Below are 69,047 nucleotides of genomic sequence, written 5' to 3'. Positions count from 1 at the left end.
AACCTCCCTCTGTCCCCAACCCCAATCCCACCACTGAGCCCCTCCTGTATCCAAACTCCTACCCAGAGCCCACATCCGAACCTCCTTCTGTCCCCAACCCCCGTCCCACCCCTGAGCCCCTCCTGTATCCAAACTCCTACCCAGAGCCCACACTGGAACCTCCCTCTGTCCCCAACCCCCGTCCCACCCCTGAGCCCCTCCTGTATCCAAACTCCTACCCAGAGCCCACACCCGAACCTCCTTCTGTCCCCAAACCCCGTCCCACCTCTGAGCCCCTCCTGTATCCAAACTCCTACCCAGAGCCCACATCCGAACCTCCTTCTGTCCCCCACCCCCGTCCCACCCTTGAGCCCCTCCTGTATCCAAACTCCTCCCCGGAGCCCACATCCGAACCTCCTTCTCTCCCTGACCCCCGTCACACCCCTGATCCGCTCTTATATCCAAACTCATACCCAGAGCCGACATCCGAACCTCCTTCTGTCCCCCACCCCCGTCCCACCCCTCAGCCCCTCCTGTATCCAAACTCCTACCCAGAGCCCACACCCGAACCTCCTTCTGTCCCCAACCCCCATCCCACCCCTGAGCCCCTCCTGTATCCAAACTCATACCCAGAGCCCACACCTTAACCTCCTTCTGTCCCCAACCCCCGTCCATTTTCCAAGCCCCTCCTGTATCCAAACTCCTACCCAGAGCCCACATCCGAACCTCCTTCTCTCCCCAACCCCCGTCCCAACCCTGAGCTCCTCCTGTATTCAAACTCATACGCAGAGCGCACATCCGAACCTCCTTCTGTCCCCAACCCCCGTCCGATTTCCAAGCCCCTCCTGTATCCAAACTCCTACCCAGAGCCCACATCCGAACCTCCTTCTCTCCCCAACCCCCGTCCCAACCCTGAGCTCCTCCTGTATTCAAACTCATACCCAGAGCCCACATCCGAACCTCCTTCTGTCCCCAACCCCCGTCCGATTTCCAAGCCCCTCCTGTATCAAATCTCCTACCCAGAGCCCACATGAGAACCTCCTTCTGTCCCCAACCCCCGTCCCACCCCTGAGCCCCTCCTGTATCCAAACTCCTACCCAGAGCCCACATCCGAACCTCCTTCTGTCCCCAACCCCCATCCCACCCCTGAGCCCCTCCTGTATCCAAACTCCTACCCAGAGCCCACATCCGAACCTCCTTCTGTTGCCAACCCCCGTCCCACCCCTGAGCCCCTCCTGTATCCAAACTCCTACCCACAGCTCACACCCGAACCTCCTTCTGTCCCCCACCCCCGTCCCACCCCTGAGCTTCTCCCGTATCCAAACTCCAACCCAGAACCCACACCCGAACCTCCCTCTTTCCCCAGCCCCCGTCCCACCCCTGAGACACTCCTGTATCCAAACTCCTACCCAGAGCCCACACCCGAACCTCCTTCTGTCCCCCACCCCCGTCCCACCCCTGAGCCCCCCTGTATCCAAACTCCTACCCAGAGCCCACACCCGAACCTCCCTCTGTCCCCAACCCCCGTCCCACCCCTGAGCCCCTCCTGTATCCAAACTCCTACCCAGAGCCCACACCCGAACCTCCCTCTGTCCCCCACCCCCGTCCCACCCCTGAGCCCCTCCTGTATCCAAACTCCTACCCAGAGCCCACATCCGAACCTCCTTCTGTCCCCAACCCCGTCCCACCCCTGAGCCCCTCCTGTATCCAAACTCCTACCCAGAGCCCACATCCGAACCTCCTTCTGTCCCCAACCCCCGTCCCAAACCTGAGCCCCTCCTGTATCCACACTCCTACCCAGAGCCCACACCCGAACCTCCTTCTGTCCCCAACCCCCGTCCCAACCCTGAGCTCCTCCTGTATCCAAACTCATACGCAGAGCCCACCTCCGAACCTCCTTCTGTCCCCAACCCCCGTCCGATTCCCGAGCCCCTCCTGTATCAAATCTCCTACCCAGAGCCCACATCAGAACCTCCTTCTGTCCCCAACCCCCGTCCCACCCCTGAGCTCCTCCTGTATCCAAACTCCCACCCAGAGCCCACACCCGAACCTCCTTCTGTCCCCCACCCCCAGACCACCCATGAGCTCCTCCTGTACCCAAACTCCTACCCAGAGCACACACCCGAACCTCCTTCTGTCCCCAACCCCCGTCCCACCCCTGAGCTCCTCCCGTATCCAAACTCCTACCCAGAGCCCACACCCGAACCTCCTTCTGTGCCAACCCCCATCCCGCCCCTGAGCCCCTCCTGTATCCAAACTCCTACCCAGAGCCCACATCCGAACCTCCTTCTGTCCCCAACCCCCGTCCCACCCCTGAGCCCCTCCTGTATCCAAACTCCTACCCAGAGCCCACACCCGAACCTCCCTCTGTCCCCCACCCCCGTCCCACCCCTGAGCCCCTCCTGTATCCAAACTCCTACCCAGAGCCCACACCCGAACCTCCTTCTGTCCCCAACCCCCGTCACACCCCTGAGCCCCTCCCGTATCCAAACTCCTACCCAGAGCCACATCTGAACCTCCTTCTGTCCCCAACCCCCGTCCCACCCCTGAGCCCCTCCTATATCCAAACTCCTACCCAGAGCCCACACCCGAACGTCCTTCTGTCCCCCACCCCCGTCCCTCCCCTGAGCCCCTCCTCTATCCAAACACCTACCCAGAGCCACATCCGAACCTCCTTCTATCGCCAACCCCCATCCCGCCCCTGAGCCCCTCCTGTATCAAATCTCCTACCCAGAGCCCACATGAGAACCTCCTTCTGTCCCCAACCCCCGTCCCACCCCTGAGCCCCTCCTGTATCCAAACTCCTACCCAGAGCCCACATCCGAACCTCCTTCTGTTGCCAACCCCCGTCCCACCCCTGAGCCCCTCCTGTATCCAAACTCCTACCCACAGCTCACACCCGAACCTCCTTCTGTCCCCCACCCCCAGACCACCCATGAGCTCCTCCCGTATCCAAACTCCAACCCAGAGCCCACACCCGAACCTCCCTCTTTCCCCAGCCCCCGTCCCACCCCTGAGACACTCCTGTATCCAAACTCCTACCCAGAGCCCACACCCGAACCTCCCTTCTGTCCCCAACCCCCGTCACACCCCTGAGCCCCTCCTGTATCCAAACTCCTACCCAGAGCCCACACCCGAACCTCCATCTGTCCCCCACCCCCGTCCCACCCCTGAGCCCCTCCTGTATCCAAACTCCTACCCAGAGCCCACACCCGAACCTCCTTCTGTCCCCAAACCCCGTCCCACCTCTGAGCCCCTCCTGTATCCAAACTCCTACCCAGAGTCCACATCCGAACCTCCCTTCTGTCCCCAACCCCCGTCCCACCCCTGAGCCCCTCCTGTATCCAAACTCCTACCCACAGCTCACACCCGAACCTCCTTCTGTCCCCCACCCCCAGACCACCCATGAGCTCCTCCCGTATCCAAAATCCTACCCAGAGCCCACACCCGAACCTCCTTTTGTCCCCAACCCCCGTCCCACCCTTGAGCCCCTCCTGTATCCAAACTCCTCCCCGGAGCCCACATCCGAACCTCCTTCTCTCCCTGACCCCCGTCACACCCCTGATCCGCTCTTATATCCAAACTCATACCCAGAGCCGACATCCGAACCTCCTTCTGTCCCCCACCCCCGTCCCACCCCTCAGCCCCTCCTGTATCCAAACTCCTACCCAGAGCCCACACCCGAACCTCCTTCTGTCCCCAACCCCCATCCCACCCCTGAGCCCCTCCTGTATCCAAACTCATACCCAGAGCCCACACCTTAACCTCCTTCTGTCCCCAACCCCCGTCCGATTTCCAAGCCCCTCCTGTATCCAAACTCCTACCCAGAGCTCACATCCGAACCTCCTTCTCTCCCCAACCCCCGTCCCAACCCTGAGCTCCTCCTGTATTCAAACTCATACGCAGAGCCCACATCCGAACCTCCTTCTGTCCCCAACCCCCGTCCGATTTCCAAGCCCCTCCTGTATCCAAACTCCTACCCAGAGCCCACATCCGAACCTCCTTCTCTCCCCAACCCCCGTCCCAACCCTGAGCTCCTCCTGTATTCAAACTCATACCCAGAGCCCACATCCGAACCTCCTTCTGTCCCCAACCCCCGTCCGATTTCCAAGCCCCTCCTGTATCAAATCTCCTACCCAGAGCCCACATGAGAACCTCCTTCTGTCCCCAACCCCCGTCCCACCCCTGAGCCCCTCCTGTATCCAAACTCCTACCCAGAGCCCACATCCGAACCTCCTTCTGTCCCCAACCCCCATCCCACCCCTGAGCCCCTCCTGTATCCAAACTCCTACCCAGAGCCCACATCCGAACCTCCTTCTGTTGCCAACCCCCGTCCCACCCCTGAGCCCCTCCTGTATCCAAACTCCTACCCACAGCTCACACCCGAACCTCCTTCTGTCCCCCACCCCCGTCCCACCCCTGAGCTTCTCCCGTATCCAAACTCCAACCCAGAGCCCACACCCGAACCTCCCTCTTTCCCCAGCCCCCGTCCCACCCCTGAGACACTCCTGTATCCACACTCCTACCCAGAGCCCACACCCGAACCTCCTTCTGTCCCCCACCCCCGTCCCACCCCTGAGCCCCCCTGGATCCAAACTCCTACCCAGAGCCCACACCCGAACCTCCCTCTGTCCCCAACCCCCGTCCCACCCCTGAGCCCCTCCTGTATCCAAACTCCTACCCAGAGCCCACACCCGAACCTCCCTCTGTCCCCCACCCCCGTCCCACCCCTGAGCCCCTCCTGTATCCAAACTCCTACCCAGAGCCCACATCCGAACCTCCTTCTGTCCCCAACCCCGTCGCACCCCTGAGCCCCTCCTGTATCCAAACTCCTACCCAGAGCCCACATCCGAACCTCCTTCTGTCCCCAACCCCCGTCCCAAACCTGAGCCCCTCCTGTATCCACACTCCTACCCAGAGCCCACACCCGAACCTCCTTCTGTCCCCAACCCCCGTCCCAACCCTGAGCTCCTCCTGTATCCAAACTCATACGCAGAGCCCACCTCCGAACCTCCTTCTGTCCCCAACCCCCGTCCGATTCCCGAGCCCCTCCTGTATCAAATCTCCTACCCAGAGCCCACATCAGAACCTCCTTCTGTCCCCAACCCCCGTCCCACCCCTGAGCTCCTCCTGTATCCAAACTCCCACCCAGAGCCCACACCCGAACCTCCTTCTGTCCCCCACCCCCAGACCACCCATGAGCTCCTCCTGTACCCAAACTCCTACCCAGAGCACACACCCGAACCTCCTTCTGTCCCCAACCCCCGTCCCACCCCTGAGCTCCTCCCGTATCCAAACTCCTACCCAGAGCCCACACCCGAACCTCCTTCTGTGCCAACCCCCATCCCGCCCCTGAGCCCCTCCTGTATCCAAACTCCTACCCAGAGCCCACATCCGAACCTCCTTCTGTCCCCAACCCCCGTCCCACCCCTGAGCCCCTCCTGTATCCAAACTCCTACCCAGAGCCCACACCCGAACCTCCCTCTGTCCCCCACCCCCGTCCCACCCCTGAGCCCCTCCTGTATCCAAACTCCTACCCAGAGCCCACACCCGAACCTCCTTCTGTCCCCAACCCCCGTCACACCCCTGAGCCCCTCCCGTATCCAAACTCCTACCCAGAGCCACATCTGAACCTCCTTCTGTCCCCAACCCCCGTCCCACCCCTGAGCCCCTCCTATATCCAAACTCCTACCCAGAGCCCACACCCGAACGTCCTTCTGTCCCCCACCCCCGTCCCTCCCCTGAGACCCTCCTCTATCCAAACACCTACCCAGAGCCACATCCGAACCTCCTTCTATCCCTAACCCCCATCCCGCCCCTGAGCCCCTCCTGTATCAAATCTCCTACCCAGAGCCCACATGAGAACCTCCTTCTGTCCCCAACCCCCGTCCCACCCCTGAGCCCCTCCTGTATCCAAACTCCTACCCAGAGCCCACATCCGAACCTCCTTCTGTTGCCAACCCCCGTCCCACCCCTGAGCCCCTCCTGTATCCAAACTCCTACCCACAGCTCACACCCGAACCTCCTTCTGTCCCCCACCCCCAGACCACCCATGAGCTCCTCCCGTATCCAAACTCCAACCCAGAGCCCACACCCGAACCTCCCTCTTTCCCCAGCCCCCGTCCCACCCCTGAGACACTCCTGTATCCAAACTCCTACCCAGAGCCCACACCCGAACCTCCCTTCTGTCCCCAACCCCCGTCACACCCCTGAGCCCCTCCTGTATCCAAACTCCTACCCAGAGCCCACACCCGAACCTCCATCTGTCCCCCACCCCCGTCCCACCCCTGAGCCCCTCCTGTATCCAAACTCCTACCCAGAGCCCACACCCGAACCTCCTTCTGTCCCCAAACCCCGTCCCACCTCTGAGCCCCTCCTGTATCCAAACTCCTACCCAGAGTCCACATCCGAACCTCCCTTCTGTCCCCAACCCCCGTCCCACCCCTGAGCCCCTCCTGTATCCAAACTCCTACCCACAGCTCACACCCGAACCTCCTTCTGTCCCCCACCCCCAGACCACCCATGAGCTCCTCCCGTATCCAAACTCCTACCCAGAGCCCACACCCGAACCTCCTTCTGTCCCCAAACCCCGTCCCACCTCTGAGCCCCTCCTGTATCCAAACTCCTACCCAGAGTCCACATCCGAACCTCCTTCTGTCCCCAACCCCCGTCCCACCCCTGAGCTCCTCCCGTATCCAAACTCCTACCCAGAGCCCACACCCGAACCTCCTTCTGTCCCAACCCCCATCCCGCCCCTGAGCCCCTCCTGTATCCAAACTCCTACCCAGAGCCCACATCCGAACCTCCTTCTGTCCCCAACCCCCGTCCCACCCCTGAGCCCCTCCTGTATCCAAACTCCTACCCAGAGCCCACACCCGAACCTCCCTCTGTCCCCCACCCCCGTCCCACCCCTGAGCCCCTCCTGTATCCAAACTCCTACCCAGAGCCCACACCCGAACCTCCTTCTGTCCCCAAACCCCGTCCCACCTCTGAGCCCCTCCTGTATCCAAACTCCTACCCAGAGCCCACATCCGAACCTCCTTCTGTCCCCAACCCCCGTCCCACCCTTGAGCCCCTCCTGTATCCAAACGCCTCCCCGGAGCCCACATCCGAACCTCCTTCTCTCCCTGACCCCCGTCACACCCCTGATCCGCTCTTATATCCAAACTCATACCCAGAGCCGACATCCGAACCTCCTTCTGTCCCCCACCCCCGTCCCACCCCTCAGCCCCTCCTGTATCCAAACTCCTACCCAGAGCCCACACCCGAACCTCCTTCTGTCCCCAACCCCCATCCCACCCCTGAGCCCCTCCTGTATCCAAACTCATACCCAGAGCCCACACCTTAACCTCCTTCTGTCCCCAACCCCCGTCCGATTTCCAAGCCCCTCCTGTATCCAAACTCCTACCCAGAGCCCACATCCGAACCTCCTTCTGTCCCCAACCCCGTCCCACCCCTGAGCCCCTCCTGTATCCAAACTCCTACCCAGAGCCCACATCCGAACCTCCTTCTCTCCCCAACCCCCGTCCCAACCCTGAGCTCCTCCTGTATTCAAACTCATACGCAGAGCCCACATCCGAACCTCCTTCTGTCCCCAACCCCCGTCCGATTTCCAAGCCCCTCCTGTATCAAATCTCCTACCCAGAGCCCACATGAGAACCTCCTTCTGTCCCCAACCCCCGTCCCACCCCTGAGCCCCTCCTGTATCCAAACTCCTACCCAGAGCCCACATCCGAACCTCCTTCTGTCCCCAACCCCATCCCACCCCTGAGCCCCTCCTGTATCCAAACTCCTACCCAGAGCCCACATCCGAACCTCCTTCTGTTGCCAACCCCCGTCCCACCCCTGAGCCCCTCCTGTATCCAAACTCCTACCCACAGCTCACACCCGAACCTCCTTCTGTCCCCCACCCCCGTCCCACCCCTGAGCTTCTCCCGTATCCAAACTCCAACCCAGAGCCCACACCCGAACCTCCCTCTTTCCCCAGCCCCCGTCCCACCCCTGAGACACTCCTGTATCCAAACTCCTACCCAGAGCCCACACCCGAACCTCCTTCTGTCCCCCACCCCCGTCCCACCCCTGAGCCCCCCTGTATCCAAACTCCTACCCAGAGCCCACACCCGAACCTCCCTCTGTCCCCAACCCCCGTCCCACCCCTGAGCCCCTCCTGTATCCAAACTCCTACCCAGAGCCCACACCCGAACCTCCTTCTGTCCCCCACCCCTGTCCCACCCCTGAGCCCCCCTGTATCCAAACTCCTACCCAGAGCCCACACCCGAACCTCCCTCTGTCCCCCACCCCCGTCCCACCCCTGAGCCCCTCCTGTATCCAAACTCCTACCCAGAGCCCACATCCGAACCTCCTTCTGTCCCCAACCCCGTCCCACCCCTGAGCCCCTCCTGTATCCAAACTCCTACCCAGAGCCCACATCCGAACCTCCTTCTGTCCCCAACCCCCGTCCCAACCCTGAGCCCCTCCTGTATCCACACTCCTACCCAGAGCCCACACCCGAACCCCCTTCTGTCCCCAACCCCCGTCCCAACCCTGAACTCCTCCTGTATCCAAACTCATACGCAGAGCCCACCTCCGAACCTCCTTCTGTCCCCAACCCCCGTCCGATTCCCGAGCCCCTCCTGTATCAAATCTCCTACCCAGAGCCCACATCAGAACCTCCTTCTGTCCCCAACCCCCGTCCCACCCCTGAGCTCCTCCTGTATCCAAACTCCTACCCAAAGCCCACATCCGAACCTCCTTCTGTCCCCAACCCCCGTCCGATTCCCGAGCTCCTCCTGTATCAAATCTCCTACCCAGAGCCCACAACCGAACCTCCTTCTGTCCCCAACCCCCGTCCCACCCCTTAGCTCCTCCTGTATCCAAACTCCTTCCCAGAGCCGACATCCGAACCTTCTTCTGTCCCCAATCCCCATCCCACCCCTGAGCCCCTCCTGTTTCCAGACTCCTACCCAATGCCTGCACCTAAATCTGCTGTTGCTGACAAATCCTGTCCCATTCATGGCCCAGAGCCCGAATACTTAGAGGTGCGTCCTCTCCCGCACTGCAATCCAGGCTCCCAGCCCTGAGTCCACCCGCACACGCCAAACCCGCTGGGGTCCCACAAAATATAACAGCCCTGGGCCCACTGGACAGTTGGTCTGGTTTGACTGGCCTCTGAGGCTGGAAAATGCATTGCTCATGAACAGTCATGTGAATGAACCTGTACAGCTCAATCCCCACTTCACGCCCTCCGCTCTATTCACCGCTGACCATGCCACACCAATGGACTTTCCACGTCTTCACCCTGGGCCCACACCAGCAATCTTCTGACACCCCAATACAGGTGTACGCTAGAGTGTGTGGGATGGACAGGCATGCCCAGAGCAAACTGGCCAAGGACAGAAAACGGTGCATGGTTAGCTGTGACGTTATTCCATCCTGGTGGGAACATACGAAACCTTACTGCAACCACTGTTGATGTTTGCCCCAGCTCCTGTGTCTGTGAAAAGCTGGTGACTCACTGGTGCTGTTTATATGCGTGGGTGTGAAGTTCTGAGTATTGGTTCTGTGCTTGTATTTCAAATTGCTTCTGGGAGACATCAAAAGTCTTGGTCCATTTATTGTGAAGGGTGGCTAGTGAAGTAGGCGTTAATGGGCTCGGTGAGGCCTTCAGGGGAAAAATGGGGAAGTACCTGGGGAGAGGAGGAGGGACTCAGACTGGCGTCTCAGAGCTCTGGTTTATAGGTGTTAGAAAGGTGACAGCCCTTTGAGTCTTTCATAACTTGATTCCCAGTTTGCCATATTGCTAGAATATCACATGGTCAGGAAAAAGCTTAACGTCTCTCAAAGGGTACACTCCACACAGAACTCGCTCTGAGAGCCCAGAATCCCCAGGCCCCTTTACGAGTGACGGCCTGGAGCAGCCTGTCTTGGATCTCTTTGGTCCTCACCCTGTAGATGATGCAGTGTGAACTGGGGACACCAGGGCTACGTCTACACGTGTAGCCAACATCGAAATAGCTTATTTCGATGTTGCGATATCGAAATAGTCTATTTCGATGAATAACATCTACACGTCCTCCAGGGCCGGCAACGTCGATGTTCAACTTCGACGTTGCTCAGCCCAACATCGAAATAGGCGCTGCGAGGGAACGTCTACACGTCAAAGTAGCACACATCGAAATAGGGATGCCAGGCACAGCTGCAGACAGGGTCACAGGGCGGACTCAACAGCCAGCCGCTCCCTTAAAGGGCCCCTCCCAGACACAGTTGCACTAAACAACACAAGATACACAGAGCTGACAACTGGTTGCAGACCCTGTGCCTGCAGCATAGATACCCAGCTGCCGCAGAAGCAGCCAGAAGCCCTGGGCTAAGGGCTGCTGCCCACGGTGACCATAGAGCCCCGCAGGGGCTGGAGAGAGAGCATCTCTCAACCCCCCAGCTGATGGCCGCCATGGAGGACCCAGCAATTTCGACGTTGCGGGACGCGGATCGTCTACACGGTCCCTACTTCGACGTTGAACGTCGAAGTAGGGCGCTATTCCTATCTCCTCATGAGGTTAGCGACTTCGACGTCTCGCCGCCTAACGTCGAAGTTAACTTCGAAATAGCGCCTGACGCGTGTAGACGCGACGGGCGCTATTTCGAAGTTGGTGCCGCTACTTCGAAGTAGCGTGCACGTGTAGACGCAGCTCAGGAGATACATGTTGACTACGAGCATGTGGAACTGCAGGGGCACATTGTGGCCAAACTGGTGTGTGAGGAAGGAGAAGAGAATGGGGATGTAAGAGGCTAAAAGGACACAGAGGTGGGAGCTGCAGGTCCCAAAAGACTTGAGCTGGGCGTCCTTTGTGGGGAGGCTACGATGGCCCTGAGGATCTGGATGTAGGACATGGTGATGAGAAATACATCCAGAGCCATAACTGCAGAGAAAAGGTGTAGATGAGCCCTTGCCAGGCCGAGCGGTTTCAAGGAAGGTGGGGCAGACACCTGAGTGACCTGGCACAGGAGGTAAGCAGGCTCCAGGCAAACAAAATATTTTAATTCAGGGAAAGGCAAATGTAGCCCCTCAGCACAGGGAATGTGGCCTGAACCGCAGGCGCGAGCGCTGCCTAATGGAACCCAGGGACCCCGAGAAGGACTTAGGGGTCATGGTAGACAACCACATGATCCTGAGCGCCTAGTGCAAGGCCGCGGCCAAAGGGCTGGCCTGACCCTTGGATGTGTGGCCAGGGCAGTGGAGAGCTGGAGCAGGGCAAGGGCTCTATCCCTGGTGAAGCAGGCCCAGCCCCATGGAGGGTGATGCCCAAATAAAACGGTTCGTCCTTCGGGGGCCCAGGTCTCCTCGCTGATTTCCTTCAAACCAAGAGTTGCTCTGCCAGCCCCACTGGCCACCAGAAACCACGCAAGCAAACACCCAGATTCTCCAGCTTCTCCTGATACCCAGCAGCCCTCCCACGCAGCTGAGAGGTGCTTAAAGCCTGTTTCACCAAATCCACACAGATTCTTCTGGGCCCCAAAGGGTCCAGCCACATCCCAGGTCATTACATCCTTGGAACTTACCCTAAATAGCACGCTGGGCCAGTCCTTTTGAATCTCCCCTCGGAAGGTTTATTAGTAGAGAAATAAAGAAGAGGGTGTGAGAGAAAACTGGTTAAAATGGTGCATTGCAGTTACAGCTGTGGATGCAGGCCAGCGACACCAGGAGCTGCTTCCTTGAGCGTCTGGAAATTCCCCCAGGAGGGACGGGCCCCCAGCTCACAAAGGCTTAGTTCATGCAGATTGAAGAACAAAGTGGTCATGGCCAGGGACATCGTATGGACTTCCCTGCGTGTGAGGGTGGGAGGGGACTCTTTCTTCCTCCATAGGCAACGGAGGGTCGCCGGGTCAGGTGGCCTGTTGTGGAACTTCTGCCATTGGCCCCGTCCCACATAGAATCACAGAATCAGAGGGCTGGAAGGGACCTCAAGAGGTCACCTAGTCCAGCCCCCTGCTTCAAACAGGATCAACCCCCACTAAATCATCCCTGCCAGGACCTTGTCCAGCTAGGACTTAAAAACCTCAGGGGATGGAGAATCCACCACCTCTCTAGGCAACTCATTCCAACGCTTCACGACCCGCCTGGTGAAGTAGTTTTTCCTAATATGTAACCTACACCTCTCCCTCTTCAACTTCTGACCATTACTCCTTGTTCTGCCATCTGACACCACTGAGAACAATTTCTCACCCCCCTCTTTAGAGCTCCTCTTCAGGAGTTGAAGGCTGCTATTAAATCACCTCTAAGTCTTCTCTTCTGTAAACTAAACAAGCCCAAATCCCTCAGCCTCTCCTCATAGGTCTTGTGCTCCAGACCCTTAATCATTTTTGTTGCCCTTTGCTGAACCTGCTCTAGCAAATCCACATCCTTTTTATACTGGGGGGCCCAAAACTGGACACAATATTCCAGATGTGGCCTCACCAGTGCTGAATAAAGAGGAATAACTACTTCTCTAAATCTGCTCGAAATGCTCCTCCTTATGCACCCCAGTATGCCGTTAGCCTTCTTGGCTACAAGGGCGCACTGTTTACTCATATCCAGCCTTTCATCCACCAGAACCCCTAGGTCCCTTTCCATCCTACTGCTGCTGAGCCAGTCGGTCCCCAGACTGTAACAATGCTTGGGATTCTTCCACCCCAAGTGCAGGACTCTACACTTCTCCTTGTTAAACCGCATCAGATTTCTTTTGGTCCAGTCCTCCAATTTATCCAGGTTCCTCTGGATTCTCTCTCTACCCTCCAACGTATCTACCTCTCCCCCTAGTTTTGTGTCATCTGCAAACTTGCTGAGGGTGGAATCCAGTCCCTCATCCAGGTCATTAATAAAGATGTTGAAATACACCGGCCCCAGAACCGAGCGTTGCGGCACTCCGCTTGAAACAGACCGCCATCCAGATACTGAGCCATTGACCACTACCCGTTGGGCCCGACCATCAAGCCAGCTTTCTATCCATCTTACAGTCCAAGGATCCAATCCATATTTCCTTAACTTATGGACAAGAATGTTGTGGGAGACCGTATCAAAAGCCTTGCTGAAGTCAAGGTGTATCACATCCACTGACTTCCTCATGTCCACAGGGCTTGTTATATCATCATAGAAGCTGATCAGATTGGTCAGGCAGGAGTTGCCCCTGGTGAATCCATGTTGGCTACTTTTGATCACTTTCCCCTCTTCCTAGTGCTCCAAAATGGATTCCTTGAGGATTCCCTCCATTATTTTCCCAGGGATTGAGGTGAGGCTGACGGGTCTATAGTTCCCTGGATTGTCCTTCTTTCCTTTTTTAAAGATGGGCACGACATTTGCCTTCTTCCAGTCACCTGGTATCTCCCCCGATCTCCAAGAGTCTTCAAGAGCACCAGTGTCTATAACCTGACACGCAACCATGGCGCAGACATACAAGCAGCACACACAGACTCAGGGCATCACCAGCTTTCATTAAACACCTCACTTGGCCGCCTGGCACGAGTTTTGGGGCCAACTGAATGCAGTGGTGACAGAAATGGTTTTTCTACTCAGTTGCACCCAGTAAACTCACACTGCCACCATCCTTCGGCCGGCAGTTAATTCCAGTGAGGGGTTCAGAGGTCCTGCTTCCCTGCCCCCTCTGCTCGCTTGGCCCCAGCCCATGGCAGCCCCACTTCTGCACGCCGGGCTCTCCCTCCTATTGCCAGCCACAGCAAAACGGCAAAGCACTGCACCTGCATTTATGTATTAATGAGGCTATTGGCAGCAGGACTATTAGTGACTTTAAAAAGTATCCCTGGCACTTGGACTGTACAGAGAGGTCAAATTCCGGTACTCCACTTGGAAAGGTTACTGACCCCCAGCCTATGCCATTATTTAAATGAGGGGTCAGCAATCTTTCTGGGCTGCATTGGGACCCCTCACTGGCCAGCCCACTGGCAGCCTGCCCCCTTGGGACCCCTCACTGGCCAGGCAGCACTGTTAGCATATTGTGTAGGGATCCGCCCACCAGCCACACCGTCAGCATTCTGCATTGGCCTCCATGAGCCAGCCAGGCCTACTGTCAGCATACTGCCCTGGGACCCCTTTCCAGCTGGGCCCCACTGTCACTGTGACGCCTTCTACCCCACCCACCAGCCAAGATCCACTGTCAGTGTGCTGGATTTGGCCCTGCCCACCAGCCAGTCCCTGCTGTCAGCATGCCACCATGGGCTGCTCCCACCAGTCCGGGGGCCTGGACCTCCCATCAGCATGTTGGCTTGGGCCCCACACACCAGCCCATTGGCAGAGCCTCACCCTCATTGACTTGCCCTGCCTGGCCTGCAGGTATGGCCTGGCAAGCTGCCCTGCAGCACTCTAGGAGCCAGGTTTGCCAAACATCAGTAAATTTGTGGACAGTCCATAAAAAATTAGCCAAAATTAGACATAGCCATAAAGTCTGTAAAAAAATGTAGGTGTCCGTAGATTTTGTAAAAGTGCGATAAAATTTCAAAACCAGTAATTATTCTACAGCAATTACATTCGTTCTGTGCTGCATCAGACATGTTACTGGAGACAAGAAGAAACTGGAAATTTTAGTGGTTTATTTAGCTCCATGGCTGGGGTGACATCATGTGAATCGTGTGATTCAGATGATGTTATCATCTACATTATCCCGCCACATTAGCATCAGCACATTGGCAATTTATGTAATTTAATGTTGTTTGCCGTTAAAGTTTACAAAGTCAAAAATCTATAAGAAGAATGGACTGTGCCGAAGAGAATGACGAGTCCAAAGACTCTGGTGAATTATCACCTGATGAAGAGCCCATTACTAAGAAATCAAAAGGTAGAGCACGCGTGTTTTCCCAAATGTCTAGAAGACGGTGAGTTCAAAGACTGTATTTGCATAGACAGCGAAAGGAAGCACAGCGCCAAATGCATTTGGTGTAAAAAGATGTTAATTACAGCTTCTGGTGGAGTGCGATGTTCGTAGCCTTGCTGCAAGTGGTGAGCACCAAAGCATAATGCCTGCAAGGAGATCCACCCTGGAATTATGAGTTTTGCTGCTAACTTAAATACAACAGTGACTAATCACCAGAAAATGGTCACAGAATGTGAACTAAAAGTAGCAGCCTTCTTAGCCAGACAAACCTCCCACTGAGTTCAATGCACGAAACCCCGGATCATGTTGTTAATTGGTTTTCTGATTCCAAAATGGAAAAGATTCTGCCCGCAGAAGAACTAAAGCGCCCACGACTAGTGAAAATGTTGTAACAAACAAGACCAAAGAGGAATTGTGTACTAAGCTGAAATCTTGCCAGTTTACGCTGTTGTCGATGAGTCGACGGATAGATCTACCAGTGAGAAAATGGCTCTAGTCGTTATATATTTTCATACTGGTGTCAGTAAAGTTCAATACAAACTTCGCCATTTAGTCAATGGAAGCAGGCAACGGCAGAAGCTGTTTTTGATGCCATTGAGGTGTGTTCTGTTGAAGATGTGTAATGGAGTGGGGGGAGTGCATGTGTGAGTCAGGCTGGATGTCTGAGGCAAGCAGCAGCTCCCAGTGGCTAAGGATGACCCTGGGGCTACAACTGGCAGGTAACACCTCTGCCTGAACAAAGAGCAGGGAGGAGCTGAGAGGGGTTTTGAATCAGGGACGGCAGTTAGAGGCTAGGAAAAGGGAGAGCTGGAAGGCAGCCAGCCTGAGGAGGGGGAAGCTACACCCCAGGGGGGCACCCCTCGGGGTCTTCTCCCCAGGACGGGTTGGAAGGACTGTCTCTGGCTGCTATGCTGTTGCTTCTGTGAGAAACTGGACATCTGTTGCCTAATAAACCTGCTGCTGTACCTGCTGAGTGAGAGTCTCTCCTGCCAGCGGACGGGGTGCAGTGCAAGGGGACCCCTGAACCCCATCACAAGATGAAATACCAGTTGCTAAGGTAATGGCACCGGGGACTGACGGAGCCAATGTGATGGGGGGCGCTAGAAATTCAATGCTCTCATGTTCTAGGTCTGAACAGCGTCCTATTTTTCATATTCATTGCGCTTGTCGTGTTGCTGCTTTATGTGCAGCTGAGGCGTGCAAGGCAGTGCCTAAGGGACACTCCAAACCACTTTGCACACAGCTGCAAACAAACACAAGTTTACAGAGAGCTTCAGGAGTTTTTAGAGGCAGACTACCTGCAGAGATGACAATTAGAATCATAGAAGAGTAGGACTCGAGAGGCCATCGAGTCCAGCCCCCTGCCCCCACAGCAGGACCAAGCACTTTCTAGACCATCCCTGAAAGCCATCTCTCTAACCTCTTCTTAAATAGCTCCAGTGATGGAGATTCTACCACCTCCCTTGGCAATTCGTTCCAGTGTTTGATCACCCTGACAGTTAGGAACTTTTTCCTAATGTCCAACCTGAACCTCCCCTGCTGCAGTTTCAGTCCATTGCCTCTTGTTCTATCCTCAGAGGCCAAGAAGAACAAGTTCCCTCCCTCTGCCTTATGACACCCTTTTAGATACCTGAAAACTGCTATCATGCCCCCCCTCAATCTTCTCTTTTCCAAACTAAACAAGCCCAATTCTTTCAGCCTTTCTTCATAGGTCATGTTCTCTAGACCCTTGATCATTCTCGTTGCTCTCCTCTGGACCCTCTCCAATTTCTCCATATCCTTCCTGAACTGCGGTGCCCAGAACTGGACACAATACTCCAGCTGAGGCCTAACCAGCGCAGAGTAGAGCGGGAGAATGACTTCTCGTGTCTTGTTGACAACACACCTGTGTAGGGAATGGGGCAGAAGGAGAACGTGATGCTGCTGAAGGCTGGGAGGAATGAGTCTCCCAGAGGTCATCTGCATGAGAATGCAAAAGGTGTGCATGTGTGATACCTTTTCAGGCAAAGCCTAACGGGTAGCAAGTAAGCCATGAGATCTGGTCTATTGTAAACGTAGTTGTAAAATCACAATTTAAGCTGACACTTAAGGTGGGAGTTGTGAGATCTCACCAATGCTCTGGGTTGTTGTGGGGGGACAGGGCAGTCGCCTTAGCTGTGTAAGACATTGATTACACAGGGCTCCCTGGTTTAAAGCATTGTGAGAGAGCAGGGGAGGGGTACTGGGTTGAGCCAGCTTGCTGAGTGCCTTGGCCCTGCCTATGCCTGGGCCATATAGCTATAAGCCTGGCTTGGCTAACCCTCCCCACCTGTTAAAAGATAGAGCTGGATACTAGGGTGTTTGTGAAACCCCACACTAGAGATACCAAGAGCTGAAATCACAGAGTGGCAGCTGAGGCCACACAGAGCTGAAATCACTGGGTTCTGCCTTAGGGCAGTCCCGAGCAGTGGGGTTAGGACCGGCGGACAACAGCAGGACCAGCGGGCGGCCGGTAGGGGCGGCGGCGGTAGACGACGGCGGGCGGCTGGTAGGAGCGGCGGCGGCGGCGGTAGACACGGGCGGCCGGTAGGAGCGGCGGTGGCAGTAGACACTGGTGGGCGGCCGGTAGGAGCGACGACAGCGACCGGCAGACGGCTGGTGGCAGCAAGGGGAGGCTACAGACAAGTGGACAGCTAGTACTGCCCTGGTGATGTATCTGTGGGCTTTGGGGTTGGGACTGCACCGCAGAGGGTGCACCCTGTAACTGTGTGTGTGTGGAAAAGGGCCAAGAGCCCCAGCAAGAGACTGGGTTCTACTGCACATGGGGATGGGATCTGGGTAAAAGGGGTTTGTCTCTTCTGTGCTGAGATATGCTGCATCTGTCGCTGTAACCTTGGGGTAGGTTATGGTCATTAAACAAGCCATTTCTATCTCAGACTCTGTGCTTGCGAGGCGGGGGAGAACCACCTTACAGGCACCCAGCACGGGGGTGAAATTGTCCCAGGCCACTGGGTGGGGGCTCGAGCCGGTTGATTGTATCCTTGATAGGAAAACCCCACAAGAGTTGAACCCGGCCCTTCTGGCAGGCATCTGGCGTTAACAGAAGGGTTACACCTGTTAATGCATCCTAGAATCACGTTTGCTTTTTTTGCAACAGCATCACACTGTTGACTCACATTTAGCTTGTGGTCCACTATAATCCCTAGATCCCTTTCTGCTGTGCTCATTCCTAGGCAGTCCTTTCCCATTCTGTGTGTGTGACACTGATTGTTCCTTCCCAAGGGAGCACTTTGCATTTGTCCTTATTAAACTTCATCCTGTTTACCTCAGCCCATTTCTCCAGTTTATCCAGATCCTTTTGAATTATGACCCTACCCTCCAAAGAAGTTGCAACCCCTCCCAGCTTGGTATCATCTGCAAACTTAATAAGTGTACTTTCTACGTCAATATCTAAATCATTAATGAAGATATTGAACAGAACCGGTCCTAACACAGACCCCTGCAGAACCCCACTAGTTATACTTTTCCAGCAGGATTGAAAACCATTAATAACTACTCTCTGGGTACGGTTATCCAGCCAGTTGTTCACCCACCTTATAGTAGCCCCATCTAAGTTGTATTTGAGTAGTTTATTGATAAGTATATTATGTGAGACCGTGTCAAATGCTTTACTGAAGTCTAGGTATACCACATCCACCGCTTCTCCCTTATCCACAAGGCTCGTTATTCTATCAAAGAAAGCTATCAGATTGGTTTGGCATGATCTGTTTTTAACAAATCCATGCTGGCTGCTCCCTATCACCTTACCACCTTCCTATTGCTTGCAGATGATTTCTTTAATGACCTGCTCCATTATCTTTCCTGGCACAGAAGTTAAGCTGACTGGCCTGTAGTTTCCCGGGTTATTCTTGTTCCCCTTTTTATCAATGGGCACTATATTTGTAGATGGGCACTATATTTGCCCTTTTCCAGTCTTCTGGAATCTCTCCCATCTCCCACGATTTTCCAAAAATGATTGCTAAAGGCTCAGATACCTCCTCTATCCGCTCCTTGAGGATTCTAGGACGAGGCGGCTGAGCCTGCTGGAATGTACCAATCACACAAGACATCAATACGATACTCTTATGAGCTATTTTCAGTCGAGTGATGATAGTGACCACCTGGTTACAGTGGACCAAATTAGCAGCCAACTGCAAGATCCAGTCGTCAGACGTTATTTCTGATTTCTGCAGGCAACATTGCCATTATTTACACAATTTAACAAAGTATTTCAGGCAGATTCTCCCAGACTTACATTCAGAGGCTCCCCAGCTGCTAAAAACACTAATGGGACATTATATCAAACACGAAGTAAACCAGCAGAATCCATTTTCATAGGATTTGAAGCAAGGCAACAATTGACACATGTGGATAATTTACGAGCAGTGGATAAGGTCACGGCAGATGTTATTCTACTCTGTACGAATGCAGTCAGTGCGGTGAAGAAGACAATGCCCACCAGCAACAGAATTTTGAAGCTTATTGCAGTGTTCAAGCCTGGAAACAACACCAGTGGATGCTTCAGACATTTTGGAATTGCCTCAGCACTTTCCACAAATTGTACCGGGAACAGATTTTGATCACTTAGAAAATGAGTTTATTGATGACCAAGTTGCACATTTGAGCAATATCACGCCGTCACTCAAGACACCTATGATGAATATTGGCACTGAATTATTAGTTTGCAGATAACACTAAGCTAGGGGGAGAGGTAGATACGTAGGAGGGGAGAGAGAGAATCCAGAGGGACCTGGATAAATTGGAGGACTGGGCCAAAAGAAATCTGACGCTGTTCAATAAGGAGAAGTGTAGAGTCCTGCACCTGGGGCGGAAGAATCCCAAACATTGTTACAGGCTGGGGACCGACTGGCTCAGCAGCAGTAGGATGGAAAGGGACCTAGGGGTTATGGTGGATGAAAGGCTGGATATGAGTAAACAGTGTGCCCTTGCAGCCAAGAAGGCTAATGGCATACTAGGGTGCATTAGGAGGAGCATTTCGAGCAGATCTAGGGAAGTAGTTATTCCTCTTTATTCGGCACTGGTGAGGCCACATCTGGAATATTGTGTCCAGTTTTGGGCCCCCCAGTATAAAAAGGATGTGGATTTGCTGGAGCAGTTTCAGCGAAGGACAACAAAAATGATTAAGGGTCTGGAGCACAAGACCTGTGAGGAGAGGCTGAGGGATTTGGGCTTGTCTAGTTTACAGAAGAGCAGACTTAGGGGTGATTTAATAGCAGCCTTCAACTTCCTGAAGGGGAGCTCTAAAGAGGAGGGTGAGAAACTGTTCTCAGTGGTGTCAGACGGCAGAACAAGGAGCGATGGGCTGAAGTTGAAGAGGGGAAGGTGTAAGTTAGATATTAGGAAAAACTACTTCACCGGGCAGGTGGTGAAGCACTGGGATGCGTTGCCTGGAGAGGTGGTGGATTCTCCATCGTTGGAGGTTTTTAAGTCTCGGCTGGACAAGGTCCTGGCTGGGATGACTTAGTGGGGGTTGATGCTGCTTGAAGCAGGGGTTGGACTCGATGACCTCCTGAGGTCCCTTCCAGCCCCGGGATTCTGTGAGCTTGTTCTGGGGATGGATGAAGGACAATGGCTGCTTCTCACGTTTGGTCATTTGTGCAGTAGAGACACTGGGTCTGTGAAAGACGCGGCTGTCGGTAAATTTTTCCCATTTTGTCCATAAGTGAGATTTTCGGGGGGCTGGTGGTGCCCTGCGGGCGCTGGGCCCCCACAACTGGTGAGGGTGGTCTGTGGCGCCATCTAGTGGTGGGATTCCGCCCTACCGTCTGCTTGTGCTGACCCGGCAGCTGTGGCCCATGGCGTGGGCTGAGCCGGGCTGAGCCGGGCCGGGCTGGGCAGTGCCAGCCCTCCGCACTCACCCACGCACCTCCCCCACCCCAGTGGCGCTGCAGCAGGCCATGCACCGCTGAGCAGGTCACACAGCGACCAGCTGGCACCGCCGAGGGCAGCCCCCGGCCGCTTCTCCGCCAGAAAGGCCACATGGGGACCTGGCAGCTGGGCGCCCTTTCTGGGCAGGAAGGGTAAGGCGCCTGTACTGAGAATTCAATATGAACAGCAGCACCCCCATCCCCAGCGTGCTGCTGCGAGCCCTGCCCCATGCCAGGCCCAGGGGCGGGTGCATGGGGGACCGTGTCAGGGAGCGACTTGTGTTAGTGGGTTTACTCTCTCCTCACCGGCGTGGCCCCTGCTGGCTTTTTTTCATTTTCTCTCCGGTCTCCAGGAGCTGAGCCCGTGAGAGCCGGGACCCCGCCCCCGCAGGTGTGCTTCCCGACTTCCCGGCAGCGCCAGAGAACACCGCCGGCCTGCAGCCACAGCTGGCACACGTACGTAACGTGCCGCTGTAAATCTGTCTCGCTCACCCCGTTCCTGCTTCCTTTGTCAATAAACCTCCCGATTCTAACGGGCTGGCCCGTGTGCTGTTCTGGGTGAGACCCAAGAATATATTGACTGGGACTGTGGCTGGACCCTTGGGGGCCTGGAAGACTCTGTCCGGAGCTGGTGAAATAGGCTTTCAGAGCCACTCACCTGAGTAGGAAACTTGCTGGTCTGGGCATTAGGAGCAGCTGGGCAGTCTGTGGGTTTGCTCGTGTGGCTCCTGGCTGGCCGGGGGGGCTGGCGGAGGTGCCGTGTGGCTGGTTGGATTTGCGCTAGTGAGACGGAAATCCCAGCCTGGGCTGTAAGTGACCCAGTATAAGCAATGTACCCTGGTCTGGTTCCCTCAGCTGTGCCCAGAACCCCCGTCACATTACACAGCCTGCGGGGGCCAGGGAGCTGCACCCCACCTGGACCCTGGCTCTGAGTGACACCCACTCTGTCCGGTCACTGCCCCAGGAAAGGGGAGCCACAAGCCCTGGCCATTCTTGGTGCCACCCCCCGGGGTACCACTGGGCTCAGGAGAACAGGGGGCAGGGGTCGGGCTCTGGCTGTTCCCCCTGCCTGGCTCCAGAGGTGTCCTGAGACTCGGGACCCAGGGGTTGGCACTCCCCTCCCCCATCTGACCCTCCTCATCAGCTGCTCTGCCAGGCCCCTTCCAGGGACCTGGCACAGGCAGAGCCCGGTCGGGAGCTCCAGGGGCAGTGGGGACTGCACCACACAGAGCCAGGTCATAGCTGGGATGTCCGAACCTTCCCCAGCCACTGCCCTTGTGCCCAGCCCACGAGGGTACCACGGGAACCCCCCTGTAGTTGAACCTGGCATATCAGCCGCCTCGGTGGGGGAGGAGCTGGCTACATGGGGCCCCTTCAGCCAGTGCTGGGATGCAGCCACCTCTGGGGTGGGACAAAGGGGGCTGGTTATATGGGAAATCCTCACCTAGTGTGGTGAGGTAGTCACCTCTGGGGCAGGGTGTGAGGTGGGGCTGGTAACCACTGCAGTGTGTGCTGCAGGGACTTGGGCCCCCGGCCAGTGCTCATCACTGGGGGAGCACCAGCAGCTGTGACCCCCCCCAGCTCTGAGTGCAGCAAAACGAGACACCGGCGCTTCCCTCAGCAATACTGAAATGTGCAGCAGAGAGGTTGTCCCCGCCCCCGTAAACTGCCCCGCAGCCTCCCCTGCCCCCCAGCAGTGCCCTGGGGGCAGAGCACCAGGCCAGCATGTGGGGATAGGGCCTGACTCCTGTTGCAGCCCCCACGGCATGGGGTGGGACCAAGTGACCCTGCCTGCCCACCTCCCCTGGGAATGCAGCCCTGCTCTGACAGGCCAGGGAGCCGTTTGGGGAGCAGGGGAGGGAGCACCCCCCCATAACAGGATGGGGGTTCTGGGCACAGCTGGAGAAATCCATCCAGGTACTTTTGCTTAAAATCCAGGCCATTTACAGCCCCAGGCTGGGATTTCCTTCTCACTAAGGCAGATCCAACCAACCACACAGCACCTCTGCCAGCCCCACTGGCCAGCCAGGAGCCACACAAGCAAACCCACAGATTCTCCAGCTGCTCCTAAGGCCCAAACCAGCAACCCCCAGGCTCAGGTGAGAGGTTCTTCAACCTATTTCACCAGCTCCACACAGATTCTTCTGGGCAGTTGCCATGGGCTGTGCCAGTGCCTGGGCCTGCGTCGTAAAGCCCTGAGGGGCCATGCAGTGGAAGGGAGATGGTGGTTAAAAGGCAGCTTCCAGCCAGGAGCTGGGAGATTGGCTGGCGGTATGGGACTAGCAGGCGGCAGCGCAGGTCGCGCCTGGTGCCGGGGACCCGACGGTTGGAGCAGGAAAAGCCAATGATTGGATCAGCAGATAAAAGTCGTCGAGTATCGTTTAACAGCGGCCGGGACGGAGGCCTGGCTGGATGGAGACTCTGCTGTGCTGAACGCCGACGCGCAAAGAGAAGCAGTCAGGAGGTGCTCACGGCAGCAGAGCGCCTGCTCCGAGCGATCCCAAGCGGTGCGTCATTGCGGTGGGGTGCTTGCACTCACCAGACCAGTGTCCGAATGTACAAGGGAAATCTCCAGCCCCAGCCAGTGCTCAGTGTGTGCTTGTGAGCGCACAGGGAGCCCAGTGCTGGTGCCCTGCGTGCGAACGGGGTCACTTGTGTCGGCTGGGTTGGACTGGGGCACTCATGCCGGGGTAGAGATGGGAACCAGCGTGCGGGGTGCGCGAGTGAAGCTGAAGTGAGCCGAGCAGGGTGTCAGGCCTGGCGGGAACGGCAGCAGAGGCTGCAGCCAGCCTTGCTAAGGAGGAGGGTTATCGGCAGGGGAAGACATGACTGTTGTGGCCTTAGCTGAGTATTTTGTGACAGGGCCTTTGGCTAAGGTCCACCTTCGATGGAAGGGATTTGATGGCACCGTGGTGGAGGGAGGCCACAACTCAGTTCCCAAGGATCTTCTGATTGGAAATGATGTTGAAGCTCTGATCAGTTGGGCTGGGGCGATCCTGACCCATGGTCTGCTCGGGGCAAGAGCTCGCTGCGGATAGTGTCTCCAGGCGTAGGCCAGAGGAGAGCAGCTTGTGTTAAAAGTTCGCTGTGGGCAGCCCTGGTCTGTGCAGGGAAGCAGCTTGTCCGTGGGGAGTGGCAAGGTGGCTGTGAGAAAGGCAGATTCACCCACCAGGTGTGTGTCTGAGACCAGCCGGGGGGCTGGGACAAAGGCGAGTGTCTCCGATTGTCTGTCTGTGTTGAACAGCAGCAGTAGCCTGGGGAGAGAGCAGAGCCTGCACTTGGCAAAGAACAAGAAGTCCTGTGCCACCGAAATAGACTAACAGCTATTCTGGAGCATCAGCTTTCGTGGGTACAGGCCCACCTCGTCTTACTCATGAAAGCTCAGGCTCCAAAATAGCTGTTAGTCTCAAAGGTGCCACAGGACTTCCTGTTGTTTTTGAAGATACAGACTAACTCGGCTACCCCTCAGGTACATTTGAAAAAGCTGCCTCTGCTTCTGGGGAAGTTTATCCTGTGTGTGAGCTGGAGCTGGTGCCAAGATCCCAGAGCTGGATCTGAGCACAGCTGAAGCCCAGGTAGGGAGAGATCCTAGTTCTGTGTCTCCCAGGGAGGATGAAGCTTTAACTCAGTCCAGCCCAGCTAGTATCAACAGGGGATCCCACAGACAGGATGATCCTGGTGCTTGTTCCTTGCCTGTTGCTGAGGTGGTGCTGGGAGGGGCGCGAGGACTCTGTCCGGTTGGCCATCCTCTCGCCAGCCACAGGCAGAGCGGCAGGGCACGGTAGTTGCGCTGGCCATGTGGAAGTTGTAGCAGAGGGGAGGAGAGTGATCCTAACCTTGTACCTAATGGATCTAGCTGTTTGCCTGGAAGGGGATTGGTGGGAATCTGCCCAATGGGCCAGAGATGACTGTCGGTGCTGCTGGACCCCAGAAGGAGTTGGTGGTGACTCTAGGGAGCGGTGCCCTTGTGGAGCCGGGTGAAGGTGGTTTGTTGTTGCAGGGAGCTCCTGGGGACGAGAATCCCCCTGGAAGTTTTCCCGCGCCGGCTGTGGTGACTGCAGGAGCGCTAGCAAGGGGGCTGAGAGTGGTCAGGGAGTTGCCTGGCTGGAGGAGCCAGCCCTTTGCCTGCGGAGAAGGTTGTTTCAGCTCCCCATGGCCAGGAGCTGCTGGAGTGCGAGAGCCCTGGCTGTGCTCTGGCAGGGGCCGGAGCCGGCAGCTGGAAGGTTTCTCAGCAATTGGGAAATGGGCTGGGTAAAATGGAAGCTTTGAGGGGATGTGAGCAGCCCTGTGCTGCCCAAGGGACTGGGTGTGACCAGTGTACCGGGAGTGCAGCGCTGGGCCAGGATGAGTTTGCAAGTGACCAGAATGGGTCCTCTGGTGAGGCTCTAGCTCCGGTGAGGCGGGTCTGCCCCACGAAAGCTCATCACCTGCCGTGCGTTTCGCCAGCCAGCCAGTGCGACTGGGCAGGTGGGCTGCTGGATGGAAGGGGACTCAGATCCAAGGGGGCCGCAAAGCAGGTGCACAGGCAGTCTCTGTAGGGCGCAGGCAACCACCTCTCTCCAGCCGCTGTGAACGCTTGCCCTGACTCCGTGGGGAGCAGGAGTTGGAGGTGGGAGGAGGAAGGAGCTGTGGGCCTAGGGGGCCAGTGAGGGTTAAACAGGAATTCCTTCCTCTGGATTCTGTGTCACACTCGGGAAGCAGCTCTAGGAAAGGCAGTCGGTGTAAATGCAAATTTCCAGCCTGACTGGGAGGGGAGCACCGCCACCTCGTTAGCGATCAAGGACGCCCGGCCGCTGTTAGGAGAGAGGGCTGCCCCGCCAGCCGGCCGGGGAGCTCAGATTTCTACCCCACGGGGCAGAGCAGAACTGGGTTGTACGGAAAGAACACAAAGTCACTTACCCCTAAGTTGTCACCATCGCAAGACGTTAAACCAAAGCTGTGGTATAACACAGGCAGTTGAAAAGTGCAGCACAATTGCAAGGACTTTGTCCTTGCTACGGATGTTAACTATGGTAACTGGTGTGTTGCTGTTACCACATCTCTACAATTGCACCATGCGCTGAATGCTGCCAAGGGCCCCGTAACGTGCTGCATTAATGTACAAACTCAGATCGTCTGAGACTCCACAACTGCACCGCTGCTGCCTGTAACTAGTCCTGTCATGTCTCACCTGAGACGAAACATTCCACCCCTGTTGTGTGCATGGAAGGGGACACTGAGGCACACCCCGTTTAGCCTGCGTGGCCAAGTGCCGAGGATCATGCACTGTGGGAGACGTTGGTATGTACAGCCGCTGGGTAACGACTCAATTCCAAGCATTGGCCCGAGCCTGAGTAAATAAGGGCACTGTGCTCTGCTCTCCAGGTGTACAGGTGGAGGCCAGGCTGCAGCAGCAGCTCCAGGACGCTCTTGTTCTGGCCGAGCATTGCTTGGGCTGGCTAACAGGACACACGGCCCCGGGACTGCACGGACGGCGCGTGTTAGACATGTGAGGTTTTCCTGTGCCGGTCCAGTCACACGTTGCTACTTCCGATGCTCTTTTCCTGGAACAGAAGGTGGCAGAACTCACGGTCCCCCCAGCCCTGAGCCACCCCCCGGCAGCTTAACCCCGACCCAGCAGGGTATGAGCTACTCCCCACTGGTGGCTTAACTGCCCCCACAACGGGGTCCTCCCTGTTCCCCAGAGCTGGGAACCTCCAGCTGCCACCAAGTGAATGCTGGAGACTTACCTCCCTGCTGCTGCAGGTGCCACGCCAACTACAGCTGTGCCGGGGCTGTGCGAGTGCCATGCCGTGCCATGGCCTACCCGGCCGCGCCAGGCCACGCTGAGCCAGCGGGGCTGCTCCCGGACCATGCTGGGCCGCAGGAATCACGCGGCTCCCAACACGGAGCTCCAGGTGCCACGCTGGGACAGCTGGAGCCATGCACAGAAGGGGCCGGGGGTGGGGGCCAGGCTTCAAAAATGGGGCCCCCAGAGCAAAAGATGCCGGAAGCACCATGCCACAGCGCTCTGGCAGACGAAACACCCGGGTGCACCTGACACGGGGCTAGGAGCTGGAGGGACCCAGAGCCCTGTGTGGGACAGCTCTGAGGCGCACTGTGAGGTCACTGCCAACCCCTTCTGCACCGCTGGGTGGGGGTGTCATGGGGCTGGATTTTGAAACCAAACGTGGAAGCCACTTCCGTAACCATGGTATCTACTGGCACCGAACCTTGTGCCAGGTGGCCCACAAGAGGTGTCTAACGAAAGCTGGTGATGCCCCAGGTCTGTCTGTCTGACTTGTATGTCAGGGCCATGTGTGCATGTGAAGGTAAGGAGATTGGCTCTGTAGCTGTATTAGAAGTCTCTTAGAGCCAAGAGTACACAATGAGAGGTGCGATCTCCTCCCCAGCCCAGGTGATAAGCTGAGCACAGGAACAGATGCCCAGACATCCAATACACATCTCAGGAACGGTGGGGCTTTCCTCCTGGGCTGCAACCAAAGGCAACATGCTACATAACCAAACTGGTCAGATGGTGAGCCAAGACCTATGGGAGGAAAAAGGAATTTTCCCTCTGCACAGAAAAGACTATAAGAGGGGCCCAGGCAGGGACAATCTTGGTTCTTTCAGCCCTCATGAGTTAAGTCTTTCTGGACTGGGGGCCCATCCCCCAAACGGATGCTTGCAAAGACTTTCAAGAATCGGCACATAACATCACTGGCCTGCAGCAATCCCTGTAATTGATGTACTTCATGTACCACTTTAACAATCCTTCTTTCTTACCAACTTCTTTCTTTGTTAATGAACCTTTAGATTTTAGATCTTAGAAGGACTGGCACTCAGTGTGGTGAAGATCCAAGTATATATTGACCTGGGACTGTGGCTGGATCCTTTGGGGCCCAGAAGAATCTGTGTGGATTTGGTGAAATAGGTTGAAGAGCCTCTCACCTGAGTTTGGGGGTTGCTGGGCTGGTGCAGCAGCTGGGAAGTCTGGGGGTTTGCTCATGTGGCTCCTGGCTGGCCAGTGGGGCTGGCAGAGGTGCTGTGTGGCTGGTTGGATCTGCCTTAGTGAGAAGGAAATCCCAGCCTGGGCTGTAAGAGGCCAGTTCTAAGGAAATATACCAGGGGTTGAATCCCTCGGCTGTGTCCAGAAGTTCCGTCATACTGTTCCCACGCCAGGCCAAGCCGCTGCTGGCCAGCTGCCCTGTCTCACACGGATCTCGCCGTGCCCACAGCGGGCCCAGGGCGGCTGAAGGGCTAGGAGCAGCTGCGTGGGCGAGACGAAGAGACCAGGACGATTTGGCTGGGAGAAGCCCTGACTCACGGGTGAGGGATGTGTCTGAGGGCAGCACGCCGTGCGCGGCCTGGGAAAGCGAGTCAGGCCGCGTGGTTCACCCCCACTCCCTCCCCGGCCGTTCACGGCAGCGCGTTCACTGCCACCGGTGCTGGGATTTCTGCGCTTGGCCCGTGGAGCTCCCTGCCGGCGAGTGGACAGGCCCCAGCGGTACCTGGCTGACAGTGAGCCCCTGGAGGACGAGTGCAGGGGGCTGTTACCCAGGCACTGCTGGGAACGGGCGACCGGGCAGGATCCCAGGCTGGTTCCTGGTTCTGTTCAGTCCCTCGGGCGCATCAGGCCGTGGCAGCTGCCACCAGACAGTGCACAAGGCTGGAGGGTCCTTTGTCTGGCTGGTCTCACACAGGGCCCTGTGCTCAGTGTAACCTCCCGGAGCTGAGAGCCTGGCCTGGCACCGGCTCCTGCACCTGCAGGGTGAGCGCCCAAGTCCAGCTGCCCCACGGCCCTCAGTGACTTGCCCCAGCTGGGCAGCTAACGCTCGTCCCTCTCAGAGGACCCAGCGAAGGGCTCCTGCCAGCTGACTGCTGAGCCGGCTGCCCCGGGGGAGGCGTCACTGTGCCCCAGTGCAGCCCTTAGTCCCCCCCCAGCACAGCATGTGCACGCCCCCCGACACAGCACCCTGCGGGCAGCGGGGGTGCCCCTCCCACCCCCCCTGCACCTGCTGCTCTGCTGACTGGGAATGCCCCCGCCCCAGCCCCAGCCCCAGCCAGGCCCTACAACACCCACCCAGGCACCAGCCATGTCCCCACAGGCCCTGGGCCCGGGCGGCCGCTGGTGACGCCGGGCAGCGAGTGCGAGAGAGGAGCCAGGCTAGGAGGGGTGATGATGGCACAAGCTGCGCTTTGTGACCTCACAGCCGGGCTCCAGGCCTGGGCTCTCCCAGCAGGGCCAGTGCAGCCCCGAGCCCAGCACCCCACCATGGCCGACAGCGGGGCCTCGGCGCTGGACATGGCGGAGGCCGACGCCCACTGGGCGCTGATCAGAGACAAGGTGGGGGTGTCCCAGGTCCTGCCTGCTGGGGGTGTCCCCTGCCCATCTCTAGCCCCTGGCTGCTCAGGGCTGGGAAGGGAGCCCCTGGGCTGTGCTGACTGTAGAGTACAGGGGGCTGGCCCCAGAGCCAGCTACACATCACTCAGGGCTGGGTCCGTGCATGACCAGCTCCATGGCCCACCCCAAAGCCAGCCGCATCTCAGTGCCAGGGATGGGTCTCTGCATAACCAGCTCCATGGCTCACTCCAGCACCAGCTGCATCTCAGTGCCAGGGCCGGGTCCCCGTATAACCAGCTCCATGGCCCACTCCAGAGCCAGCCGCATCTCAGTGCCAGGGCTGGGTCCCCATATAACCAGCTCCATGGCCCACCCCAGCGCCAGCTGCATCTCAGTGCCAGGGCCGGGTCCCCGTATAACCAGCTCCATGGCCCACTCCAGAGCCAGCCGCATCTCAGTGCCAGGGCCGGGTCCCCATATAACCAGCTCCATGGCCCACCCCAGCGCCAGCTGCATCTCAGTGCCAGGGCCGGGTCCCCGTATAACCAGCTCCCTGGCCCACCCCAGCGCCAGCTGCATCTCAGTGCCAGGGCCGGGTCCCCGTATAACCAGCTCCATGGCCCACTCCAGAGCCAGCCGCATCTCAGTGCCAGGGCCGGGTCCCCATATAACCAGCTCCATGGCCCACCCCAGCGCCAGCTGCATCTCAGTGCCAGGGCCGGGTCCCCGTATAACCAGCTCCATGGCCCACTCCAGAGCCAGCCGCATCTCAGTGCCAGGGATGGGTCTCTGCATAACCAGCTCCATGGCCCACTCCAGAGCCAGCCGCATCTCAGTGCCAGGGCCGGGTCCCCATATAACCAGCTCCATGGCCCACCCCAGCGCCAGCTGCATCTCAGTGCCAGGGCCGGGTCCCCGTATAACCAGCTCCATGGCCCACCCCAGCGCCAGCTGCATCTCAGTGCCAGGGCCGGGTCCCCGTATAACCAGCTCCATGGCCCACCCCAGCGCCAGCCCCTTTTCACCCTACACCCAGCGCCTCCTCCTGCAGCTGGCAGCCCCTCCACGCGGCTCTGTCCTGGCAGGTGGTGGAGGAGCGCTTCGGGCCGGCCGCGCTGCCTGTGCCCTTCCTGGAGGACGCGGGGGCCTACGAGCTGCTGAGCGTGCTGGTGAGGACGGGCAGGCGGGCGCCGAGCTGGCTGCGGCGGGCGCGGCCCCTGGTGCCGGTGGGCGCGCTGGAGCGGCTGGTGCAGCAGGGGGCAGAGCCGGGGGAGCTGGCGCTCTGCACGCGGGAGTACGGCGCCAGGGCGCGAGGCGAGGCGCGCTACGAGGAGACGCGGCTGGTGGAGGGCGCCCCGTGCCACATCCGCCTGCAGCTGGCTGGCCTGCACAAGAGGACGGCCTTCCTGAGCCTGCGCCCCGGCCAGGTGGCCCTGCGCCCCGACCTGCCCTGGCTCCGCGCCCAGCACAGCCTCTACCTGATCCACGAGGCGTTCTGCAGCGCCGGGCTGGCGCTGGCCGTCACGCGGGGGCAGGCCCAGCGCACCCTGCGCCTGACGGGGCCCTGCCCCGTCGCCTTCCGCTGCCTCAAGTTCGCCCTGGGCCCCCGCGGCGAGCTCGGCCCCCAGAAGCCGCTGGGCCGGGCCCTTCCCGCCAGGGCCAACTGGGTCAAGCTGGCGTCGTTGGCGCCCCCGTACCCTGCCCAGAGCCAGAGCCAGAGCCAGAGCCAGAGCGGCCCCCTCCACGGAGCCACACGCACAGGTACTGGGGCGCGGGGGCTGAGAGCCATGCGGGGCTGGGGGCTGTAGGCGGGGGGGGGCTGGGGGCTGTGACCCATAGGCGGGGGGGCTGGGAGCTGGCACCCACTGGTAGCCCCCCCACTAGCACAGCTGGCCCCCGGGCCTGGCCCAGCCTTGGCAGCCCCTCTCTCCCGCAGGGAAGTGGCTGTTCGCCAGGCGCCGGGTGCAGAGCAGGGACCCCGACCGGCTCTCCATGGCGCTGCCCCTGCTGCACAGCCCGGGGGACGAGTCCGACAGCGACGCCTGAGCTGAGCCCCCCGACCCGACCCCCCAACACGGCTTCACTCCAGCCCGCCTGGCCGCTCTGTCCGGGACTCGGGGGGCGCCAGCCCCCACCCCCTGCACCGCGCCGCACCAGGGAGACAGGATCAGCTGGGCTGGGGGGGTCTGGCCTCGCCCGGACCCCACTGCCTCCACGACCCTGCCCCCATGGCCCGACCCCCACCGGCCCAACCCCCACTACCCCCCACAGCCTGACCCCCCAACGGCCCAACTCCCACTGCCCCCCACAGCCTGACCCCGCACTGCCTCCACGACCCTGCCCCCCACGGCCCAACTCCCACTGCCTCCCATACATAGCCCGACCCCCCACTGCCCCCATGGCCCGACCCCCACCGGCCCAACCCCCACTGCCCCCCACAGCCTGACCCCCCAACGGCCCAACTCCCACTGCCCCCCACGGCCCGACCCCGCACTGCCTCCATGACCCTGCCCCCCACGGCCCAACTCCCACTGCCCCCCACAGCCTGACCCTCCATGGCCCAACTCCCACTGCCCCCCATGGCCCAACCCCGCACTGCCTCCACGACCCTGCCCCCCACGGCCCAACTCCCACTGCCTCCCATACATAGCCCGACCCCCCACTGCCCCCATGGCCCGACCCCCACCGGCCCAACCCCCACTACCCCCCACAGCCTGACCCCCCAACGGCCCAACCCCCACTGCCCCCCACAGCCTGACCCCCCAACGGCCCAACTCCCACTGCCCCCCACGGCCCGACCCCGCACTGCCTCCATGACCCTGCCCCCCACGGCCCAACTCCCACTGCCCCCCACAGCCTGACCCCCCATGGCCCAACTCCCACTGCCCCCCATGGCCCGACCCCGCACTGCCTCCACGACCCTGCCCCCCACGGCCCAACTCCCACTGCCCCCCATGGCCCGACCCCGCACTGTCCCTATGACCCAGCCCCCCACGGCCCAACTCCCACTGCCCCCCATTCATGGCCCGACCCCGCACTGCCTCCACGACTCTGCCCCCCATGGCCCGACCCCTCACCAGCCCAACCCCCACTACCCCCCATGGCCCGACCCTGCACTGCCCCTATGACCCAGCCCCCCACGGCCCAACTCCCACTGCCCCCACGACCCAGGTCCCACTACCCCCCATAGCCCTACTCCCCACAGCCCAACCCCCACTGCCCCCATGACCCGGCCCCTCCATGGCCTGACCCCCCACAACCCAACCCCCACGACCCCCCATGGCCTGACCCCTGCCCCCCTCCAGCAGCCTGCCCCCAGCCAGCTCCCCCGCTACAGCCTGACCCCCATGCCCCAATGCCCTGGCCACCACCCCCTGGTCACTTACACCCCCCGCTGCAACCCCCCTCTGGGCCGTGACCCCAGTTGTGCCCCTCCCCCAGCCTGACTTGCTGGAGCGTCTGTTGTGGGGGCTTAGAGGAGAGAGGGGCACACAGTCCAGGCAGGGAGCCTGCCCCCCCCGGGGAGCTCCTGCCCCTAGCATAGCTCTGTGCCCACCGCCCCCCAAGCTCTTGCCCAGGGAGTGGGCGGCTGAGTACGGTGCCCTTGGTGGCATGTGGGGGAAAGGGGAGGGGGAGGGGACACCCTTGGCAGCATGTGGGAAGCACACAGTGGGGGGCTGATCTGGCCCTGCCCCACCAGCCCCCGACCAGGGCCCAAGCCGGCTACTCTCACAAAGCAGCAGCCTGAGGTGGTGCCCCTCAGCCAAAAGTGGGGGGCAGGGCGGGGCCCTCTGGGTGGCCATGGGCAGGGGACCCAGACCCAGCGATGGCGAATGCCAGGGCACCTCCACAGCCCCCGCGCCTCCGGGGGCCAGCACTGCCAGAAGGACCATGTGAATGTGGAAGGCTGTGTGTGCCTCAGTTTCCCCTCTGTGCCACACTGGTCCCTGGCAGGGGCAGGGCAACCTGCCCTTGGGAGTGGGTGACACATGGGTGGGCGCTGCCCCCAGGGTCTGGGGCCTCAGGCCCTTGCCAGGGAAGCCTGTACTGGCAATCCAGAGAGCAGCAGCCTTGGCAGCTCGGGACAGGGCATGGGCGGGGAGCTGTGAGGATGGCAGGACGCGATACCCGAGGGGCGCCCAGCTGGGGCTCCCTGCGGCAGGGATGGGACGCAGCTGCTGGGGGACGGGCTGGGCAGGGACCAGGAAGCTGGGTGAGGGGGACGGCTGGGGAAGGAAGGGAACACAGGCCCAGCGCAATGGGCCAGGACTCCTGCCTCAGCCTGCGTGGGGACAATGGACCAGAGAGTGGAGCAAGGGCCAGGGCAAAGCAGGATATAGCTCACAGAGGAGGGCGTGGGGGCAGCGTGGGGGGCATTGCAGGGCCGGATGTAGCTCCGGGCGAGGGGGCAGCGTGGGGGGCATTGCAGGGCTGGATGTAGCTCAGGGCGTGGGGGCAGCGTAGGGGGCATTGCAGGGCCGGATGTGGCTCAGGGTGAGGGGGCAGCGTAGGGAGCATTGCAGGGCTGGATGTGGCTCAGGGCGAGGGGGCAGCGTAGGGAGCATTGCAGGGCCGGATGTAGCTCAGGGCGTGGGGGCAGCGTAGGGGGCATTGCAGGGCCGGATGTGGCTCAGGGTGAGGGGGCAGCGTAGGGAGCATTGCAGGGCTGGATGTGGCTCAGGGCGAGGGGGCAGCGTAGGGGGCATTGCAGGGCCGGATGTGGCTCAGGGTGAGGGGGCAGCGTAGGGAGCATTGCAGGGCTGGATGTGGCTCAGGGCGAGGGGGCAGCGTAGGGGGCATTGCAGGGCCGGATGTGGCTCAGGGCGACAGGGCAGCGTGGGGGGCATCGCAGGGCCGGATGTAGCTCAGGTCGTGGGGGCAGCGTGGGGGGCATTGCAGGGCCGGATGTGGCTCAGGGCGTGGGGGCAGCGTGGGGGGTATCGCAGGGCTGGATGTAGCTCCGGGCGTGGGGGCAGCGTGGGGGGCATTGCAGGGCTGGATGTGGCTCAGGGCGAGGGGGCAGCGTGGGGGGCATCGCAGGGCTGGATGTGGCTCAGGGCGAGGGGGCAGCGTGGGGGGCATCGCAGGGCTGGATGTGGCTCAGGGCGAGGGGGCAGCGTGGGGGGCATCGCAGGGCTGGATGTGGCTCAGGGCGAGGGGGCAGCGTGGGGGGCATTGCAGGGCTGGATGTGGCTCAGGGCGAGGGGGCAGCGTAGGGGGCATCACAGGGCTGGATGTGGCTCAGGGCGTGGGGGCAGCGTGGGGGGCATTGCAGGGCCGGATGTGGCTCAGGGCGTGGGGGCAGCGTGGGGGGCATTGCAGGGCCGGATGTGGCTCAGGGCGTGGGGGCAGCGTGGGGGGCATTGCAGGGCCGGATGTAGTTCAGGGCGTGGGGGCAGCATCAGGGGCAGTGCAGAGCCGTATGTAACTCAGAGCGTGGGGGCCGAGTGCAGGGCGGCACAGGGCCGGATGTAGCTCGGGGTGGGGGCCGCGTGGGGGGCATTGCAGAGCCGGATGTAGCTAAGGGCGTGGGGGCGGCTTTGGGCCCTGCACACACACAGCAGTCAGAGAACGCTCCTTTATCGCCCCCCCTCCCCCGCCCGTTCCTCCCCCCAATAAATAAGGTCCGTGCTGCCCGGCCGGCGGGGCGCGGCGCGGCGCGGAGCTCACTCCTCGGGCGCCTGCAGGAAAGGCGAGGCGACGGCGTGGGCCTGGGCAATTGCCGCCAGCTCCTTAAGGAACTCGCTGAAGATGACAGCGCAGTAGACGGCGTTGCGCACCCGCAGCGCCTCACTCTGCTTTTCGGCCGAGCCCCGGGCCAGCACCGCGAGCACCGGCGCCTCCCGTGCCTGCTGCAGCACCAGCTGGGCCGCCTGCCGCGCCCGCGTCGGGCTGTTGGCGTGCCGCAGGATCAGCTCCCCGATGGACGGCTTGCGGCTCTTCACTGGGGGAGAGGGCGCAAGGTTAGCTGGGCGGGCGGGGGTCCTGGGCATGCCTCAGTTTCCCCATGCAGTGGGCGGGGCAACAGGGGGTGCTCTCTGCAGGGAGCTGGTTGTGACCAACAGTGGGCAGGCCGGGCCCCATGCCCAGGGTGAGCCCAGGAGAAAACAGGCAGACACCATGCAGCCTCCCTGCAGGCCAGCTCCTGGCCAGGGCCTCTGTGCTCCCCCGGCTGGGCCATGCCGTAACCCCAGTGTGCGCGCTGAGACCAGCCCGAGGGGTCTCACTGGGGAGGGGCTGACACCAGCGAGTGGGACACCACGCCCACTCGGCACCCAGGCAGGGCCAGGCGGAAGCGCTGCTCAACCCAGGCAGGCCCGAGGCAGGCGTGCCCCCAGCCCTACCCAGCGTCTCCGAGCGGCGCAGGGCCGGCAGAGCGTTCGGCGTGTCCGTCCAGTCCAGCTGGCCACGGGCGAGCAGATACTTCCGCGCTTTGAAGAGCAGGGCGGGAAAGTCCTCCTGTGAGGCAGCGAAGCTCTCAATCTTGTTCTTCACCGAGCCCAGAACCTGCAAGGCAGAACCCAGGCCGGGCGGCTCAGGGCCGGCGTCCGGCACAGGCCAGGCCAGGCCAGGCCGGGCGGCTCAGGGCCGGCGTCTGGCACAGCTTAGGCCAGGCCAGGGCGGACGGCTCAGGGCCGGCGTCTGGCACACGCCAGGCCAGGCCAGGCCGGGCGCCGTCTGGCACAGCTTAGGCCGGGCGGCTGAGGGCCGGCGTCTGGCACAGGCCAGGCCAGGCCAGGCCAGGCCAGGCGGCTCAGGGCCGGCGTCCGGCACAGGCCAGGCTGGGTGGCTCAGGGCCAGCGTCTGGCACATCTTAGGCCGGGTGGCTCAGGGCCGGCGTCCGGCACAGGCCAGGTCGGGTGGCTCAGGGCCAGCGTCCGGCACAGCTTAGGCCGGGCGGCTGAGGGCACAGGCCAGGCTGGGCGGCTCAGGGCCAGCGTCTGGCACAGCTTAGGCCGGGCGGCTCAGGGCCGGCGTCCGGCACAGGCCAGGCCGGGAGGCTCAGGGCCGGCGTCCGGCACAGGCCAGGCCGGGCGGCTCAGGGCCGGCGTCCGGCACAGGCCAGGCCGGGCGGCTCAGGGCCGGCGTCCGGCACAGGCCAGGCCGGGCGGCTCAGGGCCGGCGTCCGGCACAGGCCAGGCCGGGCGGCTCAGGGCCGGCGTCTGGCACAGGCCAGGCCAGGCCAGGCCAGGCCAGGCGGCTCAGGGCCGGCGTCCGGCACAGGCCAGGCCGGGCGGCTCAGGGCCGGCGTCCGGCACATCTTAGGCCGGGTGGCTCAGGGCCGGCGTCCGGCACAGGCCAGGTCGGGTGGCTCAGGGCCGGCGTCCGGCACAGCTTAGGCCGGGCGGCTGAGGGCACAGGCCAGGCTGGGCGGCTCAGGGCCAGCGTCTGGCACAGCTTAGGCCGGGCGGCTCAGGGCCGGCGTCCGGCACAGGCCAGGCCGGGAGGCTCAGGGCCGGCGTCCGGCACAGGCCAGGCCGGGCGGCTCAGGGCCGGCGTCCGGCACAGGCCAGGCCGGGCGGCTCAGGGCCGGCGTCTGGCACAGCTTAGGCCGGGCGGCTCAGGGCCGGCGTCCGGCACAGGCCAGGCCGGGAGGCTCAGGGCCGGCGTCCGGCACATCTTAGGCCGGGCGGCTCAGGGCCGGCGTCCGGCACAGGCCAGGCCGGGTGGCTCAGGGCCGGCGTCCGGCACAGGCCAGGTCGGGTGGCTCAGGGCCGGCGTCCGGCACATCTTAGGCCGGGCGGCTCAGGGCCGGCGTCCGGCACAGGCCAGGCCGGGCGGCTCAGGGCCGGCGTCCGGCACAGGCCAGGCCGGGCGGCTCAGGGCCGGCGTCCGGCACAGGCCAGGCCGGGCGGCTCAGGGCCGGCGTCCGGCACAGGCCAGGCCGGGCGGCTCAGGGCCGGCGTCCAGCACAGGCCAGGCCGGGCGGCTCAGGGCCGGCATCTGGCCAAGCAGGGCACCTCAGAGGAGCTTGTGCGAGGTGGCTAGTGCCTGCAGGGGCTGTGCCCAGGCTGCCTACCTCCCAGGGATTCCTGCCCATCCCCGCAGCCAGCCCCCACCCACGCTGCCCGGCTGTACCTGCAGCAGGGACTTGACGCTGGGCTGGAAGACCATGTTGGTGTTGAGCAGGAAGGAGCGCAGCAGCGGCTGAGGGTAGCAGGCGAGCCGAGCCACCAGCCCCGTCAGCAGCACGTTGACGTACAGCGAGTTGTGCAGCATGTTCTCCAGCTTGGCAAAGAGCACGGCCACAAAGGGACCTGCTGGCGGCGTGGCCTCAGGTCAGGTCAGGTCAGGTCAGGTCAGGGGCTGCCCGCCTGCCCTGCTGGCTGCCCGCGTGCACACCCACCCAGCCTATTCCCTCTCCTGCCCAGCACCTGCCACTGGGGTCCCAGCCCTGCCCACCCCGCGAGCCCCTTCCTGCTGCTGACACCAGCAGGCTGTGCCAGGGACTCAGTGCACTCCTGCATCCTGCACACCATGCAGCAGCCAGGCCCTACTGGCTGCCTCCACAAACGCAGGGTCATGGGCATGGCTGCACTGCACGTGTGGGGCAGTTTGTACACCAGCCTCTGAACACTGGCTGGGTCTGTGTTCCAAGTGCTGCCCCTGCAGGAAACCACACATAACCCTCAGCCTGTCTGGGAACAGCTGCTCTGGGCACGGGCCCAGCAATGGCCGATGGAGCCACCAGCTGCACTGCAGGGACCTGGGCTGGGCCTGTATCTGCCCAGGCCGGGGCCAAGCTGCAACCAGGCCTGGGCCCCTGGGACAGAGAGCAACAGGGTCCCTCCACGGGGCCAAGGGTATCCACTGAGCCCTGGATGTGCCCCCAGATTGTCTTCAACCCAACTCTTCACCTCTGGGCCATCTCATCTGCCAAGTGAAGCCCTGAACGCAGGACTCGTGACACGTCCTTACACCAGAGGCACTCCAGAGAGCGGCCTTCTGCCAGCACCATTCTGCATCTTGGCTTCCGGCCCGAACCAAGGACTTTGCCAATGATGTTTCGTTGTCTTAACTCAACTCCCTCCCTTCTCCAAATAAACCTTTCGGCGCTGGGTTCTAAAGGCCCAGCCCAGCGTGCTGGTTTGGGGGAGATCTGAGGTGTAGGCTGACCTGGGACCACAGCTGGTCTTTTGGGATCAGAACCTGTTTGGATTTGGTGAGACTGGGTTTCCGAGCCCCTCACCTGTGTGAGGGGACTGGTGCTACACAACTTTTATTGGCCATGAGTCTCTGCCGCTGTCCATCGGTATTGGTAGTCCTGCAACCCCTGCCAGAGGGTGGGGAAGACCCGTGACAAGGAGAAAGCCACCCAGAGAGAACTGCCCATCATAGAAGAGGCCTTTCCAGAAAGTGGCTATGGACATAGTGGGACCCTTCAGCAAGGCAACGCGTTCGGGGAAGAAATACATCCTGGAGGTGGTAGATTTTGCCACGTGATACACAGAAGCAGTGGCCCTGACTTCTATCAAGGCGGACGCACTCCTGTCCATCTCCAGCAGGGTGGAGCTCCCCAAAGAGGACCTTATTGACCGGGGGTCCAACTTCACATGAGCCCAGCTGTGAAGCTTGTGGGAGAAGCATGCGGTTCAGCCCACCCGAGCCACAGCAGACCACCCGCAGACCAATGGGCTGGTGGAGAGGTTCAATGGGACCTTAAAGCAGATGCTGAGAACCTTCACGAACAAGACTGAGGCAAGTGTTTACCCCACCTGTGAACTGCTGTGTGCGTAGAGGGAGGCTGTGATGTTCCTGGATTTTAAAAGGAAGGTGAAAGCTATTTACATAAATCAGTCCTGAGCTTGCACCAAGTCTTGTACCAAATGGGCTACGTCAGGTGTCTAATGATCGCTGGTGATTCACTCAACAGTGACATGAGGTGAAATATATCAGAGGGGGAGCCGTGTTAGTCTGTATCTTCCAAACAACAAGTCCTGTGGCATCTTATAGACTAACAGCTCTTTTGGAGTATGAGCTTTCGTGGGCACAGACCCGCTTCCTCAGATGCATGAGTCTCATGAGTCACGAGATGAGTCAGACGCACCCGTCCAAGCAGGTCTGTGCCACGAAAGCTCACGCTCACGCTCACGCTCCAAGCAGCTGTTAGTCTCTAAGGTGTCACCGGACTGCTGGTTGTTTTGAGGCACACGCTGCGGAGGAACTGTCGAACCAGGCTCACAGCCACCAGGTGAACCATATCAAAATGATTACCTTTACTGGGACAAGGAGAAGTCGGTGCTGGCCGTGTGGAGGCACTGGGAGGGGCAGGGGGATGATCCCTTGGTGGATCTGCTCACTGGGCCTGGAGCCGGCTCCGTGCTGGAGTCTATTCCCATCTGTCCAGCTGACCCCTGCCCAGCAGACGGCCATCAGGGAGGTGCTGCGTTCACACCAGCAGCTGTTTTCCAACCCGCCTGGACTCACGAACTTGGCTGTTCACTGAACAGAGACAAGCGCCTCTGCTCCTATGAAGCGTGCACCACTCAAAGCCCCGGGGCAACCCGCGCAGGAGGTTGAACAGGAGACCCAGGACATGCTGGCCCTGGAGGTGATCCAGCCATTCTCTAGCCCCGGGCCTCTCCCATGGTGCTGGTCCCCAAAAAGGATGGGTCAATCCAGTTTCATCAGGACTACGGCAGGCTAGCACGTGGCTGGATATGGGGCTTGGAGGCCATTTTAGTGCCCAGTGTGGCACTTGGCCTCAAATATTGTGCTGGGAGGGGCGTGGGAGGTGCCTGGTGAAAGCTAATGATGCCCTAAATGTGCGTGTGCCACGTACACACCCGCAGCACAGATGGAGGGAAAGTTACAGACTGCAGCAAAGCAGCTGTACCCAGAAACGGTTCAGAGCTGAGCTTCCCAAGAGGAGGTGAGAACTCAGCCCCAGCCAGCACACAGGGGGTGGGAACCAGGTGCTCAGACACTGAATCCACATCCCAGATGCTGGGACCTGGCAGGGGGTGCAGCCCACTGGTCAGGTGAGCTGGGCTGAGCCAAGGGAACAGGTCCAACTCCGAAATGTGAGTGTCTCCTGGGAGTCACCCAACGGCCGTTGGCCACGACAACCCACCTTGCACCCGGTGGGGGCGGACCCTCACGGGACCATGGGAGAGAGAAAGGAGCCTGCTCCTGACCACTGGATGAATAGTGACAGAGAAGGGCCCAGTCAGTCTGTACTCCAACAAAACAAAGCAGCAGAAATGTAGCACTTTAAAGACTAACACAGCGATTTATTTGGTGGTGAGCTTTCGTGGGACACACCCAATCTCACTGCCAGACAGTGACAGTTGTCAGCACAGAAGATCAAAAACAAATTGCAATAAAAACCAGGCAAAATCAAACAGGATTGAAGGATGAGGGTGAAGGTTGGTAACTGTCCTGCCTGAGAGCATCAGGAGCATCAGAGGCAGGGAGGCAGCCCCTGTAATGTGTGAGGCAGCTGCTCTCTCTGTTCATGCCACGGGTTAACGTACCGACTTCGAATACGAACTGCAGCTCACAGTTTGCTCACTGCAAGCTGCTTTTAAATTCGTTTTGTTCCAGAACCTGAGAATTTAACAGCAGATTAGAGGGAGAAAATTGTGAGCTGGAGTTCGTATTCCATTTGACACGCTAACACGACATGAACAGACATTAGCTACCTCCCGCATCGCCAGGACTGCATCCCTTCCTTCGGGGCGCACAATTAGCTCAGACCAGCCAATTAACAGCCCCTCACCTTCACTCTTATCTGCTGGTTTCTCTTGCAGTTTTTTTGGTCCTCTGTACTCACAAACGTCAGTCTGTGTCGGAAACGAGACGGAGCCGATGAAGGGGCCTTGTCCCATGAAAGCTCAGCAACGAATAAATCGTTAGTTGTGAGACAACAGAAGAGACCCCGGCTGTGGGCATAGCAGTGTCCATCTTGGATCGTTTGTCTTTTGGTCTCCAAGGGGCCGTGTGCAGCACGTCGACCCCAGTGGGCCGGACCTCCAAGGGGCCGTGTGCAGCACGTCGACCCCAGCGGGACGGACCTCCAAGGGGGCCGTGTGCAGCACGTGGACCCCAGAGGGCCGGACCTCCAAGGGGCCGTGTGCAGCACGTCGACCCCAGCGGGCCGGACCTCCAAGGGGCCGTGTGCAGCACGTGGACCCCAGCGGGCCGGACCTCCAAGGGGCCGTGTGCAGCACGTCGACCCCAGCGGGCCGGACCTCCAAGGGGCCGTGTGCAGCACGTCGACCCCAGCGGGCCGGACCTCCAAGGGGCCGTGTGCAGCACGTCGACCCCAGCGGGCCGGATCTCCAAAGCTTTGACAACCATGAACCTACCTAACCCGAAACGAACTTTCGGAGAGTTTCAAGAACCAGCAAATGACACCGCTGGCTGCACCAGCAGTTGTGACTGACGCACGTGAAGTATTGCTGGAGCCGTTCTTCTCTCTAACCCTGCTCTTCCTTTTGCAGTAATAAACCCACAGGTGTTAGAGCTAAAGAATTGGTGAGCCTGTTGTTTGGATAAGACCCAAGTGTATATTCACCAGGGGCTGGGGCTGGGCCCTTTGGGGTCTGGAATGATCTGTGTGGTATTTGGTGAAACAGGCTTAAGAGCCTCTCACTGGGGGTTGCTGATCTGGGCTGGCAGAGCAGCTGAGAAGTCTGTGGGTTTGCTTGTGTGGCTCCTGGCTGGCCAGTGGGGCTGGCAGAGGTGCTGTGTGGCTGGTTGGATCTGCCTTAGTGAGAAGGAAATCCCAGCCTGGGGCTGTAAGTGGCCCCTATTTTAAGCTAGTTTATCCTGGATCAATTTCTCTAGCTGTGCCCAGAAACCCGGTTCTGTCACACAAGCTCTATGTCATCTCCCTGTCAGATGCCAACACCATGCCCAGGTGCCAACACCATGCCCAACCTCCTGGACAAGCTCAGAGGACCCCCTACCTAACCACCACAAACCTCACCAAGGGGCTCTGGCAAGTACCACTGGACCAAGACACCCAGCTCAAATCAGCTTTCTTCACGCTGGTGGGGCTCTACGAGTTCCTGGTCTTTTCCTTGGGGCCTCAAGGGGGCACCCGCTACCTTCCAGCGTCTGGTGGACCAGCTACTGAAAGGGATGGAGAGCTTTGCCCTGGCTTACATGGACGACGTTTGCATCTTCAGCCAGACGTGGGAGGACCATGTGTCCCAACTCGAGCAGGTGCTGGACCGACTCCAGAAGGCCAGGCTGACTATCAAGGCAGGGAAGTGCAAGGTGGGAATGGCTGAGGTGACCTACCTGGGCCACAAGTTGGGCAGCGGCTGCTTAAAGCCAGAGCCAGCTAAAGTGGAGGCTGTCAGAGATTGGCCAACACCCCAGACTAAGAAGCAGGCCCAGGCCTTCATTGGGATGGCGGGGTACTACCGGAGGTTTGTGCCCCACTTTAGCTCCATCGCAGCCCCCCTCACGGAGCTGTGTAAAAAGGGAAAGCCTGACAAGGTGGTCTGGACCGAGCAGTGCCAAGAGCCCCTCTGCGCGCTGAAGGAGGCTCTGGTCAGGGCCCCAGTGCTGGCAAATCCAGACTTCAACAAACCCTTCCTGGTGTTCACCGATGCCTCAGACGTGGGGCTGGGGGCGGTGCTAATGCAGGTGAATGACAAGGGGGAGAAACACCCCATCGTGTACCTGAGTAAGAAGCTGCTGCCCCGGGAGCAGAACTATGCAGCCATAGAGGAGGAATGTCTGGCCATGGTGTGGGCGCTGGGGAAGCTGCAGCCGTACCTGTTTGGACGGCGTTTCACCGTGTGCACCGATCACTCACCCCTGACCTGGCTGCATCACATGAAAGGGGCCAAGGCCAAGCTCCTGCGGTGGAGTCTGCTCCTGCAGGACTACGACATGGAGGTGGTCCACGTGAAGGGGAACAACAACACCATAGCCGATGCCCTGTCACGCAGGGAGGGCCCCGAACTTCCCCAGGTCACTGGCTAAGTGACCCCGCTCAGTTCGGTCTGGAAGGGGGTGATGTGATGGAGTGGGGACTTTAGTTGCTTTGTAGGGGGCTCTGTACTGCTGCATGCAATTTTAGTGCCCTACTGTAACCGCCCCTGTGTGTGCCTCAGTTTCCCCAGGCCCTGCACCAAATACCTAGCTGGTGACAGGAGTTCGGGGTGTGGAAATGGCCGACAATGGCGGATGCCCTCTGTACCCTGAGCCAGGAGATGTCACACCTGTCGTCTGGGAAGGAGAACACAAGCAGGAGGGGCTGGCCGGAGGGGGAGAGGGGTTGCTGGGTGCGTGGGGCAGTCCGGACCGGCTTGGCGTACAGGGAGGGCCCCTCGGCCCATGGTGCACTGTTGGCTGTCCTTAGTTCCTGGGGTGCCGAGTCTGTTCTACACTGAGCTCCTGTCCCCAATGAACCTCCTTTTCTCCCCACGGGGTAAGTCACCTCTGCCTGCAGACAGGGGCAGGGCGGGTCCCTTGGGGCCAAAGAGCCTGGGGGGGCTTGGTGAGGCTCTCGGCTGCATGAGGGGTGGGCGCCCATGGGTGGCCAGAGGAGAGCTGGCGGGGGTCAGCACAGGCCTCGCCCACTGGCAGTGGCACAGGGAAGCTCTGAGACTGGGGAGGTGCTCGACGGGGGAGGGCCCCAGTCTCAGGCTCTCAGCATTCAGCAGTCTCAGCTGTGCCTCCAGAAGCTCCCGTACTTCACCGGCCCCACCCTCGCCCACCTCCACTGGCCCTCCAGCCCCCCACATCCCACGCTCAGCTGAGAGCAGCCAGCCCCTGCCACCCACCTCGGCCGCCCATGCTGGGGCAGGCCCACCAAAGGCCATTCGCCTGGGCAGGCAGAGCAGCTGGGGCTCGTGGGGGAGCGGCTGCCCTGGTGGGCACACGCCCGCTCGGCTCGGCTCTGCTCTGCCCTCCCACCCACGCAGCGCCAGGCTCACCTGTGAAGGGCTGGCTGAGCAACTGTCCTGGGGCTCGTGGGGGGCTGCTGATGAGCTGGGCCAGGGGGTCCGGCGCCTTGGGCTGCGCTGCACCGGGGGGAGCCTGGTGCTCGGAGAACCTCTCATAGGCCTCCTCCTCCTCCTGGGGGAGGGGCGAGGCAGGGAGCTCGTGCCCAGCCCCGGCTGCCAGCTCAGCCTCCAGGTCCTGCAGCTCCTGCGAGAAGCTCTCGATGCTCATGCTGGAGCCGTTGGGCTCACCGGGGGCCCGGGCCAGCAGCTCGTCCAGCAGGGAGTCCACAGACGGCAGCTGCTCCCCGGCTGGGGCAGGCGCAGGGGCAGGGGCAGGGGCAGGGGCGCCATTCTGCTCCAGGGCCGCCAGCCCCCTCCGCTCCCAGCGCACCTTCTTCACAGCCAAGGCCCTGCCCGGCTGGCCTGGCTCCGCCCCAGGGGCCCCATTGAGAAGAGCGGCGGAGGCCTGGGGCTCGGGTGCAGGGGGGCTGGCCCTGGGCTCCCCATCGCTGCAGGGGGCCAGGCCCCCGCCCTCCTCTGGCAGCCCTCTCTTCTTAGTCCGAGGGGTGGCAGGAGCCAGGCTGCTGCTGCTGGGTCGCTCCCCGTCGTAGGGGGCTGACCAGACACGGCAAGCCCACACGCACTGCTCCACGCTCAGCTGGGCGTCCCGCAGGTACTCCAGGTAGTTCCCCTCCAGCTCCAACACCTCCTCCCAGCGGGCCGGCGTGTGGCAGGGGCTCCCGCCCGGCGTGGCCAGGCCAGGCGAGCGAGGGGCTGGGCTCCCAGCCTCCGAGCTGAAGCTCTGCTGGCGCATGAAGAAGGCCAGGCGGGAGGGCGTGGAGGGTTTGGGCACGCTGACCACGGAGGAGGTGTCCACGGTGGGGCTCCCATGGGCTGCGAGAGGAGAGCCGGGAGGAGGGGGCGTTAGCACAGGCCTGGCCCTTGCACCGGCCCTGCTCTCAGCACCAGGCTACAGGCAGCCGTGCCAGGGCTGGAGGTGGGAGCCCAGCACGTGGTGCTTCCTGCCCGCCTCCTGGTGGGCACGTGCCCCCATGCCTCTGACGGGCACCTAGGAATGGCTGGGAGATGCCACCCTGGGGGCTGGGCCGGCCTGCCACGAGGGCGTGCAGGGTACTGCCTGGTGAGAGGGAGGGGGCGTGAGCCGGGCGCATCCAGCCCCACCTCTGCCCCAGACGGCGTGCTCCGGCTCCGGCTCCGGCTCCGGCGCGGGCGCAGACAGGCTCTCCGAGAGGCAGCAGCACGGGATCAGCGACAGGAACTTGGCGGCCGTCTTGCCGTAGATGTCCAGGTCCTTCACTGCGCGCTTCTGGCTCAGCATCACGTGGCTGCAGGGGATCAGGTACCTGGTGCAGCAGCACAGCCAGTCACAGCAGGCAGCGAAGGTGGGGCTGTCCCGCCCCCCGCGTCTCTCCCCACGCTGCCCGCTCCCGCCCAGGCCAGGACCATGCCCTCGGGCTGGCGAGCAGGGGCAAGGGGCAGGAAGCTCTGACGTCACTGGAGGTGGAATCGAACACGGAGGCCATTTGTCACCTCTATGTGTACCTGGCAGCAGCCCGGTGCCCGGTGGGCAGAGGCACTGCCCTGAGTCTGTGTGTGCTGCCTGGACGCGCACGGGCTCTGTAGCTCTTCTCCCAGCAGCTGGTGGGATTCCCCCGCACGCAGATGAGGTACCAAACCGAGACTTGGCCGTGGCTGCGCCTCTCGGGCAATTAGGGACGCAGCCACGGGCCCAGTGCCGCCACCACCCAGCTGCTATGGGGACCTGGACTGAGCAGGGGGACCAGGAGCAGATGCCCAGACGTCGATCCCACACATGTGTAAATGGACTGGGACATGCTGGCCAACGGCAGCACATCACTGCACCCCAGCTGGGCGGGAGGCCCTGCATGGCCATGGGAGAAAAGGGGAATTTCCCTCCACTTGGGCAAGGTTGTAAAGAGGCCTCAGAATCAGTGTTGTCTCCAGGAGCTGAGCCTGTGAGAGCCGGGACCCCGCCCCCGCAGGTGTGCTTCCCGACTTCCCGGCAGCACCAGAGAACACCGCCGGCCTGCAGCCACAGCTGGCACACGTACATAACGTGCCGCTGTAAATCTGTCTCGCTCACCCCGTTCCTGCTTCCTTTGTCAATAAACCTCCCGATTCTAACGGACTGGACTGTGTGCTGTTCTGGGGACGATCCAAGTCATATCGACTGGGGCTGGACCCTCTAGGGCTGGGAACAATGTGTGGAGTTGGTGAAATAGGTTTTAACAACCTCTCACCTTATGCTGGGGGTTGCTGGTCTGGGCTGGCAGAGCACCTGAGAAGTCTGAGAGTTTGCTTGTGTGGCTCCTGGCTGGCTAGTGGGGCTGGCAGAGGTGCTGTGTGGCTGGTTGGATCTGCCTTAGTGAGAAGGAAATCCCAGCCTGGGGCTGTAAGTGACCCAGATTTTAAGCAAAGGTACCTGGATGGATTTCTCCAGCTGTGCCCAGAACCCCTGTCCGATCACAGTGCCATGGTCCCACCTGGATCCACAGAAGCTGCTTGGCTGAGCTTGGGATCAGGACCCCAGGCAATAGCCACCGCACATGGCAGTGTCGGCTTTGAGAGTTGTGGTTAGAGTGCAGTTGCAATGGGTCGGTGCCGGTGGCTGGGCCTAAGTAAGGGAGCCCTGAAGGGTTTGTGCAGCAAGAGGGGGCTCACCCTCAGAAAGCTGGGAGCTGAGCACCTTGCTGGTGCAAGAGCACCAAGAGGAAGAAAAGACGACGGGATTTGGGTTATCAGTGGAAACTAGCCACCCTCCCTTCAAAGCAAAGCCCAAAGATGGCTGCACTAGAGAGCAGCCCCTAAAAGAAGAGACCGAGAAGCCCACTGGCAGGTGTCAGAGCGACCGGCTGTGGCAGAAAGGGCCAGTCGCAGAGAGAAAAGGAAGAACCTCGTGGAGGTCCCGCGTGTAACTGCTTTGCTACGGGGGCTGATTAGCGCACGCTGGCTAGCGAATCCCAGGGCAGGTGTCAGAGCGACCGGCTGTGGCAGAAAGGGCCAGTCGCAGAGAGAAAAGGAAGAACCTCGTGGAGGTCCCGCGTGTAACTGCTTTGCTACGGGGGCTGATTAGCGCACGCTGGCTAGCGAATCCCAGGGCAGGTGTCAGAGCGACCGGCTGTGGCAGAAAGGGCCAGTCGCAGAGGGAAAAGGAAGAACCTCGTGGAGGTCCCGCGTGTAACTGCTTTGCTATGGGGGCTGATTAGCGCGTGCTGGCTGGGTCGAAAAACGAGGGTGTGTGTAACTCTGCTGTGCTGCCTGCACGTAACAGGGAGGTGTGTGGAAAGTGGGGGTGCATGTGGCTCAGAGCAGGTCTCTGTGACTAACCAGAATTGCTATGGCCGGGGGGAAAGGATCTCTCGCTGTGTGCCTGGGCAGTGAGCGGTCAGTCTGTGCATGTGGGCTGGTGGCTCAGAAGGGAGTCTGGCATTACACCAGGGCCAGGAAACAACTTCTAGGGCACACACTAAAAGGGGTGACGGCTGTGCTGGTGAGCAACTCCAGGCCCGTGCTGTGGGGCCAGCCAAGGGAAGGAGTCACTCTGACCCACTGCCTGCTAGTGGCAAGGACAGGCCTGCAGCCAGGTTCTCACGCATATGCAGTGTGATCAACCACTGTCTGTGCAGGGAAGCAGCTTGTCTGCTGGGAGCGATGAGCTCTCTCACCCTCTAAGCATGTGTCTGAAATCAGCCCAAGGGAGAGTGTCTCCCACTGCCTGTGTTCAACAGCAGCCCCTTCCTGTAAGGAAACTAGTGCTGTGTCTGAGCCTGTGGTGAGCAGATGGGGCCAAGATCCCAAAGCTGGCTCTGAGCGCGGCTGAAGGAAGCCGAGATGGGACATCGGCCTAGTTCTGTCTCTCCTAGGGAGGTGGATGTTTTGGAGAGACATCGAATGGAGCTCGCTGAGTCCAGTCCCCTGCCCTCGTGGCAGGACCAAGCACCAGCCCTGACAGATTCTGGGTGTTTTTAAATCTCTTAGTCCCAGACGGCCTCCTCAGGGACTGAGCTCTCAACCTAGCGCTCAGGAGGCCAGTGTTCGAACCACTGAGCTACCCCAACTCACTCTGATCCAGTTAGTATCAGCAGGGGATCCCAGAGACCTGACAATTCTGGTGCTTCTTCCTTGCCTGTTGCTGAGGTGGTGCTGGGAGGGGCGCGAGGACTCTGTCTGGTCGGCCATCCTCTCGCCCGCCACAGGCAGAGCAGGGTGGTGATACGTGTGTGCTGCCTGCTGGCCATGAGGGAGCACGTAGCAAAGAAGGGGACTAAGGAATCCAGCTGGCTGCCTGGAAGGGGCTTGTGTGGGCACCTGCCTGATGGCCAGAGGCGATTCTGGGTCTGCTGGTTATGTCTCAGCAGGCAGTGCCCCTGTTAAGCCAGGAGAAGATGGTTTGTTGTTGCAGGGAGCTCCTGGGGACAAGAATCCCCCTGGAAGTTTTCCCGCGCCGGCTGTGGCGGCAAAGCAACTCAGAGATGCTGAGAGCTGGCTGCGGTTTATCGATAGGAAGGGTTGGCTCAGTTCCCAGGAGCCAGGACTTTAATGCTGACGGTGAAACCACTGGCTGTGCTCTGGAAAAGTCCCAAGCGCACAGCTCAGAGGCTTCAGGGAGAGGAGAAGCTGCTGCGTAAATGCACCGAATGGCTCTCCGACTCGGGGAAGATTGTGTGGCTAAGTACGTGGGGCAGAAGAGCCGTGCAGCTGATCTCTCTCAGATGCTGTGGGTAAGAGGCAATTTCCCATCTCCAGACGCTGTGTACTTGACTCCACTCTGACTCCTGGGGAAACAGATTCTCACCCCCAAGGCAAGGGGCTGCTGGCTCTGGGCTTTTGAAGCAGCTGGAGAACCGGGGAGTGGGCTTGGGAGGCATCTGGCTGGACAGTGGGGCTAGCAGAGCTGTTGCTGTGGCTGCTTTGATTTACCTTAGTGAGATGGAAATCCCAGCCCGGGACCCCTCTGATGGGCCAGCCCAGGGGAAGGGTGCTTGGGCAGGAGACGTACCTGGCTCTGGGGTCCCAGCAGCCTGCCTGGGCCAGTTGACCTCAGGGCAGGATGTGGCAGCAGGGCGAGGCCCAAGGCACCCCCCGCCCAAGGCAGGGCCCAAGCGAGGCTCTGCTCTGCTGAGGGTCCGCCCCCCACCCCCCAGCGCTAAGCCCCACGCGCGTGGTCACCTGAGCACCAACTGCAGCATCACGTCCTCACAGTTCAGGTTCAGCAGGGTGCGGAAGAGGCTCAGTGACACCATGCAGAGCTGGGGAGAGAGGGGCAGCAGGCAGGGGAGACACCAAGTGAGGAGGGGCAGGGGGGCTGAGCGGGCCCCACAGCAGGGCTGGGGCCAGCCTGGGCCCTGAGAGCGCTCCTCTGCCCCAGCTCTAGGCAGCACAAAGGGCAGCTCCTGCTCGGGGCCGAGCCCACGGAGCCCCACCTCCAGGAGCAGAGGCGGCTCAGGGGACCCCGCCCCCACCCGTAAGGACAGGCACAGACTTCTGCCCAGCACTTGGGGGCATCAGCGAGAGCCCCGGCCCTGGAGCTGGGGGGGCACCGGCGGGGCCGTGCCCGGGGGCAGCGGAGGTACCCGAGAGTTGCTGGCCACGCGGGACACGAGCGTGTCAAGGATGGGGCTGTGGTCGTGCTGGTGCAGCAGGATGAAGCGCAGGAAGGTTCGCAGAAGGGCTGGGTCAGTGACACTGCGCAGGAACAGCTCCAGGTACGCTGTGCTGGCGATCAGCTCCTCCACCACCGTCTGCAGGACAGCGCTCAGCAGGGCCGGCCCTGGGCCCAGAGGCCCCCGCCCTGCACGCTCTGCGGCCCAGATACCCTCCCTCCCACCCCGCCCCACCCCCGCAGGGCTGCACCGCTCAAAGCCCTCCCAGGCCTCCCCCCACCACCCCACGGGGCTCCGCCGCCCGGGTCCCCCTACCCACGGGAACCCGGCCCTCCCCACGGGGCTCCGCCGCCCGGGTCCCCCTACCCATGGGGCTCCGCCACATTGGAACCCGGCCGGCCGCATGGGGCTCCGCCGCCCGGGTCCCCCTACCCACGGGAACCCGGCCCTCCCCACGGGGCTCCACCGCCCGGGTCCCCCTACCCACGGGAACCAGGCCCTCCCCACGGGGCTCCGCCGCCCGGGTCCCCCTACCCACGGGAACCCGGCCCTCCCCACAGGGCTCCACCGCCCAGGTCCCCCTACCCATGGGGCTCCACAACATTGGAACCCAGCCGGCCGCATGGGGCTCCGCCGCCCGGGTCCCCCTACCCACGGGAACCAGGCCCTCCCCACAGGGCTCCACCGCCCAGGTCCCCCTACCCATGGGGCTCCGCCACATTGGAACCCGGCCGGCCGCACGGGGCTCCGCCGCCCGGGTCCCCCTACCCACGGGAACCTGGCCCTCCCCATGGGGCTCCGCCGCCCGGGTCCCCCTACCCACGGGAACCCGGCCCTCCCCACGGGGCTCCGCCGCCCGGGTCCCCCTCTACCCACGGGAACCCGGCCCTCCCCGCGGGGCTCCGCCGCCCGGGTCCCCCTCTACCCACGGGAACCCGGCCCTCCCCGCGGGGCTCCGCCGCCCGGGTCCCCCCCTACCCACGGGAACCCGGCCCTCCCCGCGGGGCTCCGCCGCCCGGGTCCCCCCCTACCCACGGGAACCCGGCCCTCCCCACGGGGCTCCACCACCTGGGTCCCTCTACCCACAGGGCTCCGCCACCTGGGTTCCCCTCCCTACGGGGCTCCGCCGCCCGTGAACCCCCAGCCCCCATGCTGCAGGGGCCAGCCGCCTCCAGAGCTCAGCTGGCAGGAGGGCAGCCCCCTCTGGGCATGTCGCTGGTTCTACCTTGTGCAGGGCCGGGCCCATGACGGGCACCAGGAAGCCGTTGTGGACATAATCTACCAGCTGCTTCTGCACCAGCGGGTGGGCGACCTGCGGAGTAGAGAGGGGAGCTCAGCCAGCTGCTGGGCCGCTGGCTCTGCTCTGTGCTCGAGAGGTGCTGCGGGTGCCGCAGGAGGATTTCATTCACCTCTGACGCGAAGTTCCACTGCCCAGTGGTAACCCCAGCTGTGTGTCTCAGTTTCCCTGGGCACGGCCCCAACCCCTGGCCAGCGCTGGCCGTTTTGGGGTGAAAGTCTCTCACACGTACCCAGTGGCCAATGAACCTCCTAAGCCGAGCTTGCGCGCAGGTGAAGACGCCCTTTGCCGGGAAGCAGGACAGCAGCTGGGGGGTAAGTCAGGCTGGGCCGGGGCACTGGGGCGCCAGGGCCCGGCTTGGGCTCCCCTCAGGGCCCCTCGCCCAGGATGGATGGCACTGACGCCGTCTGGCTCCTGGGCTGGCCAGTCTGTACCACGCTGTGCCCTGTCGCCTGCCGACCCTCCTGTTTCCCCCGGCTGGGAGTCCCGGCCCCTGCAGCTGGGGGCAGGGCACAATCTCTGACTCTCTCTCACACATGCACAGGCTCACTCATGCACATACACTCACACGTGCACACTCTCTCTTGCACACACATTCACACACTCGTGCACACCCATGCACTCACTCTCCCTCACACGCGCACATTCACTCACACACGTTTGCACACACCCACACATGCACTCACACGCCCATGCAGGCGCACACTCTCCCTCTCTCACACACACACACACGCACACTTTTTGGCCACAATGGTGCCAACCAGCGGCAGGCGGGCAGAGCGGGGCTCTCAGGGCAGGCACAGTGCCACTCGGCCCCCGGGGCGGGCGCCCACCTGGATGACTGCATTGCAGAAGTCCAGCGAGTTCATGAACAGGACGAGGGCGGGCACGCCAATCCAGTCCTCCCGGCGCAGGCAGTGCCAGTCGTCCGCCCGCACCTCGATCTTGCGGGGCAGAGAGGAGTAGAGGGCGCTGAGGCCCGTGGCGAGCACCTGGGGCACAGGAGAGCGAAAGGCCGATGGTCGGGGGGTGCTCAGTGCCAGGCCTGCCCCACAGAGCCACTGGGCACTGCCCCAGCTCGAGTCCCCACCCGCTGCCAGCTGGGCCCAGCTCTGCACACCCTGCAGCAGGGGGGCAGAGCTTGGGGGCAAGGGGTGCCAACACCCAGGCCGAGGCCCCACCTGCCCTGCCCTGCTCCGCACTGCAGGCCCTGGGCAGCAGAGGCTGGGACCGCCCAGGGCGGAGGGCCCAAGGAAACTGCCCCAGCCTGGCTCAATACCTGCTCCCCCATGGCCCTAGCCAAGCGCCCACGAGCCACCCACCGGCAAGGCCTTGCTCTGACAGCTCCTCCCCAGCTGAAGTGGCGGGGGAGCACCGCGGGCGGGGACCCAGGCCAGCAGGAGCACAAGTAGGCGTGGTCGACGAGGCGGGCGGGAGTGGAGGGGGGATACCCAGGACCATTCCCAGGCACAAGCAGGTGTGGTCGACAAGGCGGGCGGGGGTACCCGTGGGGGCGGGGCCCGTCCCAGGCAGTAGGCGTGGTCAGCGAGACGGGCGGGGGTACCCGTGGGGGCGGGCAGGGCCCTTACCGGGCAGAAGTAGGAGTGCTCGGCGACATAGGTGGCCACGCGGGGGTGGGTGGCAGACATGGCCATGAGCAGCAGCAGCGCGTCGCGGGCCTGCTGGCCCGTGGGCCCCTCGTGGTGCAGGAAGGGGACGAGCAGGGAGAAGAGGGGCAGGCTGGGGGCCCCTGTGGAGGCGGCGGCGGGGGGCCGGTGGAAGAACTGCTCCAGCAGGGCCGGCTCCTTGGCCAGGCAGCCGCACAGCTGGTTGAGCAGCAGCACCAGGCTGCCCTGCAGCGCGGGCGAGGCCGGCTCGGCGCACCGGCTCAGCAGCTGCAGCAGCGGCTCCCGCACGGCCCGGTGGCGCAGCAGCGGCTGCTGGCTCTGGCTGACCAGCATCTCGTAGAGCTTGAGCTGCTCCCCCCGCTGCTCCTCGGCGAAGTTGCGCTGCAGGTGCCAGTGCAGCAGCCGCTCCAGGAGGTTCTCCGCCACCACCAGCTCCAGGATGGGCCCAGGCGCCACACCGGCCCGCGGCCGCTCCTCCGCCAGCAGCGTCACCATCTGGTAGGTGTGATTGCGCACGGCACTCAGGTCGTCAGCAGCGCACGGGCCCGGCAAGGGGCCCCGCTTCTCCAGGATCCTCAGCACCTGCGGGGGGAGCAGCAGGCCCTGAGCTGCTGGGGGAGGCTGAGGGCCCTCCCGCACAAAGCGGACAGCCTGGGAGCACCTCGGTTTCCCCTCGGGGCAGAAAAGACCCATTTGCCCAGGGCAGCGTCAGACCCAGAGCCCCATGGCAAAGCAGAGCAGGTCCCGGGATGGGGCACCAAGTGGAAAGGGGATCTCTCCCCTGCCCAAGTGCGGGCCCCACTTCCCTCCCCCAGCCCCAAGCCACAGGCCCGGTTCTCCCCCTGCCCAGCCACACCTGGCACCAGTGGTTCCTGAAGACCATGAGGCAGGTCTCGGGGTCGGCAGCCACGGGGCTCTGCAGGCTGGCGCTGCGGCTGGCCCTGTGTCCTGCTGCCCGCGGGTGCAGCTTGCTGAGCCAGCTCATCCTCTCCATCCGCAGAGGCGCAGCTCCAGACCAGCCGGGGGGGCTACAGGGCAAGGGCAGCCCCTTGGCGCTCCACGGCCTGGGCCGACGGCCGCTGGGCAGAGCTGGACGGGTGAGAACAGGCCCCACGCCCCATGCTGCAGCCAGGACGGCAGCGCGCTGCAGGCAGAGAGCACCATCAGGTCCCTGGCTGCCCAGGCCAGGCGGCGGCAGATCTCCTGCCCCACCCCAGCAGGGGCAAAGTGCAAGGAGTGGCAGGGAAGGCTGGAGCAGTGCAGGGCCCAGCCAGCGCGCAGAGGTTGCTGCGAACCCGGCCTGGATGTCCCAGCCCCAACCCCAGCGAGCGAGCCCAGCCCAGGGCCTGCGAGGGAGCCCAGATGCCCAGCACCTCGGAGAGAGAGTGAGGAAGCTGAGGCCATGGGGACGTACCCCACACGCCGAGGGCTCCTGAGCCCCAGGCTGGTGCCCAGCCATTCCCGACCCCTCCAGCCTACCGGGGGGAGCGAGGAACTGGGTGCAGGGCCGCCACCGGGAAAGGCAGAGATGGGCCTCGCCTCTGGAAGGGGGCGTCAGAGCCGCACAGGGACAAAGCAGCACGGATGAGCTGGCGTTCAGGTGTGGGAGGGAAAACCCAGCCGCCCACACCCAGGGCCTGTCCCGTGTGCCCCAACCCTGAGCGGAAGAGAACTTCCCCCACGCTGCCGAGCTTACAGTCCTGGCTCGCCCCCGGCCAAGCCACCGCCCGGGGGCAGGAGGGCAGGGCCATGGATGAGAACCACCCCTGCAGTGCAGCAGCCTCTGGGGAGGAACACAGCAGCACTGCGACAGCCAGAGCGGCACGGCACGGGCCAGTAGTTCAAGACAGGGCTACGCACAGCCCAAGGCTGGGGCTTCTCTGCTGCAGGGCACCAAACCAGTGACACAGCGGGGCTGTAGCCACGAGCGATGGAGAAGAAACACCAGCAGTTCCCTCGCACGCTCCAGCCCCGCTAGTTCCACCACCCCACACGCTTCTGGAACCAGGCTCACCGACCCCTCGCACGGCGCACAGCAGTTCCCTCACACGCTGTCATGGAGTGCAGGGGAGTGCATGCATGAGACTCAGGTTGGATGCATGTGAGACAAGCAGAGCAGCTCCCGGTGGGTAAGAATGACCCTGAAGCTATAACCTAGGCTGGAAGGTAACCAATGGGCTGGTGGAGAGGTTCAGTGGGACTCTGAAGCAGATGCTGAGAACCTTCATGAATCAATACCCCCATGACTGGGACAAGTACTTATCCCACCTGCTGTTTGCATACAGGGAGGTGCCCCAGGAATCCATGGGGTTCTCCCCATTTGAGCTGCTGTATGGAAGGAGGGTACAGGGACCCTTGGACTTGCTCAGAGAAGAGTGGGAGGGGACGGCCTCTCCTGAAGGGGTGTCAGTGGTACAGTATGTACTGACCTTCCGGGAAAAACTCACCGAGCTCATGGGCCTGCCCAGGGAGAACCTCTCCATGTCCCAAAGGAAGCAAAAGGTCTGGTATGACCGTAACGCCAGGGCCTGAGCCTATGCCACCGGGGACCCAGCGATGGTCCTTGTACCTGTGCGGCGGAACAAGCTGCAAGCGGCCTGGGATGGGCCCTTCAAGGTCGTCAAACAGCTGAATGAGGTGAACTACGTGGTGGAACTGTCGAACCGGGCCCACAGCCACCGGGTCTATCATGTGAACATGATGAAACCTTACTGGGACAGAGAGAACTTGGTGCTGGCCGTGTGCAGGCACTGGGAGGGGCAGGGGGATGATCCCTTGGTGGATTTGCTCACAAGGACTGGAGCCGGCTCCTTGCTGGAGTCTATTCCCCTCTCAGACCAGCTGACCCCTGCCCAGCAGATGGAGATCAAGGAGGTGCTGCATTCACACCAACAGCTGTTCTCGGACAGAACCGGACGCACTGACCTAGCTGTCCACCGAACAGAGACAGGCACCGACGCCCCTATCAAGTGTGTGCCATTCAGAGCCACAGGGACGACAGCTCAGGACATAGAGCGGGAGGTTGAAGACATGCTGGCTCTGGGGGTGATCCAACCCTCCTCCAGCCCCTGGGCCTCTCCCGTGGTGTTAGTCCCTAAAAAAGATGGGTCTGTTCGGTTTTGTGTGGACTATCGCAAGCTTAACGCCATCACTGTATCGGACGCCCACCCCATGCCCAGGCCTGATGACCTTTTAGACAAGCTGGGGGGAGCCCGTTACCTCACCATCATAGACCTCACCAAGGGGTACTGGCAAGTGCCGTTAGACCAAGATGCCCGACTCAAGTCGGCTTTCATCACTCCTGTGGGGCTCTACGAGTTCCTGGTCCTGCCCTTTGGCCTCAAGGGGGCACCCGCTACCTTCCAGCATCTGGTGGACCAGCTACTGAAAGGGATGGAGAGCTTTGCCCTGGCTTACATGGACGACATTTGCATCTTCAGCCAGACGTGGGAGGACCATGTGTCCCAACTCAAGCAGGTGCTGGACCGACTCCAGAAGGCCGGGCTGACTATCAAGGCAGGGAAGTGCAAGGTGGGGATGGCTGAGGTGACCTACCTGGGCCACACGGTGGGCAGCGGCTGCGTAAAGCCAGAGCCGGCTAAAGTGGAGGCTGTCAGAGATTGGCCAACACCCCAGACTAAGAAGCAGGTCCAGGCCTTCATTGGGATGGCGGGGTACTACCGGAGGTTTGTGCCCCACTTTAGCTCCATCACAGCCCCCCTCATGGAGCTGTGTAAAAAGGGAAAGCCTGACAAGGTGGTCTGGACCGAGCAGTGCCAGGAGGCCCTCTGCGCGCTGAAGGAGGCTCTGGTCAGGGCCCCAGTGCTGGCAAATCCAGACTTCAACAAACCCTTCCTGGTGTTCACCGATGCCTCAGACGTGGGGCTGGGGGCGCTGCTAATGCAGGTGAATGACAAAGGGGAGAAACACCCCATCGTGTACCTGAGTAAGAAGCTGCTGCCCCGGGAGCAGAACTACGCAGCCATAGAGAAGGAATGTCTGGCCATGGTGTGGGCGCTGGGGAACCTGCAGCCGTACCTGTTTGGACGGCGTTTCACCATGTACACCGATCACTCACCCCTGACCTGGCTGCATAACATGAAAGGAGCCAAGGCCAAGCTCCTGCGGTGGAGTCTGCTCCTGCAGGACTACGACATGGAGGTGGTCCACGTCAAGGGGAACAACAACACCATAGCCGATGCCCTGTCACGCAGGGAGGGCCCCGAACTTCCCCAGGTCACTGGCTAAGTGACCCCGCTCAGTTCGGTCTGGAAGGAGGGAGAGATGTGATGGAGTGGGGCGGGTACATGCGTGAGTCAGGCTGGATGTGGGAGACAAGCAGAGCAGCTCCCAGTGGCTAAGGATGACCCTGGGGCTACAACTGGCAGGTGACACCTCTGCCTGAGCACAGAGGAGGGAGGAGCTGAGCTGGGTTTTGAATCGGGGACGGCAGTTAGAGGCTAGGAAAAGGGAGAGCTGGAAGGCAGCCAGCCTGAGGAGGGGGAAGCTACACCCCAGAGGGGCACCCCTAGGGTTCCTCTCCCCAGGACGGGTTGGAATGACTGTCTCTGACTGCTGTACTGTCGCTTCTGTGAGAAACTGGGCACCTGTCGCCTAATAAACCTCCTGTTGTACCTGCTGAGTGAGAGTCACTCCTGCCTGTGGATGGGGTGCAGTGCAGGGGGACCCCTGAACCCCATCACACACGCCCCCTGCCCCAGCCACACCCAGCGCCCTCCTCACACAGCACAGGGGAGCGGTTCTGGAGCCAGGCTCACCAAGTCCAAGCAGGTTCTTGCTGTCCCACGCCCAGGCCAGTTCACACCTCGGACCTCATCTGAAAGACCACGCTGGCCAGTCCCTCCCCGGCTGACGGCCACGGGCTGCAGAAGGAGCGAGGCCGGGTGTGAGTCACAAGCGTTGGAACACTCGCGCACAGCTCCCGGGCAGGCCGGCCGCATCCGGGCAGTCCCAGGACCAAGCAGCCCAGGCCGCAGGGACCGACTGGGATGCTGGCATCACTGGTGAGGCTCTGGCCCATGACAGCCAGGTCCAGGGGATGAAAAGCAGGTGCCCAGCAGCCCGGCAGGTGTGAGGAAGCCCAGCCCCTGCATACCACTGCCGACAGGCTCGAGCCTCAGCACGCAGGGGGGAGTCGCAGGGGCCCCCCACGCACCGCAGCCAGCAGGCAGTGCCACTCTCTCAGGCAGGCTGCCAGTTCCAGGCCTCGGACCCTGGGCAAGGTCCTTAAACCAACTGTAGCTCACCACACAGCCAGCCTGGTGCCACCACCTTCAGCTGCCCAGTCCCACGGCCCGGTCACAGCCAGCTGGTGCCGAGTACTCGCAGGTGGCCCAGCCCCAGGGAAGCGGCCCAGCCCCACGGCCCGGTCACAGCCGGCTGGTGCCGAGTACTCGCAGGTGGCCCAGCCCCAGGGGAGCTGCCCAGCCGGCTGGTGCTGAGGAGTCTCAGGTGGCCCAGGCCCAGACCCAGACCCCTGGGTTGGCACAGTAGGTAGCTGACATCTGATGCCAGCAAGGTCCCCCTCACCCCTTGCATCAGCGACTGGCTTTGGGTGAAGGCCCAGAGAGAGAGGAAGTCGGTCGGTTGGTCAGTCTGTCTCTCACACACACACACACACACAGGGTGGAGCTGGTGGGGTGACTGGCTTTGGGTACAGGCCCAGAGGGGTAAGAGGGAAGTGTCTCTCTCTCTCTCTCTCTCTCACACACACACACACACACACACACACAAAGAGTGAAGCTGAGGGGTGACTGGCTTTGGGTACAGGCCCAGAGGGGGAAGGGGGAGGTGTGTCTCACACACACACACGGGGTGCATGGGGCGGGGCGGGGCAGGGCAGGGGGCGCACAGCCCGATGGGTGGGAGAGCAGGGGACCCCTCCCAAGCTTTGAGTCAACCACTGCCAGCAGCCAACCAGAAATAACCCTGGCACAGGCCGCCCACCCCAGCACCCAGGGGAAAAGCGGGACAGGCAGGGCACGGCAGGGCCCCAAACGCTGCGTAACGAAGTGCAGCTCAACCCTTCGGCAGCCCCCAGGGTGCCCCACCGTCCCTACACACAACCCCAGAGAGCCCACCGCACAAGTGGCCACCCCCAGAGCTGAGGCCCCCACCGACCTCTCCCGCCAGCGCTCCCCACACGCAGCAGGCCTGCACGGCCGCCAGCATAGACGCCAACGCCGCCCGGCCCACCAGCAGAGCGCCAGTACCAGGAGCTCCCGTCTGCGGGGTGCCCGTCGGCCGTGCCGAGCACGCCCACTGCAGCAGCGCCCCCTGCCCCAGCACAGGCGCCCCCGAGGCCCGTGTCGCCCGCTGGCCCACGAGAGCCGCAACCCTGCGCACTGCCCACGACGCCCCCCATGTCCAACTCAATGCCGCTCCCCCCACCCGCCGGGCACTGCCCACGACGTCCCCCGTGTCCAACTCAATGCCGCTCCCCTCCCATGCCGGGCACCGCCCACGACGTCCCCCGTGTCCAACTCAACCCCCCCCCGCCCCCGCCGGGCACCGCCCACGACGTCCCACGTGTCCAACTCAACCCTACCCACCTGCCAGGCACCGCCCACGACGTCCCCCGTGTCCAACTCAACCCCCCCCGCCCCCGCCGGGCACCGCCCACGGCGTCCCCCGTGTCCAACTCAACCCCCCCCCGCCAGGCACCGCCCACGACGTCCCCCGTGTCCAACTCAACCCCCCCCCCCCCGCCGGGCACCGCCCACGACGTCCCCCGTGTCCAACTCAACCCCACCCCCCTGCCGGGCACCGCCCACGACGTCCCCCGTGTCCAACTCAACCCACCGCCCTGCCGGGCACCGCCCACGACGTCCCCCGTGTCCAACTCAACCCTACCCACCTGCCAGGCACCGCCCACGACGTCCCCCGTGTCCAACTCAAACACCCCCCCCGCCGGGCACCGCCCACGACGTCCCCCGTGTCCAACTCAACCCCCCCCCACCCGCCGAGCACCGCCCACGACGTCCCACGTGTCCAACTCAACCCTACCCACCTTGCAGGCACCGCCCACGACGTCCCCCGTGTCCAACTCAACCCACCGCCCCCGCCGGGCACCGCCCACAACGTCCCCCCTGTCCAACTCAACCCCACCCCCGCCAAGCACCGCCCACAACGTCCCCCGTGTCCAACTCAACCCCCCCCGCCCCCGCCGGGCACCGCCCACGGCGTCCCCCGTGTCCAACTCAACCCCCCCCCGCCAGGCACCGCCCACGACGTCCCCCGTGTCCAACTCAACCCCCCCCCGCCAAGCACCGCCCACAACGTCCCCCGTGTCCAACTCAACCCCCCCCCCCCCCGCCGGGCACCGCCCACGACGTCCCCCGTGTCCAACTCAAACCCCCCCCCCCCGCCGGGCACCGCCCACGAGGCACCGCCCACGACGTCCCCCGTGTCCAACTCAACCCCCCCCCCCCCCCACCCACCGGGCACCGCCCACGATGTCCCCCGTGTCCAACTCAACCCACCCCCCCCGCCGAGCACCGCCCACGACGTCCCCCATGTCCAACTCAACCCCCGCACCCCGCCGGGCACCGCCCACGACGTCCCCCGTGTCCAACTCAAACACCCCCACCCGCCGGGCACCGCCCACGACGTCCCCCGTGTCCAGCTCAACCCCCCCACCCCGCCGGGCACCGCCCACGACGTCCCCCGTGTCCAACTCAACCCCCCCACCCCGCCGGGCACCGCCCACGACGTCCCCCGTGTCCAACTCAAACACCCCCACCCGCCGGGCACCGCCCACGACGTCCCCCGTGTCCAGCTCAACCCCCCCCCCGCCGGGCACCGCCCACGACGTCCCCCGTGTCCAACTCAACCCCCCCACCCCGCCGGGCACCGCCCACGACGTCCCCCGTGTCCAACTCAAACACCCCCACCCGCCGGGCACCGCCCACGACGTCCCCCGTGTCCAACTCAACCCCCCCACCCCGCCGGGCACCGCCCACGACGTCCCCCGTGTCCAACACAACCCCACCCCCCCCACCCGCCGGGCACCGCCCACGACGTCCCCCGTGTCCAACTCAACCCCACCCCCCCCACCCCGCCGGGCACCACCCACGACGTCCCCCGTGTCCAACTCAACCCCCCCCCGCCGGGCACCGCCCACGACGTCCCCCGTGTCCAACTCAACCCCCCCCCCCCCGGGCACCGCCCACGACGTCCGCCGTGTCCAACTCAACCCCCCCCCCCCGCCGGGCACCGCCCACGACGTCCCCCGTGTCCAACTCAACCCCCGCCGGGCACCGCCCACGACATCCCCCGTGTCCAACTCAACCCCCCCCGCCGGGCACTGCCCACGACGTCCCCCATGTGGGACTTGCTACGGGCTCTTCTGGGCCCGTGACACCTCCACCCTTGAGCCCAGTGCTCTCGCCCCCTCCCAGCCGTGCCCGCCCCCACACCCGGGTACCTTTCAGCCGAGATGGGCAGCGCTCATGTGCTCGCAGGGCCAGGGCTGGAAAACAGAGCTGGTGTAAGAGCAGAGACCCACGTCTGCCCCCGCGCCCCCAGCTCTTTGCCAGCCCCCCGGCTGTGGAGTCCTGCCCTCACCCCAGCCGCCCAGCGCCCACCCCCAGCTGTGGAGTCCTGCCCTCACCCCAGCCGCCCAGCGCCCACCCCCTCCAGCGCCCCCCCCCCCCCAGCTATGGAGTCCTGCCCCCACCCCAGCTGCCCAGCGCCCACCCCCGCCAGCACCACCCCCAGCTCTGGAGTCCTGCCCCCACCCCAGCCACCCAACGCCCACCCCCGCCAGCGCCCTCCCCCCAGCTATGGAGTCCTGCCCTCACCCCAGCCGCCCAGCGCCCACCCCCTCCAGCGCCCCACCCCCAGCTATGGAGTCCTGCCCTCACCCCAGCCACCCAACGCCCACCCCCGCCAGCGCCCCCCCCCAGCTATGGAGTCCTGCCCTCACCCCAGCTGCCCAGCGCCCACCCCCGCCAGCGCCCCCCCCCCAGCTGTGGAGTCCTGCCCTCACCCCAGCTGCCCAGCGCCCACCCCCGCCAGCGCCCCCCCCCCCAGCTGTGGAGTCCTGCCCTCACCCCAGCCGCCCAGCGCCCACCCCCAGCTGTGGAGTCCTGCCCTCACCCCAGCCGCCCAGCGCCCACCCCCGCCAGCACCACCCCCAGCTCTGGAGTCCTGCTCCCCACCCCAGCCACCCAGCGCCCACCCCCGCCAGCACCACCCCCAGCTCTGGAGTCCTGCTCCCCACCCCAGCCGCCCAGCGCCCACCCCCGCCAGCGTCCCCCCTGCTCTGGAGTGCTGCCCCCAACCCAGCCGCCCAGTGCCCCCCCCCCAGCACCCTCCTGCTCTGGAGTCCTGCCCTCACCCCAGCCACCCAGTGGACCCCCCACCAGCACTCCCCCCTGGAGTCCTGCCCTCCACCCCACCTGCCCAGTGTCCCCCTGCCCTCTGCCAATGCCACACCCACTGCTCTGGAGTCCTGCCCCAGCCCCCCACCCCCCTCGTCCCGGCCCCCCAGCGCGCTCTGGAGTCCTGCCCCAGCCCCCCAGCACCCCTCGTCCCGGCCCCCCAGCGCGCTCTGGAGTCCTGCCCCAGCCCCCCACCCCCCTCGTCCCGGCCCCCCAGCGCGCTCTGGAGTCCTGCCCCAGCCCCCCTCGTCCCGGCCCCCCAGCGCGCTCTGGAGTCCTGCCCCAGCCACCCAGCACCCCTCGTCCCGGCCCCCCAGCCCGCTCTGGAGTCCTGCCCCAGCCCTCCAGCACCCCTCGTCCCGGCCCCCCAGCGCGCTCTGGAGTCCTGCCCCAGCCCCCCAGAACCCCTCGTCCCGGCCCCCCAGCGCGCTCTGGAGTCCTGCCCCAGCCCCCCACCCCCCTCGTCCCGGCCCCCCAGCCCGCTCTGGAGTCCTGCCCCAGCCCCCCTCGTCCCGGCCCCCCAGCGCGCTCTGGAGTCCTGCCCCAGCCACCCAGCACCCCTCGTCCCGGCCCCCCAGCCCGCTCTGGAGTCCTGCCCCAGCCCCCCACCCCCCTCGTCCCGGCCCCCCAGCCCGCTCTGGAGTCCTGCCCCATCCCCCTCGTCCCGGCCCCCCAGCGCGCTCTGGAGTCCTGCCCCAGCCCCCCACCCCCCTCGTCCCGGCCCCCCAGCCCGCTCTGGAGTCCTGCCCCAGCCCCCCACCCCCCTCGTCCCGGCCCCCCAGCGCGCTCTGGAGTCCTGCCCCAGCCCCCCTCGTCCCGGCCCCCCAGCCCAGAGACCTACCCGCACCCAGCCCCCACTGCTCCTCCCAGCCCCTCACGCCCCCGCCCCCGCCCCCGCCCCCGCTCACCGGTCCGGCCCCGCTCCAGCCGCCGCCATCTTGCCGCCGCCTCTCGACGCGGACGACGCCCGGCCCCGCCCCCCCCGGCCCCGCCCCTCAACCCCCTAGCAGCTGCTGATTGGCCGAGGCCGGGGCCGGGGCACGCCCCCGCCGCTGTGAGCCCGGGGAGGGGGCGGGACTTCCTGCAGGGGTGGCGGCCCCTCAGCCGCGCCTCGGTTTCCTGCAGCTCCGCGGCGGGCGCGTGGGGCCGGCGGGGGGACGCAGGAGTCCGGGAGCGCCCCGCCCCCCAGCGCTGCGGGCTCGGTCCGTCCTGCTGTGCGCGTGCGCCTGGGCGCGTCTGTCTGTCTGTGCGCGCGCGCGCATGTGAACGCGTACGTGTGTGCATCTGTGTGTGCGTGCGCGTGCGCGTCTGCGTATGTCAGTGTGCGCGCGCGCGTGCGTGTGTGTGTCTGTGTGCGCGTCTCTGTGTGCGTGTGCGCGTTTGTGCGTGTGTCTGTGCGCGTCTGCGCGCGTCTGTTTGAGCGTCTGCGTCTGCGTGTGCCTGCGCACGTGTGTCTATGTGCTCGTGCGTGTGCGCGCATCTGTGTGCATCTGTCTGTGTGCACGTCCGTGTGTACATGCGTGTGTGCATCTGTCTGTGCGCGCGTGCATGTCTGTGCATGTGCATCTGTGTGTGTTTGTGTGCGCGCGTGTGCGTCTTTCTGTGTGTGCGTGTGCATGTGCGTGCGTACCTCTGTGTGTCTGTGTGTACATCTGTGCATCTCTGTGTGTGTGTGTTTCTGCCTGTGTGTCTGCATGTCCGCCTGTGTGTCTGTGTGCGTGTGTGGGGGTGGGTCCATCCATCTGGCTCTGTGTGTGTGTGTCCAGCTGTGTGTGTGTCCAGCTGTGTGTGTGTGCATGCGTGCGTGTGTGTGTCCGCCTGAGTGTCTGTGTCTGCGTGTGTGTGTCCATCCGTCCGTGTGTGTGTCCGGGTGTGCGTGTGTGTGTCCGCCTGTGTGTCTGTGTGTGCGTGTGTGTCCGTCCGGCTGTGTGTTTGCGCGCGTGCGTGCGTGCCTGTTTGTGTCTGTGTGTTTGTGTCCGCCTGTGTGTGTGTGTCTGTCTGTGTGTGTCCGTGTGTCTGTCTGTCCAGCTGTGTGTGTCCGTGCGTTCAGCTGTGTGTGTGTGTGTGTCCGTGCGTCCATCCGGCTGTGTGTGTGTGTGTGTGTGTCCCCGCCTGTGTGTCTGTGTCTGCGTGTGTGTGTGTGTCCGGCCAGCCGGCCGGCTTTTTGTGTGTGTGTGTGCGCGTGTGTGCATGTCTGCCCGGCCGTGTGTGTGTGCGTGTGTGTCCGGCTGTGTGTGTGCGTGCGTGCATGTCTGGCTGTGTGTGTGTGTGCGTGTGCGTGTGTTTGTGTCTGGCTCTGTGTGTGTGTGTCCGTCCGGCTGTGTGTGTGTGTGTTTGTGTGCGTGTGTGTCCCCAGCTGTGTGTGTGTGTGCACGTGCATGTCCGGCTGTGAGTGTGTGTGTGTGTGTCCATCCGGCTGTGTGTTTTTGTGTCTGGCTGTGTGTGTGTGCGCGTCTGTGTGTGCGTGGGTGTCCGTCCGGCTGTCCGGCTGTGTGTGGTGTTCCGTGTGTGTGTCCCCAGCTGTGTGTGTGTGTGCGCGCGTGCATGTCCGGCTGTAAGTGTGTGTGTGTGTGTCCGTCTGGCTGTGTGTTTTTGTGTCTGGCTGTGTGTGTGTGCGCGTGTGTGTGTCCCCAGCTGTGTGTGTGTGTTTGCATGCATGTGCAGCTGTGTGTGTGTGTGTCCATCCGGCCGGCCGGCCGGCTGTGTGTGTTTGTGTCTGGCTGTGTTTGCGTGTGTGTGTGCATGTGTCTCTCCCTGGCTGTGTGTGTGTGTGTGCGCGTGCATGCATGCATGCTTGTCCGGCTGCGTGTGTATGTGTGCATGTGTGTCCCCGGCTCTGTGTGTGTGTGTGCGTGTGTGTGTCCCCTTCCGGCTGTGTGTGCGTGCCTGTGTGTGTGTGCATGTGCATGTCTGTGTGTGCATGTCTGTGTGTGCGTGTGCGTGTGCTTCCGCCTATGTCTGTGTGTGCATGCCTGTGTCCGCCTGTGTGTCCGCCCGTGTGTCTGTGTGCATCTGCGTGTGTCCGTGCGTGTCTGTGTCTGTGTCTGTGTGCGCGCGTGTGTGTGTCCATCTGTCTGGCTGTGTGTTTGTGTGTGTCCTCCTCTGTGTCTGTGCCTGTGTGTCTGTGCGTGCGTGTGCATGTGTGTGTGCGCGCACATCCATCCATCCGACTGTGTGTCTGTGTCCATCTGTGTGTGCGTGTGCGTTTGTGTGTGTGTGTTTGTCTGGGCGGGCGTGTGTTTGTGTGTGTCCACCTGTCTGTCTGTCTGTCTGTCTGTGTGTATGTCCATCTGTCTGTGTCTGTGTCTGTGTCCGCCTGTGTGTCTGTGCGTGCATGTCTGTTTGTGTCTGTGTGTATGCCTGTGCGTCTGTGTGTCTGTGTGTGTGTTTCTGCCTGTGTGTCTGTGCGTGTGTTTGTGTCCATCTGTCTGTCTGTCTGTGTGTCCGTCTGTCTGTGTGTCCAGGCGTGCATATGTTTGTGTGTGTCCGCCTGTCTGTCTGTGTGTGTCTGTGTATGTGTGTCCGCCTGTGTGTGCGTGTGTGTGTCCAGGCGTGCGTGTGTGTGTGTCCGCCTGTCTGTCTGTCTGTGTCCGTCTGTGTGTGTGTCTGTGTATGTGTGTCCACCTGTGTGTCTTTGTGTTCGTGTGCATGTGCGTGCGTGTCTGTGTGTATGCCTGTGCATCTGTGTGTGTGTGTGTCTGTGTGTGCATGTGTCTGTGTGTGCGTGTGTGTGGGTCTGTCCATCCGGCTGTGTGTGTGTCCGCCTCTGTGTCTGTGTCTGCGTGTGTGTGTCCATCCGTCCGTCTGTCCGCCCACCTGTGTGTCTGTGTCTGTGTGTCTGTCTGTGTGTGCGTGTGTGTGTGTCCACCTGTGTGTCTGTGTGTCCAGCTGTGTGTGCGCGTGCGTGCCTGCCTGTGTGTCTGTGTGTTTGTGTCCGCCTGTGTGTCTGTTTGTGTGTGTGTCCAGCTGTGTGTGTCCATCTGTCCAGCTCTGTGTTTGTGTGTGTGTTTGTGTGTCTGCGTGTGCGTGTGTGCATGCGTGTCCGGCTGTGTGTGTGTGTGTGTGTATGTGTTCGTCCGTCCGGCTGTGTGTGTTTGTGTCCGGCTGTGTGTGTGTGTGTGTGTGTGTGTGTGTGTCCGTCTGGCTGTGTGTGTGAACATAAGAACATAAGAATGGCCGTACTGGGTCAGACCAAAGGTCCATCCAGCCCAGCATCCCATCTGCCGACGGTGGCCAATGCCAGGTGCCCCAGAGAAGGAGAACACAAGACAATGATCAAGTGATTTATCTCCTGCCATCCATCTCCTGCCCTTGTTATGAAGGCTAGGGCACCATACTTTATCCCTGGCTAATAGCCATTTATGGACCTAACCTGCAAAAATTTATCAAGCTCTTTTTTAAACCCTAATAGAGTCCTGGCCTTCACAGCCTCCTCCGGCAAGGAGTTCCACAGGTTGACTGTGCGCTGTGTGAAGAAAAATTTCCTTTTATTAGTTTTGAACCTACTACCCATCAATTTCATTTGGTGTCCCCTAGTTCTTGTATTATGGGAAAAGGTAAATAATTTTTCTATATTCACTTTCTCCACACCATTCATGATTTTATATACCTCTATCATATCGCCCCTCAATCGCCTCTTTTCCAAACTGAAAAGTCCCAGTCTCTCTAGCCTCTCCCCATATGGGACCCGTTCCAAGCCCCTAATCATCTTAGTCGCCCTTTTCTGAACCTTTTCTAATGCCAATATATCTTTTTTGAGGTGAGGAGACCACATCTGCACGCAGTACTCGAGATGTGGGCGTACCATAGTTTTATATAGGGGAAGTACGATATCTTTTGTCTTATTATCGATCCCTTTTTTAATAATTCCTAACATCCTATTTGCCTTACTAACTGCCGCTGCACACTGCGTGGATGTCTTCAGAGAACTATCCACTATAACTCCAAGATCCCTTTCCTGATCTGTCGTACCTAAATTTGACCCCATCATGTAGTACGTGTAATTTGGGTTATTTTTTCCAACATGCATTACCTTACACTTACCCACATTACATTTCATTTGCCATTTTGCTGCCCAATCACTCAGTTTGCTGAGATCTTTTTGTAGTTCTTCACAATCCCTTTTGCTTTTGACTGTCCTGAACAACTTGGTGTCATCTGCAAACTTTGCCACCTCACTGCTTACCTCATTTTCTAGATCATTGATGAACAAGTTGAACAGGATCGGTCCCAGGACTGACCCCTGGGGAACACCACTAGTTACCCTCCTCCATTGTGAAAATTTACCATTTATTCCCACCCTTTGTTTTCTGTCTTTTAACCAATTCCCGATCCATGAAAGGATCTTTCCTCCTATCCCATGACCACCTAATTTACATAAAAGCCTTTGGTGTGGGACCGTGTCAAAGGCTTTCTGGAAATCTAGGTATATTATGTCCACTGGGTGCCCCTTGTCCGCATGTTTATTAACCCCTTCAAAGAATTCTAACAGATTAGTTAGACACGACTTCCCTCTGCAGAAACCATGCTGACTTTTGCCCAACAATTCGTGCTCTTCTACGTGCCTTGCAATTTTATTCTTTACTAGTGTTTCTACTAATTTGCCTGGTACTGATGTTAGACTTATTGGTCTATAATTGCCAGGGTCTCTCCTCTAGAGCCTTTTTTAAATATTGGCGTTATATTGGCCGTCTTCCAGTCATCGGGTACCGAAGTGGATTTAAAGGATAGGTTACAAACCACTGTTAATAACTCCGCAATTTCACATTTGAGTTCTTTCAGAACCCTTGGGTGAATACCGTCTGGTCCTGGAGACTTGTTACTATTCAGCTTATCAATTAACTCCAAAACCTCCTCTAATGTCACTTCAGTCTGGGAGAGTTCCTCAGATTTGTCACCGAAAAAGGCTGGCTCAGATTTAGGAACCTCTGTAACATCCTCAGCCGTGAAGACTGAAGCAAAGAAATCATTTAATCGCTCCGCAATGGCACTGTCTTCCTTGATCGCTCCTTTTATATCTTTATCGTCCAAGGGCCCCACTGCTTTTTTAGCAGGCTTCCTGCTTCTAATGTATTTAAAAAACATTTTACTATCGTTTTTTGAATTTTTGGCTAGCTGTTCCTCAAACTCTTTTTTGGCTTTTCTTACTACATTATGACAGTTAATTTGGGAGTGTTTATGTTCCTTTCTATTTTCCTCACTAGGATTTGACTTCCACTTTTTAAAAGCTGCCCTTTTCTCTCTCACTGCCTTTTTAACATGGCTGTTTAGCCATGGTGGTTCTTTGTTAGGTCTCTTACTGTGTTTTTTTATTTGGGGTATACATTTAAGTTGGGCCTCTAGTATGGTGTCTTTAAACAGTTTCCATGCAGCTTCCAGGGATTTTAGTTTAGTTACTCTACCTTTTAGTTTCTGTTTAACTAGCTTCCTCATTTTAGTGTAATTCCCCTTTTTGAAATTAAATGCCAGAGTGTTTGACCGCTGCGGTGTTCTTCCCAACACAGGAATATTAAAAGTTATTATATTGTGGTCACTATTTCCAAGCGGTCCAGTAACAGTTACCTCTTGGACTAGATCCTGCGTTCCAGTCAGGACTAGATCGAGAATTGACTCTCCCCTTGTGGGTTCCTGTACTAGCTGCTCCAAGAAGCAGTCATTTAAGGCATCAAGAAATTTAATCTCAGAATCCCGTCCTGAGGTGACATGCACCCAATCAATATGGGGATAATTGAAATCTCCTATTGTTACTGTGTTTTTTATTGTGATAGCCTCTCTAATCTCCCTTATCATTTCAGCATCACTATCACTGTCCTGGTTAGGTGGTCGGTAATATATTCCTAATGCCATATTCATATTAGAGGAATGAATTGTTATCCATAATGATTCTATGGAACATTTTGATTCCTTTAGGATTTTTACTTCATTTGATTCTATATTATCCTTCACATATAGTACCACTCCGCCACCCGCACGACCTGTTCTGTCTTTCCGATATAATTTATATCCCGGTATGATAGTGTCCCACTGATTGTCCTCATTCCACCATGTTTCTGTGATGCCTATTATGTCAACTTCCTCCTTTGATATGAGCTACTC

General features: G+C 61.3%; 2 protein-coding genes across 6 annotated transcripts; one reads left to right on the top strand and one right to left on the bottom strand.

Annotated features, from left to right (window-relative positions):
* Positions 1 to 29,937: 29,937 nt before the first annotated feature.
* Positions 29,938 to 31,068, top strand: C1H11orf42 (chromosome 1 C11orf42 homolog). The gene is made up of 2 exons (XM_074983360.1): positions 29,938 to 29,986; positions 30,060 to 31,068. Exons 1-2 carry the CDS (start codon positions 29,938 to 29,940, stop codon positions 30,875 to 30,877), a joined length of 867 nt encoding a protein of 288 aa, XP_074839461.1. The 3' UTR covers positions 30,878 to 31,068.
* Positions 31,069 to 34,663: 3,595 nt separating this feature from the next.
* FHIP1B (FHF complex subunit HOOK interacting protein 1B) lies at positions 34,664 to 63,168 on the bottom strand. Of its 5 annotated transcripts, none has more exons than XM_075011593.1 (14): positions 62,861 to 63,168; positions 60,995 to 61,039; positions 57,327 to 57,431; positions 53,405 to 53,692; positions 52,510 to 53,130; positions 51,754 to 51,912; positions 50,849 to 50,935; positions 49,594 to 49,761; positions 49,190 to 49,269; positions 45,161 to 45,342; positions 43,970 to 44,872; positions 37,149 to 37,330; positions 35,414 to 35,576; positions 34,664 to 35,013 (listed from the first exon to the last, which is right to left on the bottom strand). In XM_075011593.1, exons 4-14 carry the CDS (start codon positions 53,540 to 53,542, stop codon positions 34,736 to 34,738), a joined length of 2,961 nt encoding a protein of 986 aa, XP_074867694.1. In that variant the 5' UTR covers positions 53,543 to 53,692; positions 57,327 to 57,431; positions 60,995 to 61,039; positions 62,861 to 63,168; the 3' UTR covers positions 34,664 to 34,735. The 5 variants fall into 5 exon arrangements, with proteins under 5 accessions (XP_074867694.1, XP_074867936.1, XP_074867775.1 ...); XM_075011835.1 differs by having other exon boundaries at positions 37,149 to 37,327; positions 62,861 to 63,165; XM_075011674.1 differs by lacking the exon at positions 57,327 to 57,431.
* Between the last annotated feature and the right edge of the window lie 5,879 nt (positions 63,169 to 69,047).

This window comes from Carettochelys insculpta, chromosome 1 (assembly GCF_033958435.1).
Source record: "Carettochelys insculpta isolate YL-2023 chromosome 1, ASM3395843v1, whole genome shotgun sequence".
NCBI classification, from domain to species: domain Eukaryota; kingdom Metazoa; phylum Chordata; order Testudines; family Carettochelyidae; genus Carettochelys; species Carettochelys insculpta.
The sequence above is the reverse complement of the archived record's forward strand: the minus strand, read 5'-3'. Positions and strand labels throughout refer to the sequence as shown.

Excerpts from the sequence above, each read along its gene's own strand:
- C1H11orf42 (XM_074983360.1), top strand. The coding sequence starts at position 29,938 with ATGGCCCACCCCAGCGCCAGCTGCATCTCAGTGCCAGGGCCGGGTCCC. Across the intron at positions 29,987-30,059 it reads AGTGCCAGGGCCGGGTCCCC|CTCCATGGCCCACCCCAGCG; the intron begins GTATAACCAGCT and ends CCGTATAACCAG.
- FHIP1B (XM_075011593.1), bottom strand. The coding sequence starts at position 53,542 with ATGGAGAGGATGAGCTGGCTCAGCAAGCTGCACCCGCGGGCAGCAGGA. Across the intron at positions 49,762-50,848 it reads TGGGCCCGGCCCTGCACAAG|ACGGTGGTGGAGGAGCTGAT; the intron begins GTAGAACCAGCG and ends GCTGTCCTGCAG. Across the intron at positions 35,577-37,148 it reads GCGTCAAGTCCCTGCTGCAG|GTTCTGGGCTCGGTGAAGAA; the intron begins GTACAGCCGGGC and ends TCTGCCTTGCAG.